Raw genomic sequence first — 72,089 nt, forward strand, 5'->3', positions numbered from 1 at the left:
GGCTAACAGGGTTTGCTGGCATCCCGTAGTGAGGTCTAACACTGTTATGAATTGTGCCTTCCCCAAGCCATCCAGGTTTTCATCAATCTGAGGCATGGGCAATGCATCAAACATAGATACTGCATTCACTTTATGGAAGTCAATACAACCAAATTCTGTTGTCTAATTTGAGGACCAGCATGACTGAGTACTTCATTCACTATGGGACTCCTCAATTACCCCCAGTTGAAGCATGCTCTGTATTTTTTTCACAGTGTCTCTTAACTGCTCAGGTATCTGGAAGTGGCCCTGCCAGACAGAACTCCTGGGTTTAGGATGAATGTGGTCTTCAATCAGATGGGTTCTCCTGGAATGAAAACACCTGGAAAGTCCCTAACCAGCTCTCTGGCTTCCTCTTGTAGTGCCTGGGATAGATATTCCCCTAGGGGTACTTCTGTGGATGGCTCTGGGACTACCCTGGGGATCCTAAATCTAGCTCTTGTGTCTGGGTGAATAAAGAAAACCTCGCAGGCTTGCCATTATTTTAACAAGTTAACGTGGTATATCTGGGACTCCCTACCCTACTGGCCCTTCCCCCACAATCCCTGGCACCCTACTCAGACTTGGCCCAGGTGTTAACCCCTTAGGGAAAGTGCAAATATATCCCCTGGCCTATTGAGGTCCCATCTCTCATGGACTCCGATGCAGGTGAGTTTGGCCTCTTGGGTTTTTCTGGTGATTCACAGTCAGATTTTGCTTCCCGAAAGCTTTCCGCAAGGTGGATTGCCTCTTATACATGTGACTCAGTGGCGACAGACCTACTAATGGGATCCATGGAGTGGGATCTGACAGAACTGTTCTAAAGTTTGCCGCCCCAACTTTATTCACATCTTCCTTGACCTCTCTGTTTTCCTTTTTGCAGCCACTCACACTCTCCTGCTCAGCATCCTCGGGCTTTCACAGCTCCTTCCTCTTGTGCTCCTCCTACCAGTCTAGTCATTCTGCAAAGAGGAACTCGTGGAGGGTCTTTTCCTCTTCTCCTCTCCTGTTAGGTAGGGGGATTCCATAGACCCCCATCCCTGTGACCCCTTACTCTCTTGCTCTCTCTTCTAGTACCTCTCCAAGACTATGACAGGGTTCAAAAAGAACTAGATATGTTCATGGAGGATAGGTCCATCAATGGCTATTAGCCAGGATGGGCAGGGGTGTTCCTAGCCTCTGTTTGCCAGAAGCTGGGAATGGGCGATGGGGGATGGATCACTTGATGATTCCCTGTTCTGTTCATTCCCTCTGGGGCACCTGGCATTGGCCCTGGAAGACAGGATACTGGGCTAGGTGGACCTTTGGTCTGACTCAGTATGGCCGTTCTTATGTTCCATCCAGTTCTGTCTCCCGGCTCATCTCCTCCTAAATGTCTCATCATTATTCCCCACTTCTTACTCCATGGTATTCCTAAAATCTGACTTCCCCCCTGCCCCTAAATACACGGCTAAAACACTTGCCCAAGTCCACATCATCACCCCTCCCACATCTCGATAACTGTAACCTATTCCTCTCTTTTCTCCTTGGCATCTGCATTGGCCCCCATTCAAACACAGTTCTTAAGATCATCTCCCTAGTCTGTCCTGACCATGGCACCTCACCCTATTAATTGTCTGTTGGCTCAACAATCTAATTAAACAGAGTGGGAATAAGGCAAAATGATTTTTTTTATATAAGCTTCTGAAATATTTGAAAACAACGCTGGCCCAGCTCTAGTTTTCTGTCCCTCTCCAGTGTATTTTTTGCAAGCTGCACAGGTGTTGAGCCACATGATACTTGTTCATCGTCTGTTATGAAACCAAATTTTCAGCAATCCTCCCTTAATGCATCTGCAAAATTTATATTCACTTCATGTTTGATTGCTTAGAATCCACATTTGCATGGGCAGAACAGGCAACATACTCTTTTTAACATGAAAATTCACCGAATTTTTGTGGCTGGTCCACTAGAGGATAACAGCCTACTAAAGTTGCCAGCTTATGTAGTTACTCCTTTAGCTGAGGTGGTAGAGGACAGTGCTTTAAACACACTGTTGGGGAGTCATTATATTTGTTTCCAAAATCCTTGGAGGTGACCAGCAGTGTCAATTTTGTTTTGGTTGAGTTTATTAGAATGACATGCAAAATGCCCCCAGCTAATTGGGTAGGACAGGCATTTAGTACAGATTGGAAAATTGTAATGGGTGAGATATGCGCCCCCAAGAGCAGCACCAGGGAACGTAGTGCCAGCAAAACATCATTTCTAAAGTGCTTCAAGTTTAAAAGGCACCCTCTCCACAGCTGGATTTGAGGGACAGCAGAGAGATCCTGCTTTTACCGGCTCCTCCGTGCCCCTGGAGATCTGTAAGGCAGCTACAGTCCATTCTGGCTCCTCAGCACCAGGAGTTCTTTCTATTGATTTAGGATTTGTTGGGTTCAAATGCAAGCTGCCTAATTGAACAAGCTCATTCATTTTTGAGGCTATAGCAGCAAGTGGCATTGCTTGGAATTTTTAAAGAAATGTGTCTTGGCTTGATATTCTATTTAGGAATGGAGAGAAATTTGTTCTGAAGGCAGAACTCTTCAAAGGAAAGAGCTTGGAATCTACCTTGAGACAAAATGTAAATGCATAATTTAAGCAATAAGCATTTTGTTGTGTGTTGTTCTTTGAAGCTTGCAAAGATTCCCCAAGACAGGTGCTCCATTAAAGCTTTGACATTGTGTTTCCCGCTAACTTCTTGGTAAACTTCATAGATGGGTTGCATCGTAAATGGGGAAGTTGGAGTCCTTCACAGAGACCTAGAAATCTCTCAGAAAAACTTTCATCCCAGAGTGATGCTAACTTGGAAGTTTTACGGAGCTTGCCATTGAGTCAGCCTTATTCACAGGTGTAATTGTGGCTCCTCAGGGAAGGGTAGGACAATAGGCAGACAAAGCTTTCATCTTTTTTCCCCTATCCTTAGCTCTCTTCCCCTCTTGTTCTCCCTTTTCTGCACTTCCCACTGTCTCCCACCCCATTGTTCAGCCTTTTTAGCAGAGCTGGTTACATTGGTCATTGGTAGAGGATTTAGCCTTTGGTGGTGTATTTGTTGTGAACTCTCCTCATTACACAAAGTAAAACTATTTCCCCTTGTTTATCCCCCCCTCCCCCCCTGCTGTTTCTCAGATGTTCTTGTCAACTGCTGGAAATGGCCCACCTTGATTATCACTACAAAAGGTTCCCCCCCTCCCGCTCTCCTGCTGGTAATAGCTCACCTTACCTGATCACTCTCATTATGGTGTGTATGGTAACACCCATTGTTTCATGTTCTCTGTGCATATAAATCTCCCCACTGTATTTTCCACTGCATGCATCCAGTGAAGTGAGCTGTAGCTCATGAAAGCTCATGCTCAAATAAATTTGTTAGTCTCTAAGGTGCCACATTATCCTCCATTTCTTTGAATATGTTTCTGGGATAGGAGCAGAGAACAATAAGGGCCACAGGAACTACGTGCTTCTAGTCAATAGGAAATAACCTTCTCAGAAGTCCCTCACTTTGTCTCCCATATTATACTTCCTGATTCCCTCTAGTAAATGGAGGACCAGGAGCTTTATGGTTTTAACGTAACATCAGATTTCCTTTCCTATGGAAAGTTAATATTGTAATACCCTTAGGAGATAAATCATTAAAATAGTTTAAGACTAAATTCAGATTTTCAACTTGAGCTAATGATTTGGACAAATAGTTTTGAACTTCTGAGTTATTCATGAGCTGCTCAATTTAGCTACTGGCTATTAGTTATATATGGGGTGTGATTGGTCACCTAAGTCACGTTGTATTCTTTCTGATCTCTGACAGCCTGACAGAGTCTTTTCAAACAAACTAAGAATAGCAACGAGCAGTCAAATCCATGGATTCATGAGGATGTGGGTACTTACTCATACAAAAAATACCCATTTGCCAACACCCATGGAAGCAAAAACCCTTGCTCAGAAATATTCACAAACCTTGAATAATGAATATCAGGAATAAGTCAGTGTAGTTTGCCATTTGAAGCAAGGTTTCTGAAAGCTGTTGATCAGTATTTGACCAGCTCTACTTTTTACTCACTGTTAAATACTATGAGTAATATTGTCACAGGTCCCATCACTGCTCCTCATTCCAGTTTGTTGAGTCAAATATCGGGGGGTAGCTATGTTAGTCTGTAGCCACAAAAACAACAAGGAGTCCGGTGGCATCTTAAAGACTAACAGATTTATTTGAGCATAAGCTTTCATGGGTAAAAACCTCACTTCTTCAGATGCATGGAGTGAAAGTTACAGATGCAAACATGAATACTGATACATAAAGAGAAGGGAGTTACCTCACAAGTGGAGAACCAGTGTTGACAGGGCCAATTCGATCAGGGTGGATGTAGTCTACTTCCAACAGTAGATGAGGAGGTGTCAATTCCAGAAGAGGCAAAGCTGCTTCTGTAATGAACCAGCCACTCCCAGTCCCTATTCAAGCCCAAATTAATGGTGTTAAATTTGAAAATAAATTTTAGTTCTGCTGTTAATTTTTAGTTCTGCTAGAAATTCTTGCCAGCTTTCAAATCTCGTATTCATTTGGTCTTATTATTAATATAATCAGTAGAGCTGGTCGGGAACAAGAATCTTCATCTAGGGAATTCAAACGTTTCCAGAAATATAATAATTCCAAATCAGAACAAAAGGCCAAAATCTCAATATTTCCCATGAAATGAGAATTCCAAAAAAGAAAAAAAATATTTGGGACCTTCAAATAGTTTCATTTTGACAATGTTCTGCAGTTTAATAGAATTTATATTGTATTAAAACATTAAATATATTATATATAAAATAGCAAAAGTATTTTAATATAATGCAGAAGTCTAAACAAAATCAAAACAATAAGGTCAAAATGAAGCGGTTTTACTTTACTGAAACAAAATGTTTTGACATTATCAAAATGATACATTTTGACATAAAAACAAAACGAGATACTCAGAATGATGCATTTTGACTTTTTCCCTTCAAAATTTGATGAAAGTGCAATTTGTGGTGGAAAATGGTTCTGTCACTTTTTTCGACCAGCTCAAACCATGAGCAATGTTTGTTAAGCTGATATTCATTAAGCTGATAGCTGACATTGTACTTGACACTCCACAAGATGAAAAAAGACTTCGTCCCGGTGCAGAGGAGCAGGGACTGACACACCTAAACAAATCAGACACACCAGGCGTTAATAGATGCAGAGGCAGATTCTATTTAAAGATGTCTCTTTTATGGTGCATGGGGAAGTATCTTCAGTGATGTGGGCTTCGTGGAAATAGTGAGTTTGGAGAAAGGGAAAAGAAGGGACATACTCCCATTATTTTCTCATTAATTATACACACCTTTGCTAATTAAATCTCAATTGGCTGTGAAGAGTTGTGTAAATCGACACGAGAGTCTATGGTGTATAGGCTATCTTCTGTTGCAATTGTCGTAATAGCCTAGATTTTCTTGTTGCTGCCTTGGCCCCTTCATATGCACTGATGGAAAATGCTGCTTTCTCGTCACTTCCCCTGGATCTGGTGTTTAATTGTTGAGCTCGTTGAACAAAAAGAAATTGTAGACTTTCAAAACTCCAGACATCAACAAAACCGTGTCACCCAGGATATTGCAGATCATTAGGGAGAGAAAATAAGTTCAGTTAAAATAAGAAACAACTTCATTTAAAGGGAGCATGTGGAGGAATGAGAATGGAAAACTCTGAATAACACCTTGACAGTGCAAAATATATGAGAAGCACTGCTTCCTATACTGGTTGGAGACAAGCCATGCATTGCATTGGGAAGTGTGAAATCAGAGGGATGTGGCCTGAAAGATTTAAGTATACATTATTTCCTCACATACGTGCTTTTCTCTTGCCTTGTATTTGTGAGTACAGTCATGCAAGTGGAAGGGGTTGTTTTAAATGGAGGAAGTTGCTTAGGGGTTTAGACCATGCATTGCAAATCTAGGGGTTTAGACAGCATTGCAAATCTGGCAGTCAGTATTAAAACTCAGCGCTTATTCCCCAAATCTTTGTTACAGTCTGGAAGCAAAGATGTGATCATGACATGCTAATAGTGCTGTGAAGGTGAAGAACCAGGAAAGTGCAAAAAGACCATTACAGGTGTTGTTTTTCTGCTGAGATGAAAGGAAAATAGAATGGGAGAAGTGATTGCCTGCTGGTGAAATCTGACATCATTCATTGGGAAGATGCATCGAAGGCAAAAACAATGCTGCACTTTGGGAATGAAGATGATGCAAGGATACTCTCATCGAGTGTTGGATCAGGAGAAGGTCTTGCACCCAGGATTTGTGGGGGGAGGGGTAGCTAAGGGGTTTGAGCATTGGCCTGCTAAACACAGGGTCGTGAGTTCAATCCTTGAGGGGGCCATTTAGGGATCTGGAGCAAAAATTGGGGATTGGCCCTGCTTTGAGCAGGGGTTTGGACTAGATGACCTCCTGAGGTCCCTTCCAACCCTGATATTCTATGATTCTATGAAAGAGAAAGGAAGTCTTGGTGGATTTGTAGTTCTGGAAATGTAATGAGCATCCTCATAGTGAAACATGGATGTGACATCTGAGCACACACATACCAGAAGGGATTTAGATTAAGCTTCAGATTAAATGCCTGTGAAAACCCATAAAATCACAGAGAAAGAGAATGAAGATGGAAACTATCCTGTAGGAGCATCAGCCTTTCTTCTCAACTTCCATACTCCACCATAAATGTAAGACTTGAGACTGAACAGAAAAAGGCCATCAGGTCATACAACAAACATGATTTTTACCAACATAGTAAATTCTAAGAATAGGTTTTCCCTCAAGGCAAAATATTGTAGGCAGCGTGTATTCAGAGGTAAGAAGGTGCGAGGTAAAGCTTTTGAAACAACCAATAATTTATATCTCATGAAAGTGAATAAAGAAATAATGCTTTTCAAGTGTGTACTGGAAGAAAAGGAGTGGCTTCTGCATGACACGGTGCTGTTCTGAACAGGCAGGCTGACCATTGCTACATGGAAGCAGGGTGTGCAGGACAGGAGAGGGACTCTGTCCTAGGAAGCCATGACTCTGAAAAAGATTTGGGCGTTATAGATGCTAATCAGCTGCATACGAGTTCCCAGTGCTCCACAGTGGCCAAAAGAGCGAATGCGATCCTGAGCTGCTTAACCAGAGGAATCTCAAGTACAGCAGTTATTTTACCTCTGTCTTTGGCACTGATGTGACCACTGATAGAATCCTGTGTCCAGTTCTGGTGTCCACAATTTGAGAAGGATGTTGATAAGTTGCAGAGGGTTCAGAGAAGAGCCACGAGAATGATTAAAGGGTTAGAAAACAAGCCTGACAGTGGTAGATTGAAAGAGCTCAATCTATGTAGCTTAACAAAGGTTATGTCTAAACTACAAGCTAGGGTGTGATTCCACTGCTTGTGTACATGCTTCTGCTAGATCTCATTGCACTGGAAACTGGTGGGCAATAGTGGGTGACTAAACTGCTTGGCCCCTACCTGTGCTAACTCAGCTACACTGCTATTTGTACTCATTCTAGCTCGGTGAGTGTGTGTGCGTGAGCTGGGAACACACATCTCTAATCTGTAGTACAGATGTAGCTAAAAGGAAGGTTAATGAGTGACTTGATCAGTCAGTAAGTACCTACATGGAGAGCAAGTATTTGATAATGGGCTCTTCAATCTAGCTGAAAAAAAATATAAAAAAGATCCAATGCCTGGAAGTTTAAGCTAGACAAATTCAGACTGGAAGTCAGATGTACATTTTTAACAGTGAGTAATTAACCATTGGGATGATTTACCAAGGGTCATGGTGGATTCTCCATCACTGAGTATTTTTAAATCAAGGCTGGATGTTTTTTTCTAACAGCTCTGCTCTAGGAATTATTGTGGGGCAGTTCTCTGGCCTGTGCGATACAGGAGATAATCACAATGGCCCCTTCTGGCCTTGGAATCTATGAATGCCGGAGAATGAACCTTTGTAAGGTCTGAGAATATTTGGTTTGGGTTTTATTACGTGAGAAAAGCAGAATCTAAGTTAATCTAATGTTTGTCCTGCTCCTTGCTTTAGCTGTGCGAGGGAGAGAGCTGCTCCTCCAGTGTTTCTGATCTGCTGCTGTGGTGGGGTGAGGCCCTGGCAGCTCGAACACCCACACAGGCTAGCTGAGGGGCTCTAAAGGAGAGCAGAGTAGCTCACTCACAGGCAGCCAGTGGAGAAGCAGATATCTGCTCTAAAGCTCTGCACCAGGAGCACTATGGGAGGCCCAGTGCTGGGGCCCCTGAATATTGGCGGCCAACCAGACCTGCTTAGGGGAAAGGACATTTGCAAGGTTGGAGACTTCTTCTTTGCTTTGTGTTGGGCACAAGCCTTTGCTTTCCCACCTTGCACAGAAAGACCAGAAGGAAGTGATCCAGTGAGGCAATTGCCTTGCACTCGACGGCAGGGCTAAGCCACCTGCCTACCTTTGGCTGCCGGATTGGAACCGGGTGGAGAGGGTGGGCTTGGGCTCCCGTACCTGCTCCCCGATGGGCATGGAGGTAAAAAGCCCGTCCCTCATACCAGCCAGTCATGGCTAGGAAGACCCTATACACCAAAGAGTTCCCACTCTGGGACTTTGGCCGACTGAAGCCTGAAGCCCCTTGATGGGCAGCAGAATTAGCCCTTTTTTGGAGGGCCGAGCCACAGGAGGGGACAGACCACCACTGGGTTGGAGTGGCTATCAACAGGGGGTGCCACGACAGAAGAGCGCCTCACCCAACCGGGGGACGGTGCCCATAGGGAACAGGCCCCTTCACGGCTGGGAACCGAGACGTGCTGGAAATCTGCTGTTCTCCGAAGTGATCCAGCCTGATTTTCTGCAGCGGCCTGTGCCAAAGGGGAAAGTTGGAGTTTCCTGTCAGGGTGTCAGTCGTGCTCTAGTCCCTCTTGTGCGCTGAAGGTATTACCCTAGTGGGTAGCAGAGTGCTCCGGGGAATTGTAATCACTGAGCCGTGAGCGGATGCCCATAGAGGGTGTTCGTGGCTAGGCTGGCGGGGGGGGACAGCAGCCTCTCGAGGACCATTCAGCTACTGTCCTGAGAGTGGCCCTTGGACTCCCCTAAGTTATACTGAGAGGTAGTTCGGCCCTGGTCAGAAAGCTAGCCAGACAGTTTCACCCCTGACCCAACCCCTTAGTCCAGCACTGGATGCTGCTTGGACAGACCCAGAGAACTGGCTCAGTATGCACCATGGGTTTAAACCAAACACCCTAAATTCACCCTTGCTACACACACACACACACACACTGGAAGAAAGTTTATATCCAAACTTTACAGCTTCAAGTCATTGCTAACCTCCTATCAAAACAATTACTAAAATCCCCTGTTAAACACAGTGTTGTGACTACTGTCAATAAGTGGGTAATTCATATTTATCTACATATGTGTTTCACCTAATTCCCAAACCATCTCACTACCCCATTTCCAGATAATTGATGACACTGGATTTGCACAGCAGAGACAGACCAAAGTGCTACAAGACTGGGATGGGAAGAATAATGAAGAAAGATTAGGCATATCTGGTGTTTATAGCTCGGGGGGGGGGGCGGGCGGGGGGGAACTTAAGCAGGAGTTCCTGGAGCTATACAGAATCCTGAAAATAAAAGAACAGATTGTAATGAATGAATAAACTGTTTAAGACACTAATTCAGATTCAGGAGGCCATTGCTCCAGCTGAAGATACCAGCAAGGATGACAAAATGTTCATAGCAATTGTTTCTGTGTTTTACAATTTTATTTCTGAAGGTAGCAAACAGAAGGTAGCAACATACTGCAAGAGAACCGGGGCATGGAGCGATTGTTACAGAAATATGTTCATGAAAATCCACTCACCGAGGGAATTTTTTAAGAACATCTGAGGTTGACTTCATTTGTTAAAGCAAAGAAGAAAAAACAGTGAATTCTATCAACAGGGATCAAAGAGCAACAAACTCTGGAGTTGAGCATTAAATATTCCGGATTCAGTGTATATAATGGATGGTGCCTGGAGAAAGTATGAAAATGTTTGTATTGGTTAGTCCAGTACATTTTTCTACAGCAAGGATATCTCAGGTGTTGCTGAGCAAAGGAACTGGACAGTTGTGCCACTAAGCAGCTATGAAAAATCATGCTGAAGTCAAAATAACTTAGCAGTGGATCCCATTTATGAAACATATCAATATTACCAACTCCCAGAACGGGGATAGACTTGTACTGTAGTCACACTTACAAAATATCGGCTGGTTTGAGGGATACTATTGGTTCCAGCAGCATTCCAACAGAGTAGGGAGTCTCTCTCAAACTGGTAGAAAATTTTGTGTTGGAAGAAACTTTTAAGTGTGACCAGCCTATAGGGAAAGCAAAGATCCCATTACATTTATTCAAAGAAGCCTGTAGCAGTATTTCCCTGTTTCAGTGTGATCCATTCTTTTTCGCTTCTCTGAGGGTCAATAACTTCTCAGTAATAAATTGTGTTTGGAATTCAGATGACAGATACATCGTGAGAATTTAGAAGTTTTCCCTGTAATTCTTTCCAGCATGTAGCATAATTATGTACAGGGATATTAACTGATAGTCAGTCCCCCAGAAATGAAATCTTCTAAGTACCCCCATGGAGTCCAAAGAAGAGTGTCTCTGTTATTGTTATCATTCAATTTTCAAAGCCAGAAAGCATTCCAAAGGTATGCACCCCTCCAGAATGCTAGGAAAAAGAGCTCTAGGGGCTTAATGGCAACTTGTAACTGGATTTTTTTTTTAAGGTAGGTGTTGTCAGGTAGTTTGCAGGAAGATTGTTGACCTTGCCACCTCTCTTGTTACAGGCTGTGGGACCTAGGGAAGGACAAGTGACCTAGTGGATAGGGAACTTCATTTGGACTCAGGAGATTTGAATTTAATTCCTGGCTAAGGCACAGAATTCCCACATGACCCTGGGCAGGTTACTTCATCTACTCTGTGCTTCAGTTCCCCCACCTTTAAGCTACGGATAGCACAACGGTGGTGGCATAAGGACAGAATCCATCCATCACTGTGAGGTGTTCAGACAACACATCAATGAGAGCCAGGTAAGTATCTATATCAATATGTTTGCATTCAGTTTTTCTCAGCCAATGTCAGTTTGTAGACGTTTGTTGGGCTCCAGTGTTTTCTTAACTTTCCATATTTGGCTAGGGCTGTGCATGGGAGGCTGATATTTGCATCTCATTTGGGTCCAAAACGTACATGGAGACAAACAATGGAAACTTGTCCAAAGACAACGGTTCTCCTCATTCTCTCCTCCCATCTGGGTGGGAAATGTGTGCAAGGTGTGAGTAAAAGGTTACCGAGAACCCCCAAACAGGGTGGAGGAGTGTGGTCTTGCCAGTTCTTTGCATTCTACGGAGAATCTGGAGCCCTTGGGTTTCCCCTCATGAGGAAAAACATATCTAATGCAATTAAGTTAAGCAAAACGTATGAGTGCTGAACTGTGTTTGCTCACTGCCTTCCCGTGGTCTGCTTCTATCTGAATAGCCAAAAGGGATATTGCAGGAGGTCACCACAGAACAGAAGAGAGGCCTCATGGTCCCTGGATCAGCTGCCCTATCTGAGAGCCTCTAGCAGTCCCCTGAGCATACCCCTTTCAAGTGCTAGGCCTGCACCTCCACTTCTCTTTAGGGTGGGGCTGTGTGGCCCAACCACTCCCTGACTGGGCCTCCAGATTGTGCACCTCCCTGAAAGCCGACTGTGGTACCTGGCAGGCCTAATGGACTTGGCATGTGCCAAAGTTTCCCTCCAAAAGCCTGTGGACAGTGACCACGAGCAGTGACTCAAGAGCAACTGCTCCAGCACAGCCTGGTTTATTCTGCCAAAAGTTGCAGAGTGCCGAGAGAAGTGGATTTAAAAGAACAGAGACCTGCATGCATACTGCCTGGCCCAGGCTTGGCATCCTCCTTCTGCCCCGTGTAGACCTGACTTAGCCCTGATGCTCCTCCAGTTCTGCCTGGTCACCCACTTACAGCCTTTTTGCTGCAGACCCATCGCCCCAGTCAGTCTCTGTGTCAGCCTGCAGTAGCTCACCACTTTGCCCCTCCCTCCTTCTCTGCAGGGCAGCTCCTTAAACATGCCAGTGTCTTTTGCTCTCTGTATACTCAGCCTTAGCGGACAGCCCTGTCACTAGGGCTGGTGTTGAGTCCTCCCTCTGAAAAGCTACAAATGTGGCTATTGTGTGTGAGGGTGTGTTAAGGGCCTTTATCTAGGCCATTGTTATACTGCTCCTGCCTGGTGTCTTTCATGCCCCCTTTTGATGTAACTGCATCTGGCAGTGGTATTCCTGCCTGCTTTCCACCTCTGGGCTTGGACTGCAGCTCTAATGTATGTTGTGTACACGTACGGCTTGGACTTCCACAATTGTTTACATTTCTCTTATTGAACACTTAATATTGAATTGACCTGAGATGTATTTCCAGGGTAGCCCTGTTTGGACCCAAATTTGATGCAGAACTGTCAGGGTTCCCTCCCCCTCTGAACTCAAGGGTGCAGATTTGGGGACCCGCATGAAAGACCCCCCCTAAGCTTATTTCTACCAGCTTAGGCTAAAACTTCCCCAAGGCACAAATTTGTTGCCCTTGGAGGGTATGCTGCCACCATCAAGTGATTTAACAAAGAATTAGGGAAGGGACTACTTGGAGTTCCTATTCTCCCAAAATATCTTCCCAAGCCCTTACACCCCCTTTCCTGGGGAGGCTTGAGAATAATATCTGGACCAATTGGTTATAAAGTGATCACAGACCCAAACCCTTGGGTCTTAGGACAATAGAGAAACCAGTCACGTTCTTAAAAGAAGGATTTCATTTTAATAAAAGGTAAAAATCACCTCTGTAAAATCAGGATGGAAAATAACTTTACAGGGTAACAAAAGATTCAAAGACACAGCAGAACTTCCTCTAGGCTTAGTTTCAAAAGTTACAAAAAACAGAAATAAACCTCCCTCCAGCAAAGGAAAAATTCACAAGCAGAACAAAAGATAATCTAACACGCCTTGCCTGGCTTTTACTTACAATTTTTGTAATGTGAGAGACTTTTAGGATGGTTTATAGGAGAAGGAGTTTTCTGACCTGATGCTTCTCTGCTTCCCAAGAAAACACACACAAATAAAGCCGTCCCCACCCCCACCCCCAAGATTTGAAAGTATCTTCTTTCCCCATTGGTCCTTTCGGTGAGGTGCCATCCAGGTTATTTGAGCTTCTTAACCCCTTACAGGTAAAGAGGAATTCTAGGCTACCCTTAGTTGTATGGTAATGACAACAACCATAGCGGGGCAGTAATGCCTGTAAACGAAAACAAGCTGCTGAACACATTTTTTGACAAAGGGAAGGCTAGGAGGACATAGCTGCTGATAATCAGATCTTTAGGTTAAACTGCAATGTGTGTTGATTGATACTCCATTTCCAGAAGCTGTAGGGCATGTCTCAATAGGTCATACAGACTTGATCAAAATGTTAAAGTTGTCTGGTGCTAATTTTATGAATGTTTTAAACAAGTGAAATGCAAGCTACTAGACTGTGTAGTCCAGATGAATGCCTGATAAACGAAGGGCCAGATTCCATACTTTTACTTGCACTGAACAGCACCTTTCTCCACAAGTAGTGCCACGGACATGAGACTACTCTTAGAGGAAGGGTATCAGAATCTCACATAAAACGGGGTTTATATTGGCAAGTCGATTGGGTAAAATGTAGGGGTGGGAGCCTGGTGCTTCCAATGTTTTGTACACTTACATTCGAGCTATTGATAATTTTAACCCAACGTCAAAAGGATCACATATTTGATCCTAAGCAGCTATGATAATGGATTGCTTTTAAAAAAATAACTCATTGTTTTTAGCCCTATATACTAGTGTATTGTAGGTCTCCTTGAGTGGCCTATAATTTATGAGCTCCTTAAACTGTCAGAATTTACGGAAGCTAAAGGACTGCCTGGGGTAAAAGCCTTGCTATGAAAGTCTCAGACTTAACTTCCATTAAACTGAGTAAATTATATATGTACTCCACAGATGCAGCAATACCTAGCAGGCACGAAAGGCAGCCATTACTCATAACTTCTCTGCCGTTAGTAATTTGTGTTTGAATTTTAACATGTAAACACAGGCTTTTGTTTCTTTCCATAGTTTCCTGTTTAATAGAATAGCATTCTGATTGATAAGAATGTGCAAAAAAAAATTACACAGCATCTACCACTTAAAAATGCTGCGGTCCAAATTCTGCCTTGACGTTATGCCCTTTGTAAGCCCGTTGAACGTCTTGTTTGCCTAGGGGTGAATCAAGACAGAGCATGTGCTTCCATGACCACTGACTAATGAACATTGTAAGTCACTACTTTAAACATTTAAGAAGACCTTAGTATAGTAACTTACTTTTCAAAATATCTCAGTTTTACAGCTAGTGATATGAAAAAAAAATTGTTTGGAAGAATCCAGGTGCGCAGCATTTCAATCACGAGCAAGGGTATGCTGGTACATTGTGTAACTCAGTTCAGGCGCACAGTGTGTTTATATCTATTGTAATTTCAATCCGATGTGATCTGAGCTTGCCAAAGTATTAAACTGAGGTTTATAATACAAACTCTACCTTAACCTAAGAGCAGCGATGTTGCAGCTAATGTTGTGGTATCACTACTTACTGTTAACTGAGATAAATAATGTGTCGCCAGCACTCTGTGCTTCTTCTCTTTGGCTGAGCTAAGCAGCCCTTTATTTAAGATGTCATTTCATTTCAACTCTTTCAACTCTGTGTGGTTTGCTAAGCAAACATTTCAGCTTACAAAACAGCCAGTCATATTTTCCTTAACAATAGCACTGGTGTCTCCCGTGAACTGTTCACACGCCATAACCTGAAGATGAAAAGAATATTGTTCATTTGTGTGTGTTTCAGTGTAATTCTGAGTTGAATGACTGCTAAACAGGTGCTGTTCTGGGTGGGGAATTGGGGGGCATGGCTGGAACTGACCACACCTAGTGAGTCTGGGCAATTGTCTCAAAAAATCAAGATCCCACGTTCTTCTCTTGTTTAGGTGTAATTTGAAAAGCGCTTATCCAGCGAATGCTGCAGCAGGTTGTGGGAACTACTCATGTGAGTAAAATTACACACAAGCTTCAGTGTCTGCAAAATCAGGGGCAGAGTGAGAATATAATATAGACTTAACATGGCTTCACAGCCTATGGGTATTATAAACCATTGTCTTGGGGAAGATCTCAGAGCAGACACTCAGCTAGTGTCAATTCTCATAGCTCTGTTGATTTCAGTGGACCATCACAATCTACTCCCACTGAGGAGCTGCTGCGTAGGGTTCAGCAGAGTGATCTCCAGCGGCATTGCACCGGTACAACTGAATGCAGAATTTAGTCCAGTAAATAATTCTGGAGTCCGCGTGAGCCTTTGACTTGGGTAAAACCAAGTACCTCTTTCTAGTCCCTGTGGCACTGAGTTGCAAGTAATTCTGACCAGGTGGAAATCCTTTCTCCTGCGCTGAAAAGCTGACACAGTTAGCATGCTTCTTAGCCGACAGAGCTCTTTGGAACCAAGCCTGCAAGCTGCTGCACTGTGTAGGGCTTTCAGCCATGAGGAAAGTGTACAGCAAGCTGCTGAGATGATGAGAGAGAGGTGTCCTGGCCTGGGCTGCACGGGGAGGTGGGCTCAGCAGTGGGGGTGCATTGTGCTGAAAGGCAAAAGAGGGAAGCCAAAAAGGGATAAGTGGTGAGGTGGAGCCATGGGGTCGTGTGGGGCTGGGGCTCTGCCTGAGGAGTTTGGAAGGCAGTAATAACGGGCACGGGTTTCTCCTCTGTCTGTGGACTTGTGGCAGTGAAAGATGTCATCCCCTCAACCTATTTTTCAGGACATTCTGATTGGTCTCAAATCTCCATTTTTAAACCCTGCCCTAAAGACATTGTGCTGAGACCAGAAATTCTGCTCTTTAAGAAGTGCAGCACACTGCTCCCCTGTAGGTTATTATTGTAGGTATCTGGGCTTCACTAGTGTCAGGGGTGTGTGCACGGGGGGCAAGCAGAGGCACGCCTCCTTCTCGATCAGTGCGGGCACAGAACTTCTCCAGGGTGGGGAGAGAGAGCTCCCGCAGCCCCGGGCTGGGGTGGGAGATGACAGCTCCTCAGTCCATGGGGAGAGATCCAGCTCCTCCGGCTGTCAGATCCAGCTCCACCGGCCCCCGAGCCAGGGTGGGGAGAACCAGCTTCTCCAGCTGGGGGGGCACAGAGAATTCCCCTTCAAAAGCGGCCAGCTTTTTATTCCTGTGCACAGCCCTGAGTAGGTTAGAGGTCCAGACTGAGAGCAGGAACCCATCGTGCTGGGTGTTGCAAAGCAACAAGGGAAACAAAGGAAGTGGTGCTACCATCCTCCCTCCTGAGCTGTGAAGATTAAGTGACTTGCGTAATGTCACCCAGGGGGGCTGGGAATTGAACCAAGGTTCCAGAGTCCCGATTCAGTGACAATTCTTCTTCCCCAAGAGCTGCCCCATCTCTGCTCAGGCTGTCTGACAGTTCACTTCAATGTCTGGCTGTGCTGGGATCTAATCCCAGCCTTGCTCCATGGCTCTGAGAATTCAGCTTGGATCCAGGAGAACTCCACAGTGTCCCCACCTGTCCCTTTTCCGCCTCCCTGATTCCTGGGCCTGCAGGGTCACAGAGGCTCAGACAGTTTGACTATTTTTGGTGAACAGACTTTCCAGGAAGAGCAGGTTAGGTCTACAGTAGTCACTGCCCCCGCCCCCACACCCGGGATCCCTGCTGCCCTTCCCTGCACACCTGGGGTCCCCGCTGCTGCTTGTGCCCAGCATCTGGGGGCAGCCGCAGACCCCCAGGCACAGAAGCAGCAGAGCCCCGTGTGCGGGGCCAACAGCCGGGACCCCCAGCTGCAGTGTAGCCTGATCTAGGGTGCACTAATGGTATTAATTTAATTGACCAATTTAATTTCTATTTTAATTTAATTTTAATTAATTATTATTATTAATAATAATATAATAATATAATATTATTACTGGAACAGCGAACTGCGGCCAGTGGGAACTGCGATCGGCTGAACCTGTGGAGGCGGCTGGTAAACAAACCGGCCTGGCCTGCCAGGGGCTTTCCCTGAACAAGTGGCGCCCCTAATTTGGGAACCACTGCTGTAGAAGCACATACCCAAATGCTTGTAGCCCTTCAAAAATGCTACTTACTTTCTTTTAAACCCATATTGATGTGTTTGAAGTCATTTCCCAAAGGGTAGAGGACTTAAAAAACCAGGTCCGTGCATCCAGTGTACAGTCTGCTCTCAATGACCTATTGCACACAATGGAGAGATACAGTATCCCAGAATGGATAAAGGAATTTGATGAGGTTGAACTGGAACAAAGACAAAAGGCATCCTTGGAGAGGGTGTGGTGGTGATACATGAAGATGGCTGAGTTTTTGCTTCCCTCACTTCATGCTGTCAGAACTGCTCGTTTGAATATGCACCTCGTAGCACTGGAAGACTTCGTGAAATCCTTTTTTGCTTTAGATTTAACCAGCTCTTCTGCAATGACTGCCTAATATCTCACTGAAATCAAAGGTGTAGAAAAGTCCGACCTTGCCATATCGAATGAATTTCAGAGAGAAAATTGTGTTGTTTTAAGGTTGCCAGTTCCCTTCTGTTCACTTGGTTCAGATAAAGGCCTAGAACACAAAGACAACAGTGAAAGTTTTGGTGAGAGAGATTGTTAATCATAACACAGCATCCAAATGCTCTTTACCAGTTTTTCTTGAAAATCCCAGAGTGCCATCGAATTTTGAATGAAACATTAAGCCTGCCTGGGATAACCACATGCTCTCTACACTGCAAGTGTGTATTCAACAGCCTGATTTGTATGAAGATGTGTGACTGCCATGCTTACAAGGATCTGGGTGACCATCCGTGATGCCCTAGAGAGAAATGACACTGACAATGACTTTGATGAAAAATGTTTTCAGTCCTGCATGTGAAGGCTAACTTCCCCAGGATCACCAAAGATCATATCTATTCAGGGGACACCATCACAGGGCCTAATCACATCAGCCACACTATCAGAGGCTCGTTCACCTGCACATCTACCAATGTGATCTATGCCATCGTGTGCCAGCAATGCCCCTCTGCCATGTACATTGGCCAAACTGGACAGTCTCTACGTAAAAGAATAAATGGACACAAATCAGACATCAAGAATTATAACATTCAAAAACCAGTCGGAGAACACTTCAATCTCTCTGGTCACTCGATTACAGACCTAAAAGTGGCAATTCTTCAACAAAAAAACTTCAGAAACAGACTCCAAGGAGAGACTGCTGAATTGGAATTAATTTGCAAACTGGATACAATTAACTTAGGCTTGCATAGAGACTGGGAGTGGATGTGTCATTACAGAAAGTAAAACTATTTCCCCATGTTTATTTCCCCCCACCACCCCCCACTGTTCCTCAGATGTTCTTGTCAACTGCTGGAAATGGCCCACCTTAATTATCACTACAAAAGGTCCCCCCACCCTGGTCTCCTGCTGGTAATAGCTCACCTTACCTGATCACTCTGGTTACAGTGTGTATGGTAACACCCATTGTTTCATGTTCTCTATGGATATAAATCTCCCCACTGTATTTTCCACAGTATGCATCCGATGAAGTGAGCTGTAGCTCACGAAAGCTTATGCTCAAATAAATTTGTTAGTCTCTAAGGTGCCACAAATACTCCTGTTCTTTTTGCAAAGATCAATGTATTTTTTGTTAGTAATGCACCTCTGTGTTAAACTATCATTTTGAGAACACTGATTTTTAAACATTTTCTCATATATATAGCTACATCACTATTCAAAGTGTGTCATGTTTGGTACCATTGTGTTCATGGGAGAAAGGGCTTTCGAATCAGATCGAACAATGTCAAATCAATGGCCACCCTCAAGGCTCAATTCTTTAACCGATATGGTTCGGTGTGTACCTCAGTGACCTGCCAGCTATACCTTCGCACAAGTTTATCCATGCCAATGACAACTGCAGCATCTACCAAGCTCAGTCCTTCCCAGAAACGGATGAGGTCTTGAATTATGGTATGAAGCTCATGGCAGACTATTGTAGTTGATGGCACCTGCAGACGAGCTTTTCTAAAACCTTTTCTGGTGTATTCCATCTGCATAATGCAAATGCAAGCCACAAGTTAAACATTTTCCTTTACGGCCACTACCTGCAGCATGATCCAGACACAGTTTACCCCGGCATGACATTGGGTAGGTCATTTAATGCACCGCAACCACTCGAGGAAGATGGCAGCCAAATTCAGCACCCAAAAATTGGCCTATTCAACCTGAGGTGCAAGTGCCTGGATGCTTAGATCATCAGCCCTGGCCCTCTGCTATTCAACAGCAGACTACTGTGCTCCTGTCTGGTGTCGCTTGTCTCACACAAGGCTGGTTAAAAAAGCTACATGTGTTGTTACCAGGACTTAATTGGCAGCTCTGTTGCCATGGCTACTGATACTTAGAAACATAGCTCCACCCCATATTCACCGTGAAAAGGCTTCCCTCACACTGCTGGCTAAGATCCATAAGAATAGTGACCTACAGCTCACCCATCTTCTAGGTACCCTTTGTGCTCATTTATGCCACCAGAGAACATGACAGTGGAATCTGCTTGGTGCAACGAGTGGTCAGTGATGACAATCATTGATCACTTTCTTGTCACTGTCCACCATCTGTCCACCAGGTTTTGATCCGCCGAGGCGCCTGTGGTGATCTCTGAACTGGTTTCGAAAAGGATAGGGCAACTCTGAGACCAATCTCTTTTAAATGTTTTTTTTTCTAATGACCCACGATGCAGCTGTGGTCAACTTCAGACTGTCGCATATCATTGTCGAGAGCCCCTTGACTTGTTTTGACGGCGGGCTCCTGACTCTCCACCTGGCTGATGATGATGCCATTAAATGGCTGGACACATTGCATATATGCCGATGATGATCAAAATTTCCACCAACTGGAGGACCTGGAGCTGTACGTTGTGGGGCTGGGGGAGGGACAGCAAGAACACCTTCCCACTCTGCAGAGGGTGACCCTATTGCAATTATGATTCTGTAGATTTTTAAGACTCAAATGACACCTCCATTACCTTGCTATCACTAAGTTGCCCATGGAATGAGATCTCACTACATTACGCTCCCAGACTAACTGACCAGTTATGTCATCTGACATTCCACGCAGTGATCTGTGTTTAGGGTGGTGGTATCTGGGAACATCAGACCTCCTCAAGGGGATTTCATAGAATCATAGAATATCAGGGTTGGAAGGGACCCCTGAAAGTCATCTAGTCCAACCCCCTGCTCGAAGCAGGACCAATTCCCAGTTAAATCATCCCAGCCAGGGCTTTGTCAAGCCTGACCTTAAAAACCTCTAAGGAAGGAGATTCTACCACCTCCCTAGGTAACGCATTCCAGTGTTTCACCACCCTCTTAGTGAAAAAGTTTTTCCTAATATCCAATCTAAACCTCCCCCACTGCAACTTGAGACCATTACTCCTCGTTCTGTCATCTGCTACCATTGAGAACAGTCTAGAGCCATCCTCTTTGGATCCCCCTTTCAGGTAGTTGAAAGCAGCTATCAAATCCCCCCTCATTCTTCTCTTCTGCAGGCTAAACAATCCCAGCTCCCTCAGCCTCTCCTCATAAGTCATGTGTTCCAGTCCCCTAATCATTTTTGTTGCCCTTCGCTGGACTCTCTCCAATTTATCCACATCCTTCTTGTAGTGTGGGGCCCAGAACTGGACACAGTACTCCAGATGAGGCCTCACCAATGTCGAATAGAGGGGGACGATCACGTCCCTCGATCTGCTCGTTATGCCCCTACTTATACATCCCAAAATTCCATTGGCCTTCTTGGCAACAAGGGCACACTGCTGACTCATATCCAGCTTCTCGTCCACTGTCACCCCTAGGTCCTTTTCCGCAGAATTTACCCTCATGTCCCTGTGTTGGAATCTTAAATGTGATTTCTCATTTTCATGCCCCTACAAGATCTAACCATCCCCTCCTGTTGGCTGGGTCTAGGCACATAATACAAAACTAATACTTAACATCTCCCTAGCACTTTACATTTCCAAAGTGATGGGCAAGCACTTGCCAAGACTTGCCACCCCAAGTTGTAATTAATTTTTAATTTGCAAAATGAAGACAGTCCCTGCTCCAAAGAATTTACCGATGAAGGTCCTGCTGCTTAACTTTAACCATGTGGATACTCCCATTGATGTGAGAGACCATTCACACGGTGTGTCAGATCCTAGGGAGCGCCCCCTTTTGGTTACCCCCTGGGACTGCTGTGAGAGGAATCCTGTGCTCTTGATCTCTGGGATTTTTACAAGCTCCTGGGGCCTGAACTGAGTCCAGCCACTGCCCCAATCTCAGGGTCCCTAGACACACTCTCAGAGCACAGATCTTCTATCTGGCATCCCCTCCAAATGCTGGAGCCCTCTGTCCATCTCCCTAGCCCCTCTGGGTGCAGCATGGACCCTTCAGGCTCCCTGGAACTTAAATACATCCTTCTCCCAGAACTCGACCCAAGGGTGCGACACAGCTGGTGAGAGTTCCGCTCTCTTGGGGGCATGTAGCTTCTGGGCATGTAGCAGCTAACATACAGAGAGACACTTTGACCAGAGTCTAACACATTTATGCTCTTTTTAAATTAATCACGTAAAAGCACAGGACCGTACAGATCACACAAAACAATATACACTGAATGCATGTCCCTGCCTCAGTTTCCTCACAATGTGAGGGCATTCTCTGGGCTGGGGTCCAAGTCTTTTCATAGAATCATAGAATCATAGAATATCAGGGTTGGAAGGGACCCCAGAAGGTCGTCTAGTCCAACCTCCTGCTCGAAGCAGGACCAATTCCCAGTTAAATCATCCCAGCCAGGGCTTTGTCAAGCCTGACCTTAAAAACCTCTAAGGAAGGAGATTCTACCACCTCCCTAGGTAACGCATTCCAGTGTTTCACCACCCTCTTAGTGAAAAAGTTTTTCCTAATCTCCAATCTAAACCTCCCCCACTGCAACTTGAGACCATTACTCCTCGTTCTGTCATCTGCTACCATTGTGAACAGTCTAGAGCCATCCTCTTTGGAACCCCCTTTCAGTAGTTGAAAGCAGTTATCAAATCCCCCCTCATTCTTCTCTTCTGCAGGCTAAACAATCCCAGCTCCCTCAGCCTCTCCTCATAAGTCATGTGTTCCAGTCCCCTAATCATTTTTGTTGCCCTTCGCTGGACTCTCTCCAATTTATCCACATCCTTCTTGTAGTGTGGGGCCCAAAACTGGACACAGTACTCCAGATGAGGCCTCACCAATGTCGAATAGAGGGGAACGATCACGTCCCTTGATCTGCTCGCTATGCCCCTACTTATACATCCCAAAATTCCATTGGCCTTCTTGGCTACAAGGGCACACTGCTGACTCGGTTTTGGGTTCTCCAGATTTTTTGGGGGCATCTGGGATCAGGAAAGTGGGCCGCCCAGTCACATGAGGCCACGACAATGCTGGGTAGGTAGGAGAAAATGGCCCCCAAGCAGACCAGCTTCTGCCCTTTTAAAACCTTCAGCCCCCTGTGCCCAGTGATCGTTTTTTTTACTCTTTATTTTTGGCTTTTTACTATGATTTTTGCAGTTTTTGAATGACCTCCTTAACATGTGCTTTACTAGTTTTTCATAATACAGGCCTTGACTGCTAAAATAGGTGTTGCCAATCTTGTGTGAGAAGGTGTGTTGCTTTCCCACACTGAACATTCTGTTTCAGCAAAAGAATGAGCAACAGAATTTTTACCCAAACGTGTTTAGAGTTAGTTTGCGTGTGAGAGCAATTAAACTTTGTTAAATATTTGAAAGCACTAACTTTAATAACCGATACTTTTTTAACATAACACAAAAGAAAGTCGTACAAAATTAAAACAAAATGAAGTTTAAATCCAGGTTTATGCAAACACTTTGAGGGTATTTAACTTTCATGACACTTGGATATGCTTGGGATACAAACGTAGGAACCTGTTGAAATTGTTTGGTTAGCTTTAACAATTTGCAGTGTAACCAGACATACTGTGTATAGTTATATTTTTAGACATTTTGGTTATAACACACTTGACTATATTTTAATATTTAATAAAGTCTCAAACAAGTTTATAGAAATCTAAAATATGATTATTAATATTACCTTTGCATTCATATTGAGGTTTTTCCCCTACCATTTTTTCTTTGAATAAAAAGTCTTTGATTAATAAAAGAAAACTTTTTTTTGTTTGTAATTGCATTATTTACTGAGGCATTATATATATACACACATACACACACGCATGTATTTATGACTGAGGCCTTTTTGAGCTTTGCAAAAAAACGTTGTTTTGATGTTTCTAACCCAAACAGAACATTAAAGTAGTGTGGTACCACATATATTTAAAAAAAAAAAACCACGTTTTAATAATTGTGATGGAGTATTCACCCCATAGCAGCCTTGAAAGGCCACCCCTGAGGGAAATTAGACTGGATAAGCAATCCCTGAGGGGGAATAGAGCCTAGCTGGAAAGGATCAGGTGGGGCTATGATAAAGCCAGGAAGTTTGCCGCAGAATGGACCTGCAACCATCTCCAGATGTGGAGAGGGAAAGGGGGAGACCAGGAGGAGTATAAGCCTGGTAGTCCTGGTCCTGAGGCAAGGGTGAACCTGGAGGAGGGTGGAGAAAGAGCCTGACAGAGTTGAAGAAGGAGCAGCAAGGTTTGGGTTCCTGGGCTGAAACCTGGAGTAGTGCATGGGCCTGGGTTCTCCTACCCACCAATGGGGAAGGGGCATAGGCTGCACAGTGAAGCAGAAAACTGCCTAGGACAGTTGTGCAGTGGGACTTTGATACCCCAGAAAGGAAAACACTCAGTGACCTGACCAGAAGACCAAGCCATGGAGAAAGAGATCCTGAGTTGCAATGAGAGAGAAATGGCAAAGTGTGTGAATGAGTGTCGGAAGGGGGCTTCGGATGTGAGTGGAGCTAATACCCAGCAGCCAGTGAGAGGTGCCCTAGGGGTGAGCAGACCCTGTTACAATAATTATGTGTGTAAAAATTGGCTTCTGTTGCAAAAACAAAACAAAACAAAAATTAGTCACATGACACACAGCACAGAACAGCATAGGGCAACATACATGGCATATAGGTTACACTCAAAATTAAAGATGAGTGTTGCCAAAATTGTATTTATAACTATACAAGATAAGGCATTAAGAGCTTTAAGTTATTAAGGTAATGCATTTTAGAAAACAAAAAAAAGTAATCAAGAGTTAAACATTTAACAAGTTTAAAACTTTTAATCGGAATTGACAAAAATCCCTATTAAGTTATTTGCCCACATTGTTGTATTAAATTAGCTAACTTAAGGCAGTTTCCATTACGTTATATTACTTTTATCTTAAGAATCTGACCATATAGAAACAAGGAAAACCCATATTTCATATATTAGTTAATGGCTAGGATTAGAAGTAGACTTAGTATTTCTGTTGCTTAGCAATTATAGCTTAAAAGAAGTGAATATTGTCAGCTGTTGCATTCCTGAAGGGTTAAAATCATTAATTTACTGGACTTATTTAAAGTAAAATTTTTACCTTGAGCATTTTGATGATGTCTTTTGTTTAATTACTTAGAATCATAGAATATCAAGGTTGGAAGGGACCTCAGGAGGTCATCTAGTCCAACCCTCTGCTCAGAGCAGGACCAATCCCCAATTAAAATCATCCCAGCCAGGGCTTTGTCAAGCCTGACCTTAAAAACTTCTTAGGAAGGAGATTACACCACCTCCCTAGGTAACCTATTCCAGTGTTTCACCACCCTCCTAGTGAAAAAGTTTTTCCTAATCTCCAACCTCAACCTCCCCCACTGCAACTTGAGACCATTACTCCTTGTTCTGTCATCTGCTACCACTGAGAACAGTCTAGATCCATCCTCTTTGGAACCCCCTTTCAGGTAGTTGAAAGCAGCTATCAAATTCCCCCCCTCATTCTTCTCTTCCGCAGACTAAACAATCCCAGTTCCCTCAGCCTCTCCTCATAACTCATGTGTTCTAGTCCCGTAATCATTTTTGTTGCCCTCTGCTGGACGTTTTCCAATTTTTCCACATCCTTCTTGTAGTGTGGGGCCCAAAACCGGACACAGTACTCCAGATGAGGCCTCACCAGTGTCGAATAGAAGGGAACGATCACGTCTCTCGATCTGCTGGTAATGCCCCTACGTATACATCCCAAATGCCATTGGCCTTCTTGGCAACAAGAGCACGCTGTTGACTCATATCCAGCTTCTCGTCCACTGTAATCCCTAGGTCCTTTTCTGCAAAACTGCTGACGAGCCATTCGGTCCCTAGTCTGTAGCGGTGCATGGGGTTCTTCCGTCCTAAGTGCAGGACTCTGCACTTGTCCTTGTTGAACCTCATCAGATTTCTTTTCGCCCAATCCTCTAATTTGTCTAGGTCCCTCTGTATCCTATCCCTACCCTCCAGCGTATCTACCTCTCCTCCCAGTTTAGTGTCATCTGCAAACCTGCTGAGGGTGCAATCCACACCATCCTCCAAATTATTTATGAAGATATTGAACAAAACCGGCCCCAGGACCGACCCTTGGGGCACGCCACTTAATACCGGCTGCCAACTAGACATGGAGCCATTGATCACTACCCGTTAAGCCCGACAATCTAGCCAACTTTCTATCCACCTTATAGTCCATTCATCCAGCCCATACTTCTTTAACTTGCTGGCAAGAATACTGTGGGAGACTGTGTCAAAAGCTTTGCTAAAGTCAAGGAACAACATGTCCACTGCTTTCCCTATATCCACAGAGCCAGTTATCTCATCATAGAAGGTAATTAGATTAGTCAGGCATGACTTCCCCTTGGTGAATCCATGCTGACTGTTCCTGATCACTTTCCTCTCCTCAAAGTGCTTCAGAATTGATTCCTTGAGGACCTGCTCCATGATTTTTCCAGGGACTGAGGTGAGGCTGACTGGCCTGTTGTTCCCAGGATCCTCCTCCTTCCCTTTTTTAAAGATGGGCACTTCATCTTTCTGTGATGGGGGTTTCAGTATATATTATAACTATAATATGTAAAAGACAGAGAGGGCAGATGTGAGGCAAAAGCAATGCAGGAAGTTGGAGAGACACGAGTTGAGAGAGATGAATTAATTCTGTGAGGTTATTTTAAAGTACAAGGAGCAGCAATGAGTTCAGCATTCTGAGCCAAAGGAGTAGTGTAAGAGGGCAGAAAAGGTTATATTATGAAGTCTCAAAGGGAAATGGGGTTTTATGGGTTAGAGCAGAGGGTTAGGACCAAGGACCTCTGGGGTTTTATCCTGGCTCTGGGAGGAGAGTGGGGGTTGCTACATGTTCCCACAAAACCTGAATTTATTCCCCTTAGTACCTGTTACTTTCTCTGTATGCCACATGGATTGCAGGAATGCCCTTCCTTGCTGTGTTTCTGCACGGCAACATGAGTATTTTAATTTTTTTTAGCCTGTTTTCACCAACATAGTTAATTTTCCCTCTTGCTAGCTGCATCTCTCCTGACAAGCCCTGACTCTTCCCTTCATTTGTTGAAGGCATTACAGTTTCTTATAACCTTCCATTTGCTTCCATTTAATTTCCCATTTTGATCTTGTTCTAGTTTTAGATTCTTTGTCAGCTCTCTAACATTATTGTTCAGTTCTAAGCAAGTGAGGTGATGCATTGCAATGCCATTTGGCTCCTCATCTTGGCTCTTTTTATGTTTTCCCTGAATTTTTAGTGTAAACAGGTTACACACATGACCCCAAGTCTCAAGATTTACAATACTGAGAGCAAAGCATGGACTAATGTGACTATTTACAAATTGTACAACAAAGGATTCTAATGTCTCCTCTCACACATTAATTGGGCTTTAAGTTTATTATACAGCATTTACATAGAATTCTTTCCCTCTCTTTTTATTCTCTGTCTGTCATATAGACAAGGAAAGTGCTTTGACCTTTATATGTACTTAAAATATGGCTTATCTCCCAGGAATTTCTAAAATATTCGTAAAAACAACGAGGAGTCCTTGTGGCACCTTGTTAGAGACTAACAAATTTATTTGACCATAAGCTTTTGTTGGCTAAAACCCACTTCATCAGATGCATGGAGTGGAAAATAAAGTTGAGAAGTATAAATAGACAGCATATGAGAAGATGGGAGTTGCCTTACCAAGTAGGGGGGTCAGTGCAATTAAGGTGGAAGTGGACTATTCTCAACAGTTGACAAGAAGGGGTGGAAATCACTTTTGTAGTGCTAATGAGGCCAATGTAAACAAGATGGCCCATTTCAAACAGTTGACAAGAAGGTTCGAGTATCAGCAGGGGGAATATTAGTTTTTGTAGTGACCCATCCACTCCCAGTCTATTCAGGCCTAATTTGATGGTGTTGGATTTTTACATGTCACTAAAATCCAACCCATCCATTTTTTCCCAGTTCCCTAACTTGGCATTCCGTTCCTTCCCTATCTTTGGTTTGGATACTAGCATTCCAGGTACCGGTTCGTGAAGGTATTTCCCTAGCTTGTACTAAGACATAGAATGAATGTACCTTGATATTGACAAGTTTCTCATCTGCTTGTGCCAAACGGTTACTTCAGCAAATGCAAGGAGTTATGGGATACTTAGTATAAGTGATCAGGATTATGGTATAGGCCGTTTAAACTATGCCACTGTTAGAATATTTGTGCTTAATGTTTTTGGTGATTAAGTCATACTAATGTATGTGCGGCTGGTAATACATATTATTAACATGATATATATTTATAGGCTAACCAGCATATATTAGTCAACAGCACAATCCCCTGCCAGGTGGTTCATTGCCTAAACCAGTATTTCTGAGCAGGGACCAGTCTTGTCTAGAGCCAATAGATTTGCAAAGCCTGGGTGCTTAAGAGTTGGCTACCCTCTACCTTTGTTCTTTAGCCACCCCATCAGGTTTTGGAATTCCAGCCAACAAGGAGGCAAACAGAGCAGAGTGAAGGCAAAAGACTGCATGTTCAGAATGGGTTTGCTGCCTGACGCAGACATGCCGGGGTCATAATCTCCCACAGAATTAATCAATTCCCAATTCATCACATGTGGACAGAGTTACGCATGCGCAGGAGTGTTTGTAGGGTTGGGGTCTGAGGCTCCTTGTGCCAGGGCAAATCCAGTTGCAGGACTGGGCACTGCTAAACACAGCTTACAATGTGATTGGGTGTTACTCCCCCACTTCTGGGAGCGGAGGGGTCTGAGAACATACCGGCGGCCACATGCAGCATCAGTAGCAGAACAGGGTTTAGGACTCGGTGGCACGTGTCTCTGACTCAGGCCAGCCTAAGCCAAATGAACCCACAAAACATTAATCTGCAACATCAAATAGCGTGTCCCTGATCCCAGGCATGCACCAGAGTATCTGGGAAGTAGGGACTTATGTGCTTTATGCTATCTCCTCCCCTGATCCCCTTCCTGGGGGCTGCTTGGTCTAAACTAGCACCTGGTGTAATTTAGTACTGCTCTAAATTGCAGTGGTGGAGGGGCTTCTCCCCACCCTAGAACTCCCGGAATTGGGGATGGGGGGGGCTGACAGACCTTTTGGGGCAGTTCATTCCCTCATCCTCCTTTAGGTCTTTCCTTAGCCCCTAAGAGGAACCCCTTCTGTATCCCAGATATGCATGCATTGGGGATTTTACTAATTGGGGATTTTATTAATTGTTATATAAATAACATAAATATAATAGTGGGTAATTATTTATCCTGGAAATGTATTTGTTTAATGTATTTTCAGATAGAGTCTTTAAGTTAGAATGAAGATGATGCAGATTTGGTGGTGTCTGTACATTTAGGAACAAAACACGGCACTTGCACCTAGTTAAAATGAGAGACGCAGCGTCTCTCTTTCTCATTTCACTTCTGCAGCAAGCTGAGGTTTGCAAGGTGTAAGTGAGGGCAGAACAGAACCCAGAGTGTACGATACAACGATCTAATCTCTCCATATAAATGGCCTGTCACGTTAGTTACGTGATCAGCTATTCAAATATCAATGAGACGTTTCCTCTTCACTCCTGTTCTCCACTGGGCAAGTGCTGAGTTTAAGGAAATCACTTTGTCATTCTCTCCAGACGTGCACAGTTCTTTCTCTCTTTCTCTCCCTCCCTCCCCCTCTCTCCAATAATTCCTTACGTTTCCCTGCATACCTTTGAAGGGAATGGCAGCTATTTGGGCCATCCAGCAAAGCAGAGCTCAAAGTCAGCAGGTTTGTCAGTGACAGCAGCTGACCAGAAATCCACAAAGAAGCAGTCACCGCTGTCATCGTGGGTCACAAACCGTGGAAAATCTCAGTGAACCTTCCGGGGGCTGTCAAACCCAGCGTTCAGGAGACGGGCAGTGTGCCCGCAAGCAGCACACGAATACGACGGGACATTACCGGGGTTATTCTGAGCTATACACGATCCAGGTCCAGGTTGCGGAGAGAGGAAGGGAGAACTTGTGGTTGAGGCCCTGTGTAATCTTGGGCACAGCGCGGAATCTTTGTCTGTCTCAAGTTCTTGTACAAAAGGGAGGCTCCAGTCCTCCTTCCCCCCTCCCTTTCTGAGCTGTCTGTTTAGACTGGGAGCTCTGTGGGGCAGCAGCTGTGTTGTTGCCAGGTGTCAGTGTTGCCCCTTACACCATGGGGCTGTGGTGTCAACAGGAGCCCCTAGGCGTTGCTGGAATACAAACGATAGATGACAGGAATGGGTGAACACTGTTGATTTTATGCATTGCTCAATAGCTGTGAGGATATGAGCCAGCAGTGCGCCCTTGTTGCCAAGAAGGCCAATGGCATTTTGGGATGTATAAGTAGGGGCACAGCGAGCAGATCGAGGGACGTGATCGTCCCCCTCTATTCGACATTGGTGAGGCCTCATCTGGAGTACTGTGTCCAGTTTTGGGCCCCACACTACAAGAAGGATGTGGATAAATTGGAGAGAGTCCAGCGAAGGGCAACAAAAATGCTTAGGGGTCTGGAACACATGACTTATGAGGAGAGGCTGAGGGAACTGGGATTGTTTAGTCTGCAGAAGAGAAGAGTGAGGGGGGATTTGATAGCTGCTTTCAACTACCTGAGAGGTGGTTCCAGAGAGGATGGTTCTAGACTATTCTCAGTGGTAGAAGAGGACAGGACAAGGAGTAATGGTCTCAAGTTGCAGTGGGGGAGGTTTAAGTTGGATATTAGGAAAAACTTTTTCACTAGGAGGGTGGTGAAACACTGGAATGCGTTACCTAGGGAGGTGGTAGAATCTCCTTCCTTAGAAGTTTTTAAGGTCAGGCTTGACAAAGCCCTGGCTGGGATAATTTAATTGGGGATTGGTCCTGCTTTGAGCAGGGGGTTGGACTAGATGACCTCCTGAGGTCCCTTCCAACCCTGATATTCTATGATTCTATGTGTTGTAAAGACATGCCAGCCTTCGATATTTTGTTGTCCAGGGTGGAAAACATTTTTTGTTCCCCACCCTCCCAAACAGGTGGGGGTTAAAAAAAGTAGAAACAAAACCGGCACACCAATGATTTGGTGCCCCTCCAGATGTTGAGCTGGTGCGCCCAGGGGTTGACACCCAGGGCAGCTGCCCTGATTGCCCTCCTCTATAGCTAGCATCAGGGCACGCAAGTGATGTCAGAGTTGTGTGTGTTTCCTATGCCCTCCTCCTCTACTCAGGCTAGACCCAGTAGCTGGCCTGTTTTCTGTAATGGTTGTAGGTGTAAAATCACAGAAAACATCGTTCTGTGCCCCTGTGAGACCAGCTCGCTGGAAGTGTGGCTTGGGCCAGAGCAGTGGGTTACCACTAAGGAAAGCAAATGCTATATCTGGCCAAGCAAAGCCCACAGGCCTCTTTGCAGAGCATTCCTGGGCCCTGGCCCAATGTGCAGAGAGACAAGATGGTGGCTTTCCTCACCTTGGTGCAAATATTGCACATATATCAGATAAAGCAACACAGTTAACTTGTGTCCACTTGGGGTAAAAACGCACACTTATGAGCACAATCTGTTTCTCCCGTCCCTTCCCCATGCCCTGTGTTAGGGGGCTTATTCCTTCACCCCCTTACTTCCCTGCTCCTTCTCACATGAACAGAGAGTAACCATATCCGAAGTCCAAAGGTGCAAACAATTCGATGTTTATTGGGGTGAACTTCCAGCAAGCATGATTCCAGTTTCCTTCCTTAGTGTCCCCTTTCCCAGCTCTGACACCACAGAGCCTTACACCTGTGTCCCTGTTCCCATCCCCCCCCTTAGGAAAACATGATTCCAGTTTCCCCACCCCCATTCCATTCCCATTCCCTCCCTTAGCAAAACATGATTCCCTTCCCCACCCCCATTCCCTGTTCCCTTTCTTCCACCCAGCCACCCACTCACTGATTGACTGCAGACTATATAGTAAAACTTGAGTTCTGCTTAGCTACACCTTAACCAATCATTTTCCTGAAATTTAACTAACCAATCCGAACATATTAAAACATGATTATGTAACCAATTATATCCCACCACCTTCATTAGTTTACACCCAGCAAAATTAATTATACAGCAGACAGGAACAATCACAGAACCAGACAGAGATTATACAGACAAACAAGAGGGAAATGGGGCCTACAGTGATAGAACAACAAAGAAATGAGGAAAGGAGGACTTGTGGCACCTTAGAGACTAACCAATTTATTTGAGCATGAGCTTTCGTGAGCTACAGCTCACTTCATCAGATGCATGCCGTGGAAACTGCAGCAGACTTTATATACACACAGAGAATATGAAACAATACCTCCTCCCACCCCACTGTCCTGCTGGTAATAGCTTATCTAAAGTGATCATCAGGTGGGCCATTTCCAGCACAAATCCAGGTTTTCTCACCCTCCACCCCCCCCACAAATTCACTCTCCTGCTGGTGATAGCCCATCCAAAGTGACAACTCTTTACACAATGTGCATGACAATCAAGTTGGGCTATTTCCTGCACAAATCCAGGTTTTCTCACATCCCCCCCACCCCCATACACACACAAACTCACTCTCCTGCTGGTAATAGCTCATCCAAACTGACCACTCTTCAAGTTTAAATCCAAGTTAAACCAGAACATCTGGGGGGGAGGGGGTAGGAAAAAACAAGAGGAAACAGGCTACCTTGCATAATGACTTAGCCACTCCCAGTCTCTATTTAAGCCTAAATTAATAGTATCCAATTTGCAAATGAATTCCAATTCAGCAGTTTCTCGCTGGAGTCTGGATTTGAAGTTTTTTTGTTTTAAGATAGCGACCTTCATGTCTGTGATTGCGTGACCAGAGAGATTGAAGTGTTCTCCGACTGGTTTATGAATGTTATAATTCTTGACATCTGATTTGTGTCCATTTATTCTTTTACGTAGAGACTGTCCAGTTTGACCAATGTACATGGCAGAGGGGCATTGCTGGCACATGATGGCATATATCACATTGGTGGATGTGCAGGTGAACGAGCCTCTGATCGTGTGGCTGATGTTATTAGGCCCTGTGATGGTGTCCCCTGAATAGATATGTGGGCACAATTGGCAACGGGCTTTGTTGCAAGGATAAGTTCTGGCTGGTGAGTTTTGCCCACATAATCAGGGTTTAGCTGATCACCGTATTTGGGGTCGGGAAGGATTTTTCCTCCAGGGCAGACTGTCAAAGGCCCTGGGTTTTTGTTTTTTTTTTGCCTTCCTCTGTAGCGTGGGACACGGGTCACTTGCTGGAGGATTCTCTGCACCTTGAAGTCTTTAAAACATGATTTGAGGACTTCAATAGCTCAGATATAAGTTAGGGGTTTGTTACAGGAGTGGGTGGGTGAGATTCTGTGGCCTGCGTTGTGCAGGAGGTCAGACTAGCGGATCATAACGGTCCTTTCTGACCTTGAAGTCTATTGTTCCATGATCCTATGCATGCGCTTATCTTTCAGGGTGCAAAAAGTCCCCATGAGGTAAGGATGTTCATTAAGTGTCTACAGGGCCTGATCTGAGATGTGACATGATGAAAGTGAGGAGCAGAACGGGTCAGGGAGGAGTTTTGGCATGGTGGATATGTTGGTTGCTCAATTAGAAGGGTTTCCCTAATTTTAATTGAATATAAATAATGAAAACAAACAGAGCCAAGAATTTCTCCCAGTGTGACACTATATAGCAGTGAATCTGAAATGAACATCAAGCTCAGATGGACAGTACAGGAGAAGATGGTGCTTGGAAGAGAAAAAATTGTCCTTTTAATTTTGCTTAATGATTTCTAGTGTTTTTTTTTCCCCACTTGACTGCTTGAGAGCTCGCCAGCATCCTTACAAGCCATTAGAGAATCTCTAATGCAAGTAGGGATTGAGATCAGATGTTTTCATGTGGCTGCTTAATAGTTTCTGCACAGTGGTTTGTTCCCTTGGAAAGAAATTCATTAAATCTGCTCTCCACATTCTCTAGCACTGTAATGTTCCTTCTGTCCAAGCCTTTAACAAGGCTTATTTTGCCCATTGTAGCTCTTTAGAAATGGAGAGAAAAAAAGACCCGAGGGATATGGTTAACAAACCTTATATGCACCTATCAATGAAGACAAGACAAGCTGGGACTTTGATTGTAAATCATAGCACAGGGTATTTTTTGTAAAAAAACTGAGGATATGGTCTTTCCTCTGGAAGAACATAAAACCCCATGACTGCTTGGGATCTCCCTTCTCCCACCATGCCACAGAGAAATGGCCGAGGGGCTTAAATTGCCGCAAGGGAGGTTTAGGTTGGACATTCGGAAAAACGTCCTAACTGTCAGAGTGGTTAAGCACTGGAACAAATTGCCTAGGGAGGTTGTGGAATCTCCGTCATTGGAGGTTTTTAAGGACAGATTAGACAGACACCTGTCAGGGATGGTCTATAACATAGGAACGGCCATACTGGGTCAGACCAAAGATCCATCTAGCCCAGTATCCTGTCTTCCAACAGCAGACAATGCCAGGTGCCCCAGAGGGAATGAGCAGAACAGGTAATCATCAAGTGATTCATCCCCTGTTGCCCATTCCCAGCTTCTGGCACAAGCTGTTACTAGTTATTACTTAGTCCTGCCACGAGGGCAGGGGACTGGACTAGATGACCTACTGAGGTTCCTTCCAGTTCTACACTTCTTTGATTCCTCCTAGCTAGTGTCTTCTGCCTCGGGACCTGCTGCTGAGACCTGACCAAACAGCCACTGTTTCTGCTGCTCTCAAAGAACCACCTTTTGCCAACCACTTTAAGGAGAAGAGGTGGAGTGTCATGAGCAAGGTCAGATTTGTTGTATCATTTGTATATTAGGGGTGCACTGAGCCATGTAAAGATGTGTCCATGTTGCAGCTACAAGGGAGACGGCTAAGAAGTTCTGTGTAGAACTGATCTAAGCTGTCCCTTCCTGTTGTAACTTTTATCTCCCCTACCTTACTCTCTTCTTGTTTTTTCTTCTTTCTTTCTCTCCCTTCCCCATCCTGGTTTAGGGTGGCCTAATTTGGTTGGACATATTCCTGGCATTTTCATCACATGACCTAACCTTTAATTAGATTAGTGTTCAATTTCTGGAGACACCTGGACAATCCTGGTTGTTACTGAGTCAGGACACAATCTTTTCCTATCACCATAGTCAAGTCACCAACTGTTGATCTTGAGTGCTTTTCTAAAAAGTGGAAATATAGAGGAGGTGGAATATTTACTGACTCAGCCTCAGGCAGCTGTGTACATACAGACTTCATTACGTGCTTTCGATAAGTACCATGAGCATCAAATAAGGATGAAAAAACAATGATTTCAGCAGGTGCAGTGAACATGTTTGAAAAATGTAGTAAGTGGCTCTCCCGTATGGAAGCACCTATAGAATGTAATAGAAAGTGACATTGCAGCTGTTGAATGAATTCTAGAGCTGATTTAAATAATTAAATAGTAGAAAGGATCTCGTGCTGTATTTCATTCTATGGGCTTTGAGAGTTACTTCTCTACAGCAAATGTTATTATGACTGCTCCCTAATGATGCAAGGAATGCGGCACCTCAGAACCCCACAGAAGTATGCAGAGAGATTCCTGCTGACTCCTGCTCGTGAGTGAGACCTATTAGCCCCATCCCAGGATGTAAGAGGGGTTGCACTGTATCCCTGAAGCAAAAATGGCGAGGTACAGGCCTGCAAGGAGAACCTGAGGGAAGCCAAAGTCTGGTAGGGAAACACAGAGGCCAAGAGTCCGATCCTGGCAGGTTCCAATCTCCAAGCAGCTCCTTTGTCTCCTGCTCTGCTTCCGTGGTTCGCTGATTTTTCATGCTGTTCAGACACTGAGGACATTTTGAGAAAGCATTAAGGATATTAGAACTTCCCTCTCTCGTTCACACTCAGCATCTGGGTGAAGGGCCAGAGGTCAGACACAGCCCAGTGCCGTGGTCCCATTGATGGCTAAGGAAGGAATCATAGAATAGTGAGGTTGGAAGAGACCTCAGGAGGTCATCTAGACCAACCCCCTGCTCAAAGCAGGACCAATCCCAACTAAATCATCCCAGCCAGGGCTTTGTCAAGCTTAAATCCTCTGTGTCGAGAGAGTCTCAGCTGCTCCTGGGGTCAGAGTCAAAGGGAGTGATTGACATCTTCCTGCTTTCTGAGCCTACAGTGGGAGTAGGCATGCGTGAGGGAGAAGGGAATGAAGAATTGCTTTTGTTAGAAGAATCACAACTGTGTTATCTGAGATGAGATGATAAAACTGCACTTCCACTTTACTGAGATGTAATATATTGTTCAGATCCAAGCACCGAGTCTCCTCAGCTCTATCTGACCAGGTCCTGGAGCATACATTGGCTTGTTTGCTCATCTTAATTTGAAAAACCAGCTCTCACTGTAGAAATAAGAAATTTCATTCTCTTCCCCTGAGCTTCCTGTATTAATAATACACAGACTGTCCCTCAACCGTGGAAGCATTGATGTATTTTTACACAAGATTCTTTCCTCTCGTAATATCTTGTCAACCTGGCAATTTGTTTTGGAAGGTTTTCCAGTTTGGGGGAGCCAGAAGGAGCTGTTCACACACACACACAAGCAGTACATGGGGGAAGAAACGGGGGAGACAAAGTAAAGTTTTTATCTGGCAACACTGAGCACGGAATCCATGGAGTAGCTCCAGAAAAGGGAAGGCATCTCGGTGCACCAAGAACTTTCTATCCTGGATGTCTGAGACATGGATAGTGGTGGGGGCTGTTTTGAGGGAGTTACTGGACCAGAAGCCTGACTGACAGGCCAGAGCAACCAATGACAAGGCTAGGCTGGTTCTCTCCAGGCATGTGCTTAACTGACTTGAATCTGCTACTTAGGACCAAGTGCTGCCCTTTGAAAGCTGTAGGAAGAAGTCAGGAGTCAGGCCTCCAAACTCATGAGGATTGTGGCTTAAAACCAACACAAGGTTTATTTTTAACAAAACAGTCAGTGTCCTTTTTATTTGCCTTCCTGGTGGTGTGCCAGGAGTGGATGGCATTTTCAAACTTTTCTCTGCAATGATGAAGGCTATTTTTTTTTTAAATGAAAGCTGAGATTCTCACCTAACTCCAGGAGCTGGACCGTTCAGAAGAAAACGAACGGTGAAATTCTGGCCCCCTTGAAATCAATGTCCATTGAGTTTAACGTGGCCAGGATTTCACTCCAAATATTTCTAGAATTGGAAACACCATGAAAGATAAGTCTAAAGGTTTGTCCACCATAAGCATTGCCCAACTTAAACAGGGCTCTTCCCTTCTGGTGATCCATGCTGACAATGTTTATTCTGAATGAATCATAGAATCATAGAATATCAGGGTTGGAAGGGACCTCAGAAGGTCATCTAGTACAACCCCCTGCTCCAAGCAGAACCAATCCCCAATTAAATCATCCCAGCCAGGGCTTTGTCAAGCCTGACCTTAAAAACTTCTAAAGAAGGAGATTCTACCACCTCCCTAGGTAACGTATTCCAGTGTTTCACCATCCTCCTAGTGAAAAAGTTTTTCCTAATATCCAACCTAAACCTCCCCCACTGCAACTTGAGACCATTACTCCTTGTCCTGTCATCTGCTACCACTGAGAATAGTCTAGATCCATCCTCTTTGGAACCACCTCTCAGGTAGTTGAAAGCAGCTATCAAATCCCCCCTCATTCTTCTCTTCTGCAGACTAAACAATCCCAGTTCCCTCAGCCTCTCCTCATAAGTCATGTGTTCCAGTCCCCTAATCATTTTTGTTGCTGGACCTTTGCTGGACTCTCTCCATTTTTTCCACATCCTTCTTGTAGTGTGGGGCCCAAAACTGGACACAGGACTCCAGATGAGGCCTCACCAATGTCGAATAGAAGGGAACAATCACTTCCCTCAATCTGCTGGCTATGCCCCTACTTATATATCCCAAAATGCCATTGTCCTTCTTGGCAACAAGGGCACACTGTTGACTCATATCCAGCTTCTCGTCCACTGTCACCCCTAGGTCCTTTTCCGCAGAACTGCTGCCTAGCCATTCGGTCCCTAGTCTGTAGCGGTGCATTGGATTCTTCTGTCCTAAGTGCAGGACTCTGCACTTATTCTTGTTGAACCTCATCAGATTTCTTTTGGCCCAATTCTCCAATTTGTCTAGGTCCCTCTGTATCCTATCCCTACCTTCCACCGTATCTACCTCTCCTTCCAGTTTAGTATCATCCGCAAATTTGCTGAGAGTGCAATCCACGCCGTCCTCCAGATCATTTATGAAGATATTGAACAAAACCAGCCCCAGGACCGACCCTTGGGGCACTCCACTTGATACCGGCTGCCATCTAGACATGGAGCCATTGATCACTACCCGTTGAGCCCGACAATCTAGCCAACTTTCTACCCACCTTATAGTGCATTCATCCAGCCCATACTTCTTTAACTTGCTGACAAGAATACGGTGGGAGACCATGTCAAAAGCTTTGCTAAAGTCAAGAAACAAGACATCCACTGCTTTCCCTTCATCCACAGAACCAGTAATCTCATCATAGAATGTGATTAGATTAGTCAGGCATGACCTTCCCTTGGTGAATCCATGCTGACTGTTCCTGATCACTTTCCTCTCGTTTAAGTGCTTCAGGATTGATTCCTTGAGGATCTGCTCCATGATTTTTCCGGAGACTGAGGTGAGGCTGACTGGCCTGTAGTTCCCAGGATCCTTCTTCTTCCCTTTTTTAAAGATGAGCACTACATTAGCCTTTTTCCAGTCCTCCAGGACTTCCCGCAATCACGATGAGTTTTCAAAGATAATGGCCAATGGCTCTGCAATCACAGCCGCCAACTCCTTTAGCACTCTCGGACACAACGCATCCGGCCCCAGGGACTTGTGCACATCCAGCTTTTCTAAATAGTCCCTAACCACTTCTTTCTCCACAGAGGGCTGGCCATCTACTCCCCATTCTGTGTTGCCCAGGGCAGCAGTCTGGGAGCTGACCTTGTTTGTGAAGACAGAGGCGAAAAAAGCATTGAGTACATTAGCTTTTTCCACATCCTATGTCACTAGGTTGCCTCCCTCATTCAATAAGACACTTTCAATAAACACTTTCCTTGGATTTCTTCTTGTTGCCAACATACCTGAAGAAACCCTTCTTGTTACTCTTAACATCTCTTGCTTGCAACATTTTTATACTCTTCCCTGGTCATTTGTCCAATCTTCCACTTCTTGTAAGCTTCTTTTTTATGTTTAAGATCCACAAGGATTTCACTGTTAAGCCAAGCTGGTCGCCTGCCATATTTACTATTCTTTCGACACATCAGGATGGTTTGTCCCTGTAACCTCAATAGGGATTCTTTGAAATACAGCCAGCTCTCCTGGACTCCTTTCCCCCTCATGTTATTCCCCCAGGGGATCCTACCCATCAGTTCCCTGAGGGAGTCGAAGTCTGCTTTCCTGAAGTCCAGGGTCCGTATTCTGCTGCTTACCTTTTTTCCCTGCGTCAGGATCCTGAATTCGACCAACTCATGGTCACTGCCTCCCAGATTCCCATCCACTTTTGCTTCCCCTGCTAATTCTTCCCGGTTTGTGAGCAGCGGGTCAAGAAAAGCGCCCCCCACTAGTTGGCTCCTCTAGCACTTGCGCCAGGAAATTGTCCCCTACACTTTCCAAAAACTTCCTGGATTGTCTGTGCACCGCTGTAATGCTCTCCCAGCAGATATCAGGATGATTAACGTCACCCATGAGAACCAGGGCATGCGATCTAGTAGCTTCTGCGAGTTGCCGGAAGAAAGCCTCGTCCACCTCATCCCCCTGGTCCGGTGGTCTATAGCAGACTCCCACCACGACATCACTCTTGTTGCTCACACTTCTAAACTTAATCCAGAGACACTCAGGTTTTTCTGCAGTTTCGTACCGGAGATCTGAGCAGTCACACTGCTCTCTTACATACAGTGCAACTCCCCCAACTTTTCTGCCCTGCCTGTCCTTCCTGAACAGTTTATAACCATCCATGACAGTACTCCAGTCATGTGAGTTATCCCACCAAGTCTCTGTTATTCCAATCACGTCATAATTCCTTGCCTTCACCAGGACCTCCAGTTCTCCCTGCTTGTTTCCAAGGCTTTGTGAATTTGTATATAGGCACTTGAGATAACCTGCTGATCGCCCCTCATTCTCAGTATGAGGTAGGAGCCCTCCCCTCACAGACATTCCTGCCTGTGCTTCCTCCCAGTATCCCGCTTGCCCACTTACCTCAGGGCTTTGGTCTCCTTCCCCTGGTGAACCTAGTTTAAAGCCCTCCTCACTAGGTTAGCCAGCCTGCTCGCAAAGATGCTCTTCCCTCTCTTCGTTAGGTGGAGCCCATCTCTGCCCAGCACTCCTCCTTCATGGAACACCATCCCATGGTCAAAGAATCCAAAGCCTTCTCTCCGACTGGGAATTCTTTCTCCGCAGCTTTGAACCTGAAAACAAATGACTTTCTTTTAACCATTGCGTTTACCTTCCTTGTTTACAGGCCTGGTTTTGTTCCACCGCAGGCCTCGTTTTGGCTCTCACATATACACTGGGCCTCAACCTTTATATGGAGAGCTCGCAAAAACCTTCAATAGCAGCAACTTGTTTATCTAGGGTTTTATAGGGTGCCCATCGCCAAAGCTCCTGCTGTTTACAAATGGAAAGATGAATGATAATACAGGACAATCTCTCATGAAATAATGGTTGCCATACTTTTTATGGATGAACATGTACTCTTCATGAGTTAAAAGAAAACATGGACATCAATACTCTCTCAAACAGCTATGAGAAAAAAGCTTACTTTAAAAATTGGGTATCAAAAGAAGTGTGCAATATTTAAATTAATTAATACCCTGACACACACGTTTTTGTAGATGTGAAATATAATTAAAGCCCCCATTCCTGGAAGGTCAGATCTCTGTTGCCTAGGCCTTTGAGGGGATCATAGCTCACACTTTTCTTCCATTAAAGTGATGTATTTGACTTTACATTCCTCAATTCAAGATGAGGTGAATTCTGCTTAGGAAGGCTGGTAGGTTGTGAAGAGCATCGTAATTGTTCTGTATCTTCCTGGGTTTTGGTCTGATCACACCCCTTTTGGAGACCAGCCATCCCCAGGGCACTTAATGTGCAAGTTGGAAGTTTCCCACACATTACGGAAGCCAGCAGAACATCCGTAGATTGGGAAATGCACAGGGACATTGCTGTCATTTGCTGGATACGTGGTGCAGAGTTGAGAGCAGAATGTGGCACTTGACTTCAGTCTGTAAGAGATAAAGCCAAGTAAGGTCTGTCTATAATAATAAGTAGAACAGTGCTTTGACTTTCAGTGTTAGCTGGTGCTCCCATCCAAAGTGAATCATAAAGTGAACCCTCTGCCCTGAAAAAGGAAAGCAAACAACTCACTTGTTTCTGAGTTAGGACTAAGCAATGAAATTAGGGCTTTATGGTCTGCTCGCCTTGGCTACATGATAGGGTGAATTGCAGAATAATGGTGCTGAAGGGCAGTCGTAAAGATAAAACAGGTCTTATTCGACACATTCCCAGGAGGAGGGTGCAGCAGGCTGCAACCGGTTTTCAAACTTATTTATCTGGACTGATTCCAAATCACTTTTAAAATAAACCCCCATGTTTGGCCAAGAGTCCAGCTATGGGCATTGCCTGAACGTACCGCTTCAGTCCCTAATGGGGAGGGGTTATTTATTGCTTGCTGATGCCACCAGCCTCTAGTTTTAGCCACTCATTAGAAAGGCACAGGCAGAGTTTGCCGAGTGGGATGCCACCTGCCCATTTAGATGCACCAGCATTGGAGCCTGGAGCACAGCTCTCAGTGCGAACCCACCTCAGCCAGCCCATGCCTGGCCATCTTTAGGGATTTGCTGTGGCTGCCTCCTGCACAGGTGCATGGACCCCTGCACCCTGACCTGCTTCTAGCAGAGCTGTGAAGCTGCAGCCAGCACCTTCCCATAGGAGGCTCCAAAGGTGACTTCGATGCCATTTCTCACAAGCTGCACGTTGCCTGCCCAACATGCCTGTGAGCTGTGATTTACAAAGACTGGCAGAGGGACAGAAACTTTGTGTAAGAAAATCTGGGAAAACACAACCAGTATCAGAAAAACCTGAAGTGCCCATGTGACCCAGTGCTGTTCGAAGAAGAGCTTTTCACTAGCGTTCACAGATTGACGGTCGAATCGTCAGTGGCTTTGTTTCTGCCACAAATATCTTTATATCATCTGTGATGCTCCTCATGCATGGAATGCCTTCCCTGAAATAATCAATATGTCCCTTGCCCTCTACTATTTCAAATCCCTCGTCTACACCCACTTCAGCTGTGAGGCCCACAGGAAATGAATCAACTAGTTTTGCCCAGATCGAGCAGCAATCACGGAGAACCAGGAAGTTGTGCATGTAGCTAACCTAGCTAGGTAACCACATGATCTTATCTTCATGCCTCCTCCTATCATTTGTCACATTCATTTGTGTGAACTATTTCACGGCAGTGGGGGTGCTGTCTCCATTTGTGCATGGGGAGTGCCTTGAAGAAGTGAGGTCCAGATCTTTAATTGGACCTTTGGCATGCAATAATGCAGTTAATAACTTCATGCAATTTCTGGACTGGCAAACTTCTCCAGCATCCTGCCCTGTTGTCATGGTTCTAACCTGGCTTGGCTTTGTCCACACTGGATAACCTGTGTATTAGAACCTGGTTTAGCTGGAAATGTGTTTAAACATGATTCCTATGTGAGACACACAATTTCTATCTTTGGAGTTGTTTTGTCAATGTGCAAACCTTTTTGTAATTTCCCCATAGATGACTTGTGCTGCTGGATTTAGGGTAAAACTTGAATCCATCACATACAGTCTTTTATCTCCCAAGCTGACTGGAGCAGTGGTAGGAAGGCCATCCTGAAAGTGATAAGACTGATGACTGGAAGGGTTCAATCCAAGAGGAAATGGCTTGTTGGCCTTGTTGGGAGCTGGGGTGAAGGAGGAAACAGCCCCAAACTGGCTAAGGCAGAGACCAACACCTACAAGATCTTCACCAGCATTCTCAAAACTACAATACCCACATGAGGAAGTAAGGAAACAGATCAACAGAACCAGATGTGTACCCAGAAGCCTCCTGCTGCAAGACAAGCCTAAGAAAGAAACCAACAGAACTCCACTGGCCATCAAATACAGTCCTCAGCTAAAACCTCTCCAACGCATCATCAGTCATCTACAGTCCATCCTGACAATGATCCCTCACTTTCACCGGCCTTGGGAGGCAGGCCAGTCCTCACCCACAGACAGCCTGCCAACCTGAAGCATATTCTCACCAGCAACTACACACCGCACCATAGTAGATCTAACTCAGGAACCAATCCATGCAACAAACCTCGGTGCCAACTCTGCCCACATATCTACACCAGCGACACCATCACAGGACCTAACCAGATCCGCCACACCGTCACCAGTTCATTCACCTGCACGTCCACCAATGTCATATATGCCGTCATTTGCCAGCAATGCCCCTCTGCTGTGTACATCGGCCAAACTGGACGGTCCCTATGTAAAAGGATACATGGACACAAATCAGATATTAGGAATGGCAATATACAAAAACCTTTAGGAGAACACTTCAAGGTCCCTGGACACACACTAGCAGATTTAAAGGTAGACATCCTGCACCAAAAAAACTTCAGGACCAGACTTCAAAGAGAAACTGCTGAGCTTCAGTTCATTTGCAAATTTGACCCTATCAGCTCAGGATTAAACACAGACTGTGACTGGCTCGCCAACTAAAAAATCCATTTTTCCTCCTTTGGTGTTCACACCTCAACTGCTAGAAGAGGGCCTCATCCTCCCTGATTGAACTAACCTCGTATCCCTAGCCTGATTCTTGCTTGCCTATTTATACCTGCCTCTGGAAATTTCCACTACATGCATCCAATGAAGTGGATATTCACCCGCAAAAGCTTATGCTCCAGTATGTCTGTTAGTCTATAAGGTGCCACAGGACTCTTTGCCGCTTAGACGGATTAGGTAATGTGTACTTGACTCTCTGGTGTAAGAGGGTTTGGGTGTCTTTGGAGACAACAAAGAACCATGGTTCTCATATAAAAGAAGGAGAAACACTCACCCTGAGAGAGAGGCACTTCTTCCTGGATCTAGATCCCAATCCTTTCAATCCTGTTTGGCCACATGATCCTTCAGTGACAAGCTGAGAAACAGTCTGATTAAGACTTCCAGAGTCAGCAAGAGCTAAAGAGGTAATATTTCTATGCTGAGTATATTTAAACCTATTGATGTTTTGAGCAATATCTGGCTCCAGTATGTCTGTCTTTGAATTACTAATAATAAATGGTGCTTTTGTTGATTAGTTAAGACAAACTGAATCAAGTATGGCTGAAGTTACTGGGATCAATTGCTTTGAGTCTCTGGAGAGAAGGAACCTGACCCCTGGTACTGGACCTCTGGCCTCAGAAGAGACTGAATCAGAAGGGAGGAAAACTGATTGAAAGGAGTTTGACTGGGGTCCATGCAGGCATGGTTAGAGCCTAGAGTCCTGAAGTAGGTAAGCATGGTTACAGGGCACATGCTGAGTAGGAACTAAATGCTGCTTTGCAGTATGATGATGATGACAAGGAGGTGTCTTGTAGGTGACTGGCTGGCAGAGTCCCTTCTGGAATCATTATTTAATGCTGCCAGGGTTTTGTTTTGCTGATATTTATTATGTGTCAAGATGCCTTGAGCTTTGTATGGACATCTATTTTATTATTCAAACAGAAAGGAAAACCAGTGCAGATAGCGCCTAGGAAGTGTGAAGGATTACACCTATTTCATTCTCCATACACAAATTCACCATGAGCTGTAAGCCAGTTGTTGAACCCTCTGTCTGAAGACGTGTGTCTCAACAGTGTTTTCTCCCCTCTGGAAGTCCACAAATGCGCTAGTGTTGACAGAATTCTTCCATGATGATGTCCTCTCCAGAATACTATATTCCAGGTTATTCGGGTCCTGCTGCCAACTAATCTCACCCTTGCCCCAATGCTCCAAGGGATGGATTACATTGTAGTCGCTAGTCAGAAGAAGTGGAGTGTCATGTCTGCTTTTTAAATAGCAGTTTAAAACCAGACTTCACTTATTGGTGCTGAAGAAATGTCATTGGCAGCCTGGTGTCATGGATGCCACAGAAGCTGATTTCACAGATATGAAACAGTAGCTGTTTATGAGGAATCGACAGAGATGAGAGTCCTGTGTCAGCCTCATATACAGGAAAGAAGCCGTTACCTTTACAACATTGTAGGAGAGTAAAAGCAGACAGTCAATGGTGTATTTCTACTTACTGCACATTCATTATCCATTAATGAATGCAAGGGAAGATAAAATGTTGTCGAGAAAGCTTTGTGTCTCTTTTCCAGAGCTAAAGCACAATACTTACCAGTGTGCCTTGGCATAGCTGGTGCCCTGTTGGAAAGATGATTCTCTGTGATGTGAATTATTGGCATGCTCACATTTTTCTTACTATATTAGAGCTGCTCAGAAATAGGATATTTTCCTTGGAAAACTGTTTTTTTTTTCTTTCAGTGAAAAATCAAAAACTAAAAACATTCAGCCCCCAAACTAAACATTTTGGGATGAAAACTTGCAGATGAAAACAAAACAAATGCTGCCTCAGTGCTCCACGGTTGTGGTTCACATGCATTGTGCCCAGGTTCCCTGACTGGACGACGTTTCCCATGCTGCACAGAAAACACATACAGGAAAGTTAAAAAAAATACAACGTGGGCAAGTGAGTTCTTCCCCACTTTCTCTGATTGTTTTTCTTCCTTGCCCCCACCCCTTTTCTCCCAGAGGAACAAGGGGTGCGTGTGTGTGTGGGGGGAGGTTAAAGGCAAAAAAAAGATGGTGTCCAAAATCAAAACATTTTAAATCTAAGCGAAGATTTTGTTCAATTGGATTTAGAAATTTGGCACAGAAAACCTGAAAATTTTCTCACCCCTCCCCTCCCCGCTCACACACACACAAAAGGAAGAGTTGTTTTTTTTCCCCACAGGAAAGTCAATGATGCCAGAGAAGGAAAAGATCTGCTTCAGAGAGCCTTGATGCTTGCAGGCCATTTCAATATGGCTCTACTCTGAGGTGATAAAGATCATGCCAGGGTGGGTTTTTTAAATGCCTATAGAGGTTTGTCATGGAAAGGGCACATAGGTAGATACAAAGACTGAAAAATACCCACATGATCTTACTTAGTCCTCTTCTAAACTCAATAGCAAACACAAATTTGGAGTTAGTGCCTAAACCTTGCGATACGTGTTGGATTTTAAAATTTACTTGACCATGATTTCGGTAGAACTGGTTGAGAATGGGGACTGGGTGGAATAATATATATAGATTCATAGATTCATAGATATTTAGGTCAGAAGGGACCATTATGATCATCTAGTCTGACCTCCTGCACAACGCAGGCCACAGAACTTCACCCACCACTCCTACAAAAAAAAAAAACCTCACACCTATATCTGTGCTATAGAAGTCCTCAAATCGTAGTTTAAAGACTTCAAGGAGCAGAGAATCCTCCAGCAAGTGACTCGTGCCCCATGCTACAGAGGAAGGCGAAAAACCTCCAGGGCCTTCCAATCTGCCCTGGAGGAAAATTCCTTCCCGACCCCAAATATGGCGATCAGCTAAACCCTGAGCATATGGGCAAGATTCACCAGCCAGATACTACAGAAAATTCTTTCCTGGGTAACTCAGATCTTACCCCATCTAATAACCTATCACAGGCCATTGGGCCTATTTACCATGAATATTTAATTACCAAAACCATGTTATCCCATCATACCATCTCCTCCATAAACTTATCAAATTTAATCTTAAAGCCATATAGATCTTTTGCCCTTCCCTGCTTCCCTTGGAAGGCTATTCCAAAACTTCACTCCTCTGATGGTTAGAAACCTTAGAAATATAATGTATTTTTTTTCTTTTTCTAAAACATAGGGAAAATATCCACCAACTCCCAATGGTAGGTTGTGCTTCAGTAAAATGGAGCAGGGGACAGTCAATAGGGGATGCTGGGAGTTACTAGTGATTGTTGCCTTATTCTGCCTGTTCACTACTGTTATTCTTCAGAGGCCAAATATCTCCTGATGTGGGAGGTGTGAAAGGAACTGAGGTGCATGTAGCAACTGCCGTATTCCAGAAAGGAGGGAAATGGCCTGGAGGTATTTTTCTCTTTTCAACAAAATAAAACAAAACAGCAATAATGAGAGGCTTGCCAGTTGAACTTGCCTCCTGACAGTTCTAACTTCTGCTGCTGACTGATCTCCACAGCAGCATGAGGCGGGAAGCCATTAATCATTGTCCTGCTCCAAGCACTCATGTTCATGCCACATTCTCAATGTGATTACCTTAGTGAATGCAGATGGTATCAGCAGTGCTTCTTGACACAGCATCATTAAAACTCCTGCTCAGCAGGCTAGAAATCTGTGGTCATGCAGGTCTGCTCATGGACACTTTAGCAGCTGGGAATGGGAATGCATGGAAAATCTGTGCGTGTGGAGAGGAGTGATCTCATGTATTAAATCTGAGGAGCCCGAATAAGAACATGTTTACCCGAACATTTGCTTTCGGATTGTTCTCTAATGGCCATTACCTAATAACAAAGCTGTCTGTCTTTTCTATACAAATTGCCATAGTCTCTGTATCTGGTGTATTTGCCTCTTTCCTTTCGCGTTAGTAAAGATCCTCTGTTATGAGACGTGTGTGAACAAGAGATGGAGAGCCCAGCAGTGAAGTACTTATTGCTTATGGTACATCTGCCTTGTGCCCATGTCAAATCGCACAACACTCTTCACAACCCCCAAGAAGGGAGTGTGATTCCTGTATAGAAAGACTAATGCACTGTAACAAATCCAAGCGCTTCTCCTTTCAGCAGTGATTCTAATTACTTTTATACCACAGGAAATATTGTTTTTAACCAGTGCTGGGAATACAATCCCTCCTCGAGACACTGCACATGCAGACATTTCTCCTTGAGGAGATGCCAATTCAAGGTGTGAACTTGGCATCTGACTGTGGTGAGGACTAAAGTCCAGAACATCTAGTTTAATGTGAGAGGCTGAAGATGAGGTGAGGAAACGTTTGACATCGCAGGCATACAGAACAGGAGGTAACTGACTATGGAGCATGTTAATTGAGTGCATCCGATGAAGTGAGCTGTAGCTCATGAAAGCTTATGCTCAGATAAATTGGTTAGTCTCTAAGGTGCCACAAGTACTCCTTTTCTTTTAATTGAGCTGTTACCGAACTAGTATGAACCACATTTTTGTGAGATTTGTGTTGTGCTCCGCTCTACTAAACTCCTTTTCCTTGTTTTCCTGTTAGTATTTGCACTGACAGAGACCAGATATCTCATTAAAGAGGCTTACTTATTAATTAGTAACTGAGTTCACAGCAAGGAGTGAGTTGTTTGGCTTGAACTTGGGTCCAGGGGCTTCCCTGGCTAATATTTGTATAGCTGAGTTAGAGGAGCAGTTCTGCTCACTCCACTTGGCAGAGGCTCTGCCTGGTAGATCGGCGCTGCTGCAATCGATGCAGCGAGTGTCGATTTAGCGGGTCTGGTGAAGACATGCTAAATCGATGGGAGAGCGCTCTCATTGATTTGTGTACTCCACCTCCCCGAGAAGAGTAAGGGAAGTCGATGGGAGATGCAGCAACGTGTAGCCACAGCAATACGTGGATTCACTACGTCGACGTCAGTTACGTTATTCATGTAACTTAGATCGATTTACCGTGGTCGTGTAGCCCAGCCCTTATTCTTTGCCCTCTGGACATTAACAGATCATCCATTTTAGTAACTGGATCTCTTCTTTAAGAATTGCTGAATGCATTGAGAATTACTTATGAAAAACAGATTAATGCATTGACAAGGTGAATGTAGAGTCTTTCATCCCACTGGATCTCTTGTGTAATGTACTAGACACAGAACTTTGCTGGGCACCGAGCAGCCTAGGTTTGAGCTGTGCATGCAAGTGTCCCTTAGGCTAATGGTTCTCAACCTCTCTGGGCTCAGGACCAATTTGTAGATGTTTATGGCCTGCTGTAACCCAATAAATAGTCTGGAAGTGGAGGCCCTAGGGTGGTTTCGGTTGAGTCCTGCCTCCTGCAGGGGTTTGCTCCTGTGCTGTGGGGCTGGCTGGGTTTGGATCTCCACACCAGGCATTGCAACCTCCGGGGCTACAGCACTGCTCAGGTTTGGCCCTGCCCCCCTGACTAGACTAAATGTGTGGGAGTGGAGTTGTGACTTGGCTCATGGGGTTTCAGGGCCACTCCCTCATATTTGGCCTCTCCAGACTCCTGTCATCATGCCGGCTGGGCTAAATCTGAGTGGCACTGGGACCCCAGAGGGGGCATTGACTGGAGCAGGGAGGCGAGCCCAGCCAGCCCCAGGGGACAGGAGCCACAGGAGCTTTCACGCGACCCTTTGAAACATTCCGGTTGAGAAACCCTGCTATAGACTGCATAACCCTGTACTTGTACTATTCTTTGTTTGTTTTCTCCCTGTGCTATTTAGTTTACAGTCCTTAATCATGCTGTATCTTACCCTTCCTTCAGAGTATCTTAGGTGGTTACAACCTGGCCATGATTCATTTATTACTTTAGGCTTGCTTTATGTGAATTCAATATTGTATATTTATGCTTTAGCCAGTTAGATTAAACAAGGTGTGAATATCACCATGCAATAGATAGGTAGCTTTGAATGTCCTAGTCTAAGAGATTTGTATACCAAAGGGATTTGAGTGCCAGTTCCCATGGAGGTTAATGGCTTCCCAGTTCACTCTGTTTGCTTTGAAAATCTCAGTTTGTGGAAAAATTCAGTAAATTGAGTAAGTCTCTTTCCTCCAAACTTTTGGATGCAGGTGCCTTTTTCTGGGAGCGGTTGGATAGCCGGATCCTTCCTTTTCTAGGTTATATTCTGTAGGTGTTACATAGGAAACCTGGCTCTTCAGTCCTTCTTTCAGGTCCCCTCAAGGCCCTGTAGAGCTACTATTTCCCTTCTTTCTTGTCGTATATTTGGAAAAGGAGAAGGCCAGCATGGTGCATGCTAGGACACTGGTTAGACATGGACCTGAACAAGCACCTCAGAGCCAAACCTCGTCAAACTCTACATGGCATTCAGATCTAAAAATGAGTCTGAACTTTACAACTTAGACTGTGCTCTGTTTGTGGGGCAGGGTACAGGACCACAGAGTACCACTTAATGCAAAAAGGATGAGGGCAGTGAGGTCCTATATGAGACCAATTGTGTCTTCATAGAATCATAGAATATCAGGGTTGGAAGGGACCTCTGGAGGTCCCTCAAAGCAGGACCAACCCCAACTAAATTATCCCAGCCAGGGCTTTGTCAAGCCTGACCTTAAAAACCTCAAAGGAAGGAGATTCCACCACCGCCCTAGGTAACCCATTCCAGTGTTTCACCACCCTCCTAGTGAAAAAGTTTTTCCTAATATCCAACCTAAACCTCCCCCACTGCAACTTGAGACCATTACTCCTCGTTCTGTCATCTGCTACCACTGAGAACAGTCTAGATCCATCCTCTTTGGAACCCCCTTTCAGGTAGTTGAAAGCAGCTATCAACCCCCCCCCCCTTATTCTTCTCTTTTGCAGATTAAACTATGCCAGTTCCCTCAGCCTCTCCTCATAAATCATGTGTTCCAGCCCCCTAATCATTTTTAACAGTTTTCAGAGTTGCAGCTGTGTTAATCTGTATCCGCAAAAAGAAACGGAGTACTTGTGGCACCTTAGAGACTAACAAATTTATTTGAGCATGAGCTTTCATGAGCTACAGCTCACTTCATCGGATGCATTCAGTGGAAAATACAGTGGGGACATTTATATACACAGAGAACATTCAACAATGGGTGTTACCATACACACCATAATGAGAGTGATCAGGTAAGGTGAGCTATTACCAGCAGGAGAGCGGGGGAAGGGGGAACCTTTTGTAGTGATAATCAAGGTGGGCCATTTCCAGCAGTTGACAAGAACATGTGAGGAACAGTGGGGGGGGGGGATAAACAGGGGGAAATAGTTTTACTTTGTGTAATGATTCATCCACTCCCAGTCTTTATTCAAGCCACACTATCATTCACCTGCACATCTACCAATGTGATATATGCCATCATGTGCCAGCAATGCCCCTCTGCCATGTACATTGGCCAAACTGGACAGTCTCTACGTAAAAGAATAAATGGACACAAATCAGACGTCAAAAATTATAACATTCAAAAAGCAGTCGGAGAACACTTCACTCTCTTTGGTCACTTGATTACAGACCTAAAAGTGGCAATTCTTCAATAAAAAAACTTCAAAAACAGACTCCAATGAGAGACTGCTGAATTGGAATTAATTTGCAAACTGGATACAATTAATTTAGGCTTGAATAAAGACTGGGAGTGGATATGTCATTTCACAAAGTAAAACTATTTTGCCATGTTTATTCCCTCCCTCCCCCCCCCCCCCACACACACACTGTTCCTCAGACATTCTTGTCAACTGCTGGAAATGGCCCACCTTGATTATCACTATAAAAGGTTCCCTCCCCCCCACCCCGTCTCCTCCTGGTAATAGCTCACCTTCCCTGATCACTCTCGTTACAGTGTATATGGTAACACCCATTGTTTCTCTGTGTATATAAATCTCCCCACTGTATTTTCCACTGCATGCATCCGATGAAGTGAGCTGTAGCTCATGAAAAATTATGCTCAAATGAATTTGTTAGTCTCTAAGGTATCACAAGTCTCCTTTTCTTTTTGCTAATCATTTTTGTTGATCTCCGCTGGATGTTTTCCAATTTTTTCACATCCTTCTCGTAGTGTGGGGCCCAAAACTGGACAGAGTACTCCAGATGAGGCCTCACCAATGTTGAATAGAGGGGAAGGATCACATCCTTCTATCTGCTGGCAACGCCTCAACTTATACAACCCAAAAGGCCATTGGTCTTCTTGGCTACAAGGGCACACTGTTGACTCATATCCAGCTTCTCTTCCACTGTAACCCCTAGGTCCTTTTTCTGCACAACTGCTGCCTAGCCACTCGGTCCCTAGTCTGTAGCGGTGCATGGGATTATTGTGTCCTAGTGGAACCTCATCAGATTTCTTTTGGCCCAATCCTCTAATTTGTCTAGGGCCCTCGGTATCCTATCCTTTCCCTCCAATGTATCTACCTCTCCTCCCAGTTTAGTGTCATTTGCAAGCTTGCTGAGGGTGCAATCCATGCTATCCTGCAGATCATTAATGAAGATATTGAACAAAACCGGCCCCAGGACCGACCCTTGGGGCACTCCACTTGGTACCGGCTGCCAACTAGACATGGAGCCATTGATCACTACCCATTGAGCCCGACAATCTAGCCAGCTTTCTATCCACCTTATAGTCCATTCATCCAGCCCATACTTCTTTAACTTGCTGGCAAGAATACTGTGGGAGACAGTGTCAAAAGCTTTGATAAAGTCAAGGAATAACACGCCCACTGCTTTCCCCTCATCCACAGAACCAGTTATCTCATCGTAGAAGGCAATTAGATTAGTGAGGCATGACTTCCCCTTGGTGAATCCATGCTGACTGTTCCTGATCACTTTCCTCTCCTCTAAGTGCTTCAGAACTGATTCCTGAGGACCTGCTCCATAACTTTTCCAGGGACTGAGGTGAGGCTGACTGGCCTGTAGTTCCCAGGATCCTTCTTCTTCCCTTTTTCTTATAGATGGGAACTACATTAGCCTTTTTCCAGTTGTCTGGGACCTCCCCTGATTGCCATGAGTTTTCAACGATAATGGCCAATTGCTCTGCAATCACAGCCGCCAACTCCTCAGATAGCACTCTCAGATACAGCGCATCCGTCCCCATGGACTTGTGCTCATCCAGCTTTTCTAAATAGTCCCTAACCACTTCTTTCTCCACAGAGGGCTGGTCACCTCCTCCCCATGCTGTGCTGCCCAGTGCAGTAGTCTGGGAGCTGACCTTGTTTGTGAAGACAGAGACAAAAAAAGCATTGAGTACATTAGCTTTTTCCACATCCTCTGTTACTAGGTTGCTCCCTCATTCAGTAAGGGGCCCACCCTTACCTTGACTTTCTTCTTGTTGCCAACATACCTGAAGAAACCCTTCTTGTTACTCTTAACATCTCTTGCTAGCTGCAACTCCAGGTGTGATTTGGCCTTCCTGATTTCATTCCTGCATGCCCGAGCAACATTTGTATACTCTTCCCTGGTCATTTGTCCAGTCTTCCATTTCTTGTAAGCTTCTTTTTTGTGTTTAAGATCAGCAAGGATTTCACTGTTAAGACAAACTGGGCACTTTACTGGGCATGTTTACTATTCTTTCTACACATTGGGATGGTTTGTCCCTGTAACCTCAATAATGATTCTTTAAAATACAGCCAGGTCTCCTGGACTCCTTCCCCCTCATGTTATTCTCCCAGGGGATCCTGCCCATCAGTTCCCGGAGGGAGTCAAAGTCTGCTTTTCTGAAGTCCAGGGTCCGTATTCTGCTGCTCTCCTTTCTTCCCTGTGTCAGGATCCTGAACTTGACCATCTCATGGTCACTGCCTCCCAGGTTCCCATCCACTTTTGCTTCCCCTACTAATTCTTCCTGGTTTGTGAGCAGCAGGTCAAGAAGAGCTCTGCCCCTAGTTGGTTTCTCCAACACTTATACTCACACTGAGACCATCAGAGAGGGGAGAGGGTTGAGCACTTGCTCCCCCTATCCTCAGGGACCCTTTACTAGTGGGTGAGGGGCTGGATTCCACAGACAGAATCCTGGAATAAGGGAGGAGTGAGTTATTTCACTTATCTAGGATTTTGCATGTAAGAACCAAAACATTTTTTAGGTCAGGGAGAATCCTAAAGGCTGTAGAGTGTGGGGGCAACAGGGCTGCAGAAGCCTGCAAGATCAGATGCAAAGTTCATTAGACTCCCTCAACATTGCTCATTTTATGGGCCTTTCCGTGATCTCTTGATGAAGTCATAGATTTCAAGGCCAGAAGGGACCATTTTGATCATCTAGTCTGACCTCCTACATAACACAGGCCAGAGAACTGCCCCAAAATAATTCCTAGAACATGTGTTTTAGAAAAACATTCAACCTTGATTTAAAAATTGTCAGTGATGGTGGATCCACCACAACCCTTGGTAAGTTGTTCCACTGGTTAGTGACTCTCACTGATAAAAATGTTGGCCTTATTTCCTGTCTGAATTTGTCTAGCTTCAATTTCCAGCCATTCGATTTTGTTATACCTCTGTCTGCTAGATTGTAGAGCCCACTATCAAATATTTATTCCTCATGTAGCTTCTTATAGACTGTAATCAAGTCACCCCTTAACCTCTTATTTGTTAATTTAAATAGATGGATCTCTTTGAATGTACCACTGTCAGGAATGTTTTCTAACCCTTTAATCATTCTTGATAGTTCTTCTCTAATCTTCTCCAATTTATCATCCTTCTTGAACTGTCAGCACCTGAACTGGGCACAGTATTCCAGTCACGGTCACACTAGTGCCAAATACAGAGGTAAAATAACCTCTCTGCTCCTACTCAAGTTTCCTGTTTTATGCATCTGAGAATCACATTAGCCCATTTCACACTCGGAGCTAATGTTGAGCTGATTATCCACCGCCAACCCCAAATCTTTTTCAGAGTCACTGCTACCCAGGATACATCCGTCCATCATGTAAGTTATGCCTACATTCTTTGTGCCAAGATGTATACATTTACATAGTCATATTAAAACACACATTGTTTTGCTTGCACCCAGCTTACTAATCAATTCATGTCATTCTGACTCAGTGACCTGTCCTCTTCATTATTTAACATTCCCGTAACTTTTGTGTCATCTGCACACTTTATCAGTAATGATTTTATTTTTGCTTCCAGGTCATTAACAGACCTCTGTGGGACGCTGCTAGAAACGCGCACCTTCAGTGATGAATCCCCATTTACAATTACATTTTGAGACTTATTAGTCTCAAAAGCCTTCTTTGATGGCTTATAAAGCCCTCTTCAATTATTTAGTAGTAGATGAAGATGCCGTGAGAATGAACTATGTTGGCAGTATTTCCAGCTCCCATTACAACCCTTTTTTGGTTGAAGGATGATTGTAAATACTACTACACTGGCCTCTTTAAAGTTTTCTCACACTTGAATTCTTGGTCACTCATATTGTTTGGTTGAAAATGGTCAGCTTATCAAAACATAAACTATTTAAAAGTTTTAAGAAACAAGCTGCCCTTAGATATTACCCCACTTAAAGTATCCATGTGAGTGGTTTATCCTGTTGGCACAACAGCATGGGATTATCCAAAATGTGTTCAGCTGAGGGCCATATTGGCTGCTGGTCAGGAGGAGGAAGGCTACAAATATATTAATTACCTAAAATGAAGCAGATTGTAGCCCCCTTAATAGTGAAGCAATGGAATGCGTTACCTAGGGAGGTGGTGGAATCTCCTTCCTTTGTGGTTTTTAAGGTCAGGTTTGACAAAGTCCTGGCTGGGATGATTTAGTTGGAGATTGGTCCTGCTTTGAGCAGGGGGTTGGACTAGATGACCTCCTGAGGTCCCTCCCAACCCTGATATTCTGTGATTCTATGAATACAGAAATAGGGGCCCAGAGTGATTACAGATTCCAGCATACAGTGCTGCATTTTGATCCTGAAACGCCACAAGATGCAAAACCTTCCAAGAAGAAATGAAAAAAACATAGATTGTCACAAGAAAATTCAAGGAAAACTGCTGGATTTTGCACATTTTTACACACTTGTAAAATGGAGTATTTGACAAGTTGATGGAGGGGATGGTATGATGAGACGGCCTACAATGGTATGCTAGCAGTAAATATCTCCAATGGCTGGTGATGGGACATTAGATGGGGAGGGATCTAAGTTACTACAGAGAATTCTTTCCCAGGTGTTTGGTTGCTGGGTCTTGCCCACATGCTCAGGGTCTAACTGATGGCCATATTTGGTGTTGGAAGGAATTTCCCCTCCGATCAGATTGGCAGAGACCCTGGGGAGGCGGGGTTGCCTTTCTCTGCATCTTTGGACATGGATCACTTGCAGGTTTAAACTAGTGTAAATAGTGGATTCTCTGTAACTTGAAGTCTTTAAATCATGATCTGAGGATTTCAGTAACTCAGACAGAGGTTAGGGGTCTATTACAGGCATGGGTGGGTGAGGTTCTGCAATGTGCAGGAGGTCAGACTAGATGATCATGATGGTCCTTTCTGACCTTACAATCTTTATGAAACGCAGAGGTGTGCTGTTATGAGTGTCTATTGCCCCTCGTGAATTTCTCTGGGTTGCAAGTTCACAACAGATGCAAACACCTTTTACACATGGTCATCCTGGGCGCTGAGCAAAAATTAGAATTTCTATCCCACTGGAAATTCTGATACTTTGAAATTTGTTTTCCATTGAATTGGGATGAAACATCAAAATAATGAAAGTATTCATGGGATGAAAAGTTCATTTTGATTTGGAAATACAGAAAACTTTGTTTAAATCAGTTTGACTTAACTGCTCTTAGGGTGCATGGTGTCACGTTGGAGCTGCAGGTCAGGTGCCTTGTGCTCTTCTTCCCTATGGGCCTGGCTAACTGCCCAGTCTACATCAGGCATGTGACTCCCATGATTCTCTACAAGGCTTGGACAGAGGGGAGAGCATGGTGCATCATGGGAGCTCTAGTCCAGCCAAGGAGCCCAGCCCACAGGAAAGAATGGGGGCAGAACAGCTGAACTACAATTCCCAGGAGGCACGACAGCACCTTAGTTTGACATTAAACTCATATGCCTGACTCGAAATGCAACGTATGGTTCAGTTCCACAAGCCAAAATATTCTGATTCATGTTGAACTGATCCAAAACTAAATATTTTGTTTAGATTTTTTCCAACTGAGAATTTAAAAATTTCAGTAAAAAATGAAATTTTCTGTGGAAAATTTTGATTTTGTGGAAATTGTATTTTTAATTGAAAAATCATTTTGATAGAAAATCCCAACCACCTGTGGTCAATGCAGATGCAAGTTTTTCAAAGCATGTCTCAGTATGTCAGTATTGTGATGTGGCCTGAGTTAGTAGTAAAATAGCATAAATCTAACAATACTTTTATTATTGAACCTTTGGATTTTTTTAGAGTTTGATTATAAAGCAAAAAAAAAAAAGGGGGGGGTTGGTAATAATATGTCTTCTCTGAACACCTCAACAGTATCCAGGTATTCCTTCACTTGCCAGTAAACTCAGCCTCAAGATAGTTGCTAATTCTCTCTGATTTTGATTTTTAATAGGAACTGAACTTTAATCTGTTCTCTTGATATACTGCCCGATATCACTCCTGAAGATTAAAAAAAAATCCTTCTAATGGCTGGCAACCAAATGTGAAGACGGAAGGATCTAAAGCAAGTTGGAACAGTTCAGGGAAGTCACTGACACTTTAAGGTTCTGTTTGAACACCTATCTCACAGTACAATAATTCCTTTAAAACAGTCATGAATTAAAAATCTCTCTTCATTTTAGAGAAACAGAAAGTTGTAAGTCACTTGATAAAGGCAGGAAAGTTATTTAAAGCTTCAGAGTAACAGCTGTGTTAGTCTGTATTCGCAAAAAGAAAAGGAGTACTTGTGGCACCTTAGAGACTAACCAATTTATTTGAGCATAAGCTTTCGTGAGCTACAGCTCACTTCATCGGATGCATACTGTGGAAAGTGTAGAAGATCTTTTTATACACACAAAGCATGAAAAAATACCTTCCCCCACCCCACTCTCCTGCTGGTAATAGCTTATCTAAAGTGATCACTCTCCTTACAATGTGTTTTGATTATCATGCGCATTGTAAGGAGAGTGATCACTTTAGATAAGCTATTACCAGCAGGAGAGTGGGGTGGGAGGAGGTATTGTTTCATGGTCTCTGTGTATATAATGTCTTCTGCAGTTTCCACAGTATGCATCCGATGAAGTGAGCTGTAGCTCACGAAAGCTCATGCTCAAATAAATTGGTTAGTCTCTAAGGTGCCACAAGTCCTCCTGTTCTATTTAAAGCCAATCAGCACTGCAGCACTAGTGATGAAATTACAACAAATGTCAGAGAATGGGGAAACGTTATACAGGGAGACTTTCTGAGTTGAGCATATTCTATTCCCCATCAGATCCTGCCCAGCTGCTCCAGCAGTTCACTGCTGCTTTCTGGGGGAGAAAAATATTCTTCTTCCGCTTGATGCCTGTGCTGGGTTCTAAATTCACAGCGGTGGGTGTTGTTCAAACAGTCCAGTCAAAGTTTGTGCCCTCAAAATTCAGGGGAATGTTTCTTTCTTTTTCTTCTTCTTCCCCAAATGATGTTGTCATAAATATAAAGGGAAGGCTAACCACCTTTAAATCCCTCCTGGCCAGAGGAAAAACCCTTTCACCTGTAAAGGGTTAAGAAGCTAAGATAACCTCACTGGCACCGGACCAAAATGACCAATGAGGAGACAAGATACTTTCAAAGCTGGAGGGGGGGAACAAAGGGTCTCTCTCTCTGTCTGTGTGATGCTTTTGCTAGGACCAGAGCAGGAATGCAGGTCAGAACTCCTGTAAAGGGTTAATAAGCAATCTAGTTAGATTCTGTTTTGTTTAAATGGCTGATAAAATAAGCTGTGCTGAATGGAATGTATATTCCTGTTTTTGTGTCTTTTTGTAACTTAAGGTTTTGCCTAGAGGGATTCTCTATGTTTTGAATCTGGTTACCCTGTAAGGTATCTACCATCCTGATTTTACAGAGGTGATTCTTTTACTTTTTCTTTAATTAAAATTCTTCTTTTAAGAACCTGATTACTTTTCATTGTTCTTAAGATCCAAGGGTTTGGGTCTATGTTCACCTATGCAAATTGGTGAGGATTTGTATCAAGTCTTCCCCAGTAAAGGGGGTGTAGGGATTGGGGGGATTTTGGAAGGGAGAAGTTTCCAAGTGGGCACCTCCCCTGTTATTATTATTAGACACTTTGATGGTGGCAGCCTTTAACCTAAGCTGGTAAGAATAAGCTTAGGGGGTCTTTCATGCAGTCCCCACATCTGGACCCTAGAGTTCAGAGTGGGGAAGGAACCTTGACAGATGTGTTGTAAAGTTAGGCCCTGATCCAAATCCCACTGAACTCAGGCTTCCACGGACTTCAGTAGAAAGGGCCTTCATTCTTGTGAAGCTGCTGAACTGTGAAGCTGACAGAGGAAAGTTTTCACCTCAGCCACAAGTCAGGAACAGCATGAGTGTGAGCAGAGATACTCTGCTTCCAGGCAGTTGGAAGCCTCTCCCAAGAAGGTAGCCTCTAGGAATGAGAGGGAGTGTGATATATTGAAAACTGTGTTAAATTCTCTGGGGTTTCCTGGTTCTGTTTGCCAGTAGGGGGCTCTATAGGGAAGCATCTGATCTGAGCCTAGCAGCTGTCGGTCTGCAGCCAGATAGCTGAGACTAAAGAGGGCTGAGTTGTGCCTCTCTGTTTTAGGGAGCAGCCTGCTTTGCCTCTCTCTGGTTTTGGTTTCTTATGTGTTATCATCCTTTATTCTAAGAAGTAAAGTACTGTTGTGTTGCAGCCTCACAACAAGATAATTGTTTTTTATCTGATTTCTCTGTTTGCATGAGAGCATAGCAGGAGCTATGGTGAGCAATTCATGCCATGGCCTTTTTGTGGAGAGCACTACCCAAGGGCCCACATTGTGACTGAGGCATTTGTGATGGGGATGCTTTTGACTGAGGCATTTGTGATGGGAGCAGGACTGTGATCAATTCCTCACCTAGTTGAAGAAGCATCTTTCCAACAGGATTGGGGTGTCCTGGCTGCTGCAAACCTCATATAGATTTCAGCCACCCCACAGCAAATCCTAGAGCCAACTAGTGCCCAAAAAACAGGCTGAGTCTAACTTATTCCAGTATCTAGGTTCCAGGGCTGAAGTGGAGAGAAGGTGTGTTAATATTTAGGTGGTCGCCCTGCTCTGCAGCCTTTGTGCAGCTTGCACAATACAAACAGAGGGAAGACTCCTGGTTCTTTCCCTTCTGGGAATTCCCCACAGTGCAGGAGTCCCTAGCTGGTTCTGAGCTGGCTCCCACATAGGCCCCGGTGCAGGAAATGTGTTGGGGGGAAGGATGTGCTTAGAGCATATCATAGTCTAACAATGCCCGGCTGGTGGCAGGTTACTTCAGGACCAATGGCAGCTGGAGTAGACAAGAGCAGCAGCTAGGCTGTTCTAACCAGTGCCTACGATTGGGGGCAGGGAGAGAATTGGGAAGTCGTAACTGGCTCCCAGACAGGCTCTGCAGTATGGCAGGACACAGCAGAAGATGTGTTTCTAGCTGTGCCTCTCACACTATGGTGCGCTCACTAAGATCACCTAAAGCAGTACTTCCAGGAGGGTTAGCGTGCTACTAACTAGCAACACTGACTGGTGTGATGGTAGGGCACCCCTGATGGAAGCAAAGGTCCCTGGCATTCTGGCCCAGGAGGAGAAGCTATGTGAGGATGGAGTTACTTTGTGGACAAAGAATATCTGGTCTGGCTGCTCTGTGCCTCCAGTAAACGTTAATGAAATAAATGTTTCAAAAGGCACCTTTTAATTAAGTAAAGCTGTCCCCTTAAACCAATGTTATGTTAATCTCTGAAAGGAGAAAAACCTTTAATTTGGATGGAAAAAGTTAATAAACCTTCATGTTGTGAATTTTCTCCTAGCTCGGTAATAGCTTTCAGCACATTTCCTTTCCTACTTTCACCTTATCAGGTTAATGTACCGAGCTACCTCCAGCCTGCACTCTGATTATTAATTAACAAACGTTCGTGTACCTAATAGAATGTATTTTGGAGCTCTTTTTGTGTGCCGTAGATGGATTCATTCATCTCTAAGGTAGTCTAGTGTAAATGTATATCCTCTGGCCCAGCCCCTCAGCAGTGTAAATCTGCAGCGCTCCATTGATTTCATCAGGGTGTTGCATCACAAAAATGTAAAACAAGTTGTGCATGACAGCTATTCCCTCCAGGAGTCAGTCACCAGCTGCGGGGATAGGAGACAGCAGGTGCCAGTAACACAGCTAGGGCCAGGAAAGAGGTAATTTGTCTACATCTGCAATGATTAGTCATCCCCGTAAGGAGCAAACAATGGTGAAATGTTAAACTGGCTAACAATTTAGGACCTGATCCTACAGTGCTTTGGTGAAATCCTGGCCTGGGTAAAACTCTTGTGAACCTTAGTGGAGGCCAGAATTTGACCCTTTGCATACAGCAAATGCCCCATTGATTTGAACTGAAGTTACTCTCCACATGAGAAAGACTGAGAGAGATTTAGCACTTTGGGAGCTTAGTTACCACACTTTTGTTATTGTTGGGAATTATCGTAAGAGCAGTTACTAGAATTGCAGCAGAGCTGTGTGTCAGTAACGATCGACATGGAGTGTTTGGCTATTGCTTTGCCATTTTCTCCTGGGCTCCATGTACATTACAGATCCTGGGTGAGCTCATATATTGGGACAAAGACTAGCCCCCTAATGATAAAATGAGCAAGACAAGTTTTTTCTTGTCTCAATATTAGCCCGGCCTCTGCTTTCCAGACAGGTGGCCATGACAAGAATTCTTACAAAGCACCATAGCCATCTTTTATGTAGGGCTGAATTGAAAGCTGGAATGAACGTAAAGAAAATGGCATAAAACTATTTACCCATGTTCTGCTTTGGCCGATGGAGCTGCAGGCAGATGTCTACATATCTCTTCAGCCTCATGTTTATTTAAACACAGGACGTGTAGTGGAATAACATCAAATCAAGCTTTTATTAAAATATCCTTTCTTGAAGTCTCAAAGCAACCAGTATCATTAGGGTTTAAGCATGAAGATGAATAAAACAATGAGAGAACTGTTGAAAAGAACAAGTAAATTTCAAGATAAATTCAGATTAATACTAGATTCAATTAACTTTTTTTTAACCTTTTGATTAAATAATTCTATCTGTTCCCCCATCACCATCACTACACAAATGTCTCCACATTTCTTATCTTCTCCGTCCCTTGGTGTCTCTCAGTCTGAGTAGGAAAGAAGTCAGCTGCCACCAAGAGAAGTGAAGGTTGAGAACATGCTTCTCCACATGAGAACAACACTTACCCCACATTTTGTCTCGCCTGATCTTGTTCTGAGCCTCCTCCAGAACCCTGGACAATCTGGAGCGGGAAGAGTGAGCATGTGATGGGAGTCATGTGGATTTCTCAGAAAAATGCCCAGCAACAGAGGGCAGGAGGTGGTCACCTGAACTCCATTTGTGATTATTGCTGGGAGATTAACACATTTAACATTCATTGCACACAGTTCAAGACATGGTTTTGATTATCATGTTACTAGCTACCTGGCATAATCAAGAGGGTATTTTTACAAGTTTTAGCATTGCATATACAGTGTGTTAGTGAAGCTATTACAATATTTGCAAGCCAATCTTGTATTCCTTGATGTTAGCTAGAATTTGTGGTGTACAGGAATGCTGGATAGGCCCCCCCAACATACAAAACAGCTGCACAGCCCACATGATGAGCAGATCTTTGCAATAATGTCTTGCTGGTTGGTTGAAACAACCATCTGCCCCTCACATAGTGTACAAGTCATGGGAATCTTCATCAGAACTATTCAGATGTAGTAAAGGAGCTTGCCAACCTCCCGAGAACAATTATGCATTATAGCAGCTTGCATTTTATGACAATGCATGTATACTTGTTGTTTGGAAGGCTGCAAACTTCCTAGAGTTTTCCTACCAGTGTCTCCGATGGCATCCCTTTACTATTGTTGATGGAGTGTGGTCTGCTTTTCTAGTATCAAGTGGGAAAAGTTAGCATAAACTTGGAAACTTCCTACCAGCTAGAGCTGCAGTGATGAGAACTGTGACGAGCAATCCTTCCCAAACCCATAGCCATTAATTACTGAGAATCATTGGGTTCAATTTGCCCCATTTTTCAGGTAGCTAGTGAGAGATCTCCAGTAAATCCCCAAAATAAACTTTTTCTCTCTCATTTTTCTATTGTTTAGTTTTTCATTTTTGAAATTCAGAAATGTGGAAGCAAAAAACAAGATATAATAGCTAAAGGAACAGCAATTCCAGAAGCCATCCAAAGAGCGGTATCTTAACAGTGAGACCCTGAGCCCGGTGCTTGGGGAAGCACTGATCCATGGAGTTCAGGAAGCAGAGTTCACTAACAAGTTATAAACTCTCTTTGAAACCAGTGAGGTGGAGTTTGTACCCTGGCAGCAGCCTCAGTCTAGGTCTAAAAGCTGAGCACAGTGCAGAAGGGAAGCAAGCCTGAAGCCTGTTCCTCCTTCACCCGGAGCCCAGAGCCCCAGGACTGGAGGGGCAACATGCAAACCTAAAAGAGTGGCTGGGAGTCACTGCTGGGTAACAGAACAGACAGAGATGATATCAGACAATCATGTGATGCGGAGTGAGAGAACCAACCCAGCCCCTTCACTAACCCAACCAGACAGCCAGAAAGATTCACCTCAGGAGAGGAACTGAGTGGGCATAGACCTGGTCAAGGGTACCCGGGATGTCTTAGAGGAGAGAGGAGGAGAGGCCCAGCAAGGGCCGATTTAAAGGAGGGAAGCACAGCTGCTGAGGGCTGAAACGGCCCAAGGAGGGAAGGAACAATGTGGCTGTTTCCAATACCTCTGGTCGGAACAAAGATCACATTTTTCTGCCCCAGGGAGATTTGAGGCACCCATAGTCTGGGGTAGGAAGCAATGGGGCCTATTTTTGTTTAAATGAGCCTTTGTTTTGCTCATGTGGAATAAACTTCAGTGAACACTAACTTTTTAGATTGGGATTCATTTGAGACCAAATTTGTTTTGGTCTATTCTCGACAGAGAAACGACCTTCTGAGGGAGCAGAGGAGCGAAGTGGGCTTGGTCTGAGTCCCCAGGGAGGTTTCTAGACACAGCTGCTGCCAGGTAGGGGCCCAGCTGTGGTGACCAGATAGCAAGGGTGAAAACTGGGGCTGGGGCTGGGGCTGGGGGGGGGGGGATAGGTGCCTATACAGACGCTCCCTGAGTTATGCAAGATCCAATTTACGAAAATTCACACTTACAGAAAAAGTTCTGTAAGCTAGAAATAGGAGGGTTTGTGTGTGTGTGTAACATTCGGGTATACGTTTCCGACTTACACAAAATTTAAGTTATGCAAGGCTTTCCAGAAGGGAACAATTGCTTAAGTCGCGGAGCGTCTGTATAAGAAAAAGTCCTAAATATCAGGGACTGTCCCTATATGATTGGGACATCTGGTCACCCTAGGCCCAGCTGACCGTGAGAGTGGCCGGGTTAGTTTTTGCCATATCATTAAACGAAGCCGTGCTTCACCAGCATCACCGTGGGTAAGCATCCACTCCTGCACTCGCAAGTTCACAAATGTTTTACAAGAAAAAGGTTTCAGAGTAGCAGCCGTGTTAGTCTGTATCCGCAAAAAGAAAAGGAGGACTTGTGGCACCTTAGAGACTAACAAATTTATTAGAGCATAAGCATTCATGGGCTACAGCTCACTTCATCGGATGCATATAGGCTTTCCACATAAGAAAATAGAAATTGCCTTTTACTTGTAGGTCTGGATCTGCCTTTATGGTGTCACCTCGGCTCCATTGTGAGACAGGAGACGAATTACCAAGTGACTCCAGCGCCTGTAGATTGCACATATGACACCACAATTGCACACCTGTAGATTGTGTGTATGACACAGTCATGACACTCCTTAAGAACACCTTGGGAACATCCCTGATCCCCACATTTCCTAGCACAGCTACTGAGATGTCAGTTTGGAATTGGCAGCTCCCCTTCCAGTCTCCACATGTTTAAATGCTGTATTCCGGATAATCCCCAGTCTCTGCCACGCTTTGTTTCTCAGCTACAGGACAAGTCACAAACTGCTCCATCTCCACCCAAAACACTTCCCAGGGAGGTTCCAGTGAAAAATCAGAAATAACAATGAAGGGGCAGAGTCATGATGATGCTCTGACCACTTTGCACTCCTGCAGGAATGTGATGCTACCGCAGACTTAACTACACTTCAGTCGGAAAACAGCTGGCTTGCATCACCACCGCTGTGCAAACTGGCTGGAGCAGACCAGTGAGTCCGGTCTGATGTGAGAATTTGGTGGCTTGGACCTTGGACTGGGAAAAGAAGGGCAAGGCATTAAATACTAGCCTCTTCCAACAATAAATAGCTTTCTTCAAGCTGGAAAGTTTCCTCTCTCAGCTGAATGGACGTATTCTATTTCTCAGTTGAATAATGAGTGGATTAGATGTAACTAAGAGTAACAGCAATAGCGTGGAAGGGATTAGTACAATACTACTCATAATTAATAATGCTCTCTAACTCCATTGCAAAATGTGAGCTAAAATGCTGTCTCTGAGCGAATACCAATATTTCTGCATATAAAATTTCAGGTGCACATCACTCATTCACAGGATGCTTTGCTCTTGTAACGCAGAGTCTTAGCACATGGCTTTCGAGTGCATTTTCCACTGAATACTTAAATGTGAATGATTCATCTGCTGCTGGGGATTTGCTGGTGTTTGCTTAGCTCCAATGGTAACCTGTGATGAAAAGCTGGTCATTCATTTCCCTCTTTTGGAACACCTGTTGATGCTACTAGGCACTGCATACTGGGGAAACTGAATGATCAGCATACAAGGGTTACACATGTTAAAAATGGCACTAAAGTCAGAATCAGGCGTGTATAACAATAGAACTCATTGTCACACTTATCCAGACAAGCATTTCCCTTTAGTGTATTTTACTGGCACTACATTTTGATTTACAGTTAATTAAATACTCAGTCAATTGGCTCTCATCCGGGGTTTTATTTCCTCACATGCAAACGGCAAGGTATTGCTGTGGCTGTTAGAGCAGTTCTGTGCTTTATTTCCAGTTATAGTGAAGCCCTTGTTGTTCCAGCATGAGACCATGTCAAATAACTGAATCTTTCTGCAATTTTTTCTGTGTGAAATTTCCATTAAAAGTGTGAAACGTTTTTATTTTTGTACTAGCTCTAGTAAAACCCTTTTGGTAAAAAACATGATTTCTGGATTGCATCAGCGATGCCACAAGGAGACCAGAGTGTCATTTACAAAAAGGTTGTGGAGTATGCAGATTTCATCAGGGACTAGAATCATCAGCCACCAGATATGTCAAGTTATTCACAATAGTGGTTTTCAAGATGCAATTGAAGGATAAGGATGTCAAACGTCTTAAAAGTTTCTTTTGTAAAATTAGGAAGTTGGCTTCGAGTATCATTTGACATATACTTACAGATTGCCATTCTCTCTCCTGTCTATTTCTTGCCTACAGTTACCTGGTATTTGATTATGCCTGAGGAATTAATATCACTTGTCTTTTTTGTATCATATTCTGGTTCATTGTATGAATTATGAAAGGATAGAATTGTCTTACATTAAAGAGATTAGATGTGAGAGAGCAATCTAAAAGGTAATTTCTTGGATGCAGCTGAGGGGACAGCTACAAACCTTCTCTCAACTCACTGCAGAGATATGTCGTAGGAGGAAAGAACATAGACAGTGTTCAGTGTAGGTGGAATAAGATCTGCCTGACAAGCAGAGTGGCTGTATGCAGGGCCGGTGCAAGGATATTTTGCACCTTAGGCAAAACTTCCACCTTGCGTCCCCTCCCCCTCCTTCTCCCCTCCCCTTCCCCCAGAGCATCGCTCATTATAAACTTTCAAAAATGAATACTGCATAATGTGGCATTGTTAATTAGAATTAATACACATTCGGCTTGAAAATTTATTAATTTCATTATTTAGTCTACATATTTAATGAAAATAAATGAATAACCTGACAGTTTTGACATTGTTATTGTTTTCACTTTGCACAACATAGCATGGATCTTAAAATAAATCACATACATTATACACAATACACTGTCACAGAGTAACACGTTATAATTTAGAATTTATTTTCCATGCTTTCAATTTAGCAAATTTAGAAACAAGTTCCTCCAAGTCAATGCTGCGAGCAATGTCATGTTCTACTGACTAGGTAGATAGCCCAACAAGTCTTTGTTTCAATATTGATGTTTGCATGTATGTTTTTATCAACTTGAGCTTCGAGAAGCTTCGCTCACCACTGGCCACAGAAACTGGGAGAGTCAAGAGGATGCGAAGAGCAATAACTATGTTGGGGACACTGTCTGTCAGCTTATTTTTCCATATGAAGTTCAATACATCTTGCGGTGATGCACTCTTTTGGACTCATCTTGCAATAGCTTGCAATTCATTGCACAAGTCAAAGGCATCAATATATTTGGATTCTCCATGTTGCAAAGCTTGCTCCAGATTTAAGCAATGTTCCATAATTTGCTTTGGTGTTGTATTTTGGAAACTGTAAACATCATATAGGAAGCCAAATACTGAACTAATTTGCTGCATCAATGTGAATCTTTCTTCAACCAAATGTATTGCTGTGTTGATGGCTGCAAAGTAAAAGTTCACTTTGAATTTTTCTTTCGGATTATAAATAGGTTTGTCATCTGCTTCATATGTGAACTGCTTCCTCTTTTTTCTAATACGGATTGGATTTGGTTCAAAAAGTATATCCAACTCCTCCGCAAGTTCACCTGCATCTACCAATGTTTTCTCAAAGTCTGCGTCACTTCTGCGGCCCACAAGAACCTTCTTGGTTTGTCCAAGTTGATTAATGGTGTCACGTTTGTTGAATTCTTTCATCTGAAGTTGTTTGCTAGTCATGTAGATCTCAAACAATATTTCTTACCACATAACAAGAGAAACAAGAAACTTGAAACTAGAAATGGCTTTTGCAAGATCCTTTGCATCAACTCGTGACGTATTGCCAGATGATCCTGTTAGAATAGTAAAAAGAAGAGGAGTACTTGTGGCACCTTAGAGACTAACCAATTTATTAGAGCATAAGCTTTCGTGAGCTACAGCTCACTTTCTCAGATGTCATCATAGATCTCTATTGTCATCATAGATCTCTATTGGTGCATCACAGATGTCACCAAGCTGATAGCGAAGAGTTTTCAAGGCATCGATTTGACTTTTCCATCTTGTTTCACTCAATGGTTCAACTGTGAGATCAGATATGTGGTGTGTTAGAACTTTCCAGCCACGTGTAGAAGCTGAGAAATGCACATAAACACATTGAACTAAATCAAAGAAGGCTGTTGTCTCCAAGCAACACTCTGCAGCATCTTTAACAACCAAATTTGATGTGTCTGTATTCACACTGTCAGTCTTGGCAGGACCATCCTGGGATGGATGGAGAGACTCAGCTAGGAAGTACTGCAGGTCCCTGCTTGCCCTACACTCCTCTCCCTCTCCAATACTGCATAGTTGGAGCCAATCAATCACTATTTGCATTTGAAGCCATTAGTGCAGCTCTACATTTCCCTTTAGCCTTGATCTCTCTTTGGGGCACAGTGTCTCTCTGGCTTTGGCCCTCTCTCCCCACCTGGATCCTGGTTTGCAGAAAGCCCCAGCCCAGGGCAGCTCCGACCGTTTCCCCACTGACAGAGGCTGGGGTAGGGAGAGGGGCATTGGGGCAGCTCAGCTCTGTGGGCTGCTGTCCTCTCCAGCTGCCCACGCACAAGAGGAGCATGGACCAGCAGGTTCCCTGAGCTGTGGGGAAAAGCTTACCTTGGCCAATGCCCTGGTGTCCTCTTCCTCCACCTGGCTCTTTTGTTCTCGGGGGAGAAGGATGGGTAAACGCGCTCTCCATGCCCCCCGCTGGGGCTGAGCGTGGAGGCTGAGCGAGGCAGCCGCCCATTTCTTCGCTCGCTTTTTGGCGTCCCCAAATCTTGATGCCATAGGCAGCTGCCTAGTTCACCTAGTGGTTACACCGGCCCTGTCTGTATGTTTCAAAGAATCCTTAAAGGATGATTCAAATAATGTCGCCAATCACTGTATCAAGGAAAATATACCAGTACGTTTAGTAGACAGGATTCATGACTGCTTCAGATATACTGAAGATTGAAACTGTGAGGAACTTCAGAGACCTCAAGCCAAGCTAGGTGAATGGTCAATACAAAGGCAAATAAAATTAATTGTCAATACATACACATTAATGCAAACTAGAGAGAAATTTAATCTACTCATATACCATAAGAGACTTTGGCATCACTGGAGACCTCTGGTCAATGTGCAGCTATGGCAATAAAACAAAGATGTTAGATTCATAAGGAATAGGATGGTAAATAATACAAAGAATATTATAATGACTTTAAATAAATCAGTGATGCAGTGTCATCTACATACCATGTGCAATAATGGTCACCCCAGCTCATAAAGGATATTGCAGAACTAGAGGGGTTTCAGAGGAGGGCAACTAGAATGATTAAGGGCTGGGAGAAGCTCTCCTGAAGAGAGATTGAGATTGTTTATGTTGGAAAGGGAATAAATAAGATGGGACATGATAAAAGTCTATAAAATAATGACTGGTCCATAACACAAGAATGAGGGGATAATCAATTAAATTAATACGTGGGAAATTCAAAACCAATAAAAGGAAATACGATTTAATGCATCATGTAATTAGGCTGTGGAACTACCTGCCACAGAAAGTCACTGAGGTAAAGAATTTAGCTGGATTCAAAAAGAGATTGGACAATTTTATGGATATCAAGAATATCCAGTGTTGTCATTATTCATGATGATGACATTTTGGAAGAGATATTAACTGTAAAACTTTAGAACCTACAAGTCCATTCTTCAGCCAATCGCTCAGATAAACAAGTCTGGTTACAATTTTCAGGAGATAATGCTGCCCATGTCTTGTTTACAATGTCACCCGAAAGTGAGAACAGGCGCTCGCATGTAACTGTTGTAGCCAGCATCGCAAGATATTTACGTGCCAAATGCTCTAAAGATTCATATGTCCCTTCATGATTCAACCACCATTCTAGAATATATGGGTCTATACTGTTGACGGGTTCTGCTCAATAATGATCTGAAGCATAATGGACCAATGCATGTTCATTTTCATCATTTGACTCAGATGCCACCAGCAGAAGGTTGATTTTCTTTTTTGGTGGTTCAGGTTCCATAGTTTCCGCATTGGAGTGTTGCTCTTTTAAGACTTCTGAAAGCATGCTCCGCACCTCATCCCTCTCAGATTTTGGAAGGCACCTCAGATTCTTAAATCTTGGGTCGAGCGCTGTATCTATCCTTAGAAATCTCACATTGGTACCTTCTTTGCATTTTCTCAAATCTTTTGTGAAAGTGTGTTAAAATGAACATGTGCTGGGTCATCATCCAAGACTGCTATGACATGAAATATATGGCAGAATACGGGTAAAACAGAACAGGAGACATACAATTCTCCCCCCAAGAGTTCAGTCACAAATTTAATTAACACGTTATTTTTTTTAACGAGCATCATCAGCGTGGAAGCATGTCCTCTGGAATGGTGGCCAAAATATGAAGGGGCATATGAATGTTTAGCGTATCTGGCACATAAATACCTTGCAACGCCGGCTACAAAAGTGCCATGTGAACGCCTGTTCTCACTTTCAGGTGACATTGTAAATAAGAAGCGGGCAGCATTATCTCCTGTAAATGAAAACAAACGTGTTTGTCTTAGCAATTGGCTGAACAAGAAGTAGGACTGTGTGGACTTGTAGGCTCTAAAGTTTTACATCATTTTGTTTTTAAGTGCAGTTATGTAACAAAAAAAATCTACATTTGTATATTGCACTCTCATGACAAAGAGATTGCACTACAGTACTTGTATGAGGTGAATTGAAAAATACTATTTCTTTTGTTTATCATTTTTACAATGCAAATATTTGAAATAAAAATAATAATAGAAATTGGGCACTGTGCACTTTGTATTCTGTGTTGTAATAGAAATCAATATATTTGAAAATGTAGAAAAACATCAAAATATTTAATACATTTCAATTGGTATTCTATTGTTTAACACTGCGACTAATCTCAATTAATTTTTGGAGTTAATTGCGTGAGTTAACAGTGTTAATTGACAGCCCCAGTCATAAGCTGAATTTCTCTGAACTGTTGTAAGGTTTGGCTTTGATGCAGTGCTTGGGCTGGGATTATGGTCAGATCTGGTTGTTTTTCGTAACCAGTTAGCCTGTCCAGGTGAAAAAACTTGCATTATTTTATCCCTTGCTTGGAATAATGAGTTGAAACGAAGAAGATAGTCCAGGATTATTATTATGATTTCACAGTGTTTATTTGTTCAGAAACCTTTTTTACTTTTTTGGTCTCGTTAGCCCAGAACGCTGTCCACACAATTTGTCTCATCTGTTTTATGAAACAATCTAACCTGTCCCCTTTTCTTTTTTTTAGCAGCAAAGCATTATGAGGCTGCACTGTAAAGATTGGCTAACCCTATTTTATATTCAGAACATGGAGCTTTACCAGAGGAAATGTCTTGATGTATCTGCTGTTTTATTTTTAATGAAAACATTTCTCGGAATTGAAAAAAAGAGAGGTCACTGCACAGCTCTCGTAGCACAAATCAGCACACACGCACAGAGATGGAAAAACAGCTAGAGATGAAAAACCCTGAGAGATGGGTTGGAACCAAACCCCGTGAGCACCCTGAAAATATGCAAATAACCCTGCAGTAAACAGGAGGCTGCTGCTTTGGGATGTTTGTATTTCTCGATAACATTCTACTTGGCTTTCCCTGAAGGGATTCCACCCTCTGAAAGCTCCTTTTAAAGATGCAGCGGGCGGAGGAGAAGGAGACTCTTCAGCAGCCAGGCCTGTGCCGTGCTAAGCACTCCCGGCTTTGGGAGCAATCAGCAGTGTAGTGGGAGCTCAGTAGCTCCAAAGCTGACTCCTTCTGCCCTTCTCCCGGCCCAACAGGAGGTTGCCCCCCACTGCAGCTCACCTGAGGGTAGCTAGGGAACAAACAGTGCCTGTTTTCTAGGGGCTGTGTCCACATTTCTCTAAAGCTGCAAAAGAGTTATCTTTAGTGCAGGGAAATAAGGGGGCGATTTTAAAGCCTTCATGCCAAACCTGTTCTGTAGCAATCTTTCAGTGGGGCCAGGAACGTGTGCTGTTTTGAGTTCTCACACTAACTGGTGTGATCCAGTTCTGGATTATGCTCCTCTGACACGGGCTCCTGAAGGATGTGAGCTTTCCAAGTGTGGGGCGTCCTATCAGGCGCAAGTGGCTTTATTTGAAGTGGGTGCCAATGCAGCCTCAGAAAAGACTGTCTACACAGGTGCTGACTTTTCAAACTGCCAGGGGGTGCTCGGCTCCAGGCCCCATCCCCCACTCCACCCCTTCCCCCAAGGCCCCATCTCCACCTCACCTCTTCCTAGCCCCACTCCACCCCTGCCCCTCCTCTTCCCACACAGTTCCGCCCCCTCCCCTGAGCATGCCGCGTCCCCGCTCCTCCCTCCCAGCCTCCCTGCGTGCTGCCAAACAGCTGTTCGCGAGGGGCGGGAGGTGCTGATCTGCAGGGCTGCCGGCTGGCGGGAGGCGCCGGGGGGGCTGGGAAGGAACTGATGGGGGGCTGCCGGTGGGTGATTTGCACCCACCGTTCTTTCCCTGTG

The sequence above is a fragment of the Lepidochelys kempii genome, chromosome 6, assembly GCF_965140265.1.
Source record: "Lepidochelys kempii isolate rLepKem1 chromosome 6, rLepKem1.hap2, whole genome shotgun sequence".
NCBI lineage: Eukaryota > Metazoa > Chordata > Testudines > Cheloniidae > Lepidochelys > Lepidochelys kempii.